General features: G+C 43.1%; 1 protein-coding gene across 1 annotated transcript; it reads right to left on the reverse strand.

Moving 5' to 3' along the window:
* Positions 1-35,254: 35,254 nt before the first annotated feature.
* LOC123125876 (dnaJ homolog subfamily C GRV2) lies at positions 35,255-51,776 on the reverse strand. The gene is made up of 22 exons (XM_044546325.1): positions 50,996-51,776; positions 49,896-50,129; positions 49,723-49,810; positions 49,152-49,360; positions 48,800-48,901; positions 48,655-48,717; positions 45,504-47,696; positions 44,844-45,206; positions 44,604-44,744; positions 43,674-44,066; positions 43,074-43,565; positions 42,052-42,275; positions 41,608-41,952; positions 41,103-41,397; positions 39,644-40,090; positions 39,217-39,562; positions 38,507-38,850; positions 37,954-38,424; positions 37,420-37,544; positions 36,454-36,577; positions 35,926-35,994; positions 35,255-35,794 (listed from the first exon to the last, which is right to left on the reverse strand). Exons 1-22 carry the CDS (start codon positions 51,431-51,433, stop codon positions 35,570-35,572), a joined length of 7,731 nt encoding a protein of 2,576 aa, XP_044402260.1. The 5' UTR covers positions 51,434-51,776; the 3' UTR covers positions 35,255-35,569.
* Between the last annotated feature and the right edge of the window lie 20,313 nt (positions 51,777-72,089).

The following is a 72,089-nucleotide window of genomic DNA, read 5'->3' on the forward strand; positions in this document are numbered from 1 at the left end:
ACAAGTAAAAGCTTATGGTGGAGCTTAGTTAGGATGGTAGCACAAATTTGATGCAATTGTAAGTGAGCTTCAATAATGTTCGAAAAGACTCACAAATTTGCAAATGCAACAAGTAGACCAAGCAAGTAGAGGTACACGGAAACACACACGCACATAGATAAGTGGGATTGTGCAAGCCAAAAATGAGCCAAAATGTGGAGTCCACGAAAAGGCTCGTGTTTCACAATACTAGAGAGACGCTAGCACGATTGCACAATAGGCGGATACGGAACTTGTGCACAACCTACTAGGAAAAAATGCAACGACCTCTATCACAAGTATGCTATATGTATGGTGTTTCGGTGATATGATCTAAGATGATCGGATATGACAATCTTAATGTAGTATGATGCTATGGTTCTTGCTTATAATCTCTTTGCTTATATTTCCTCTTTGCTTAAAATCTTGGGTGGCTCTTTCACTTTTGAGCTCTTTTCTCATGCGAAACTTCACGAACCAAGATAGCAATTGTGTATGCTATGACAACTTTGTGACACAAAAGATGATAACAAGAAATGCACCACTATGAGATGGTATGTATGCTATGGAGTATGATCACTAATGTGCACAAGTCACGTTGCCGGCAATACTCAATGGCTAGTATCGATGGGTAAGCTATGCAAATGTAAGGCTATGTGGTTGTCAATGCAATTGCAAGGTATGACAAAAGATGTCATCGAGGTTACCATCCTTGGCGATGATGAGTCCTTTGTGATGATGAGCGGTCGTGATGTTGTCGTTGCACCGTACCTATATAGCCGAAACACAATAGGACACGGAAACCACAACCCAAAATCTCAAAGACCAAAACGTGTCAAAATCATCATACGAGGTATTGGTAGATGATGGTGGTGTATGTGGGCAGCTGTGGTGGTATATGGGTTTGGAAGAGGTGGTGGAATGTGGGGAAATGGTGGTGGCCGAACAGGAGATATTCAGTTTCGTCAGGGTTTTACGGACGTCCCGGAGGTCACGGTAGTCCGGTCGTCGGACGTCTGGCTGGGTCCGGTCGTCCGGGCCCTGGGCGAAAATCGGGCACGGGATGAACTGCGTGATTACGTGGTGGATGGAAGAGGTGATGTCGAATTCGAGCGAATTTGTGGATGGAAAAGGGTGGAGAGGGTGGGGAAAGCTAGATCCACACGTGGCAACACAAATACATGGACCAAATCCAACAAAATTTCAACTCACCAACAAATCACAAAAGAAAATTGGGGCTATATTTGGTGGGGATTTTCGAAATTAGGACGAAAACAACAAAATCAAGCTAGAAAGCACGGGGTAGGGGCTCCAAAAACGTGATCAACGTGGCTCATGATATCAAGATGATGTAGGGAGGAACCCTAGTGGCTGATCTTTCACGTATGGAGAGGATCCCTACAAGGAACACGAAGAACGCACGGAAGAACACGGGGGAAAATACGGGGGGGGGGGGGGACAGGAGAAACACTCAACAGACACGAATATGATCACACAAGTGCTAGATCATCGGGGCACAAAGTAACACGAGATCCAAAGTCAACAAGGGACGATACAAGGGTAACCGTTCTTCTCCGGGAGGAGGTCTTGATTATCTTCTTCGGATGGAGGTCTTGAATCCGGATGGATCTTCTCCAAAGAGGTGCGGTCCCTCACGAGGAGTAGATCTGTGGGGATGAGCAATGCTCTATCTCAAAATGAGCTAAACCAATGCTAACCCTATCTAGGAGGAGGTGGAGGAGTATATATAGTCTAGGGCCACGAAAGGGTAAGTGAAGGCTACATGGGGCTCGGCTCGATACTCTACGCATAGGCAGGCGTCAGACGTCCGGAGGATGTCGGACATCCGGAGGCACGGGACGGTCCGGATGTCCGGAAGTCTTCGGACTTCCATAGATTCGGTTCTATTGGGGACGAGTCGAACGTCCGCAGCTTCGGGACAGTCCGGACGTCCGTAGATCTTCGGACTTCCGTTGATTCGGCTCCCGCTGGTCGTCCGGTCATCCGGTCTTCCTCGGACTTCTGTAGATTTGGTTCTGTTGGAGAAGTACCGGACGTCTGGAAGGGCTCGGTCGTCTGGGGCCTGGGAGTCGTCGGACGTCCGGACTGGGCCGGTCGTCCGATGCATGTAGCTCTGGCTGGCCTCTCGTCCTTTGGCTGTAGCGATCTCCATGGGTCGGACGTTCGGGCTCGGTCGGTCGTCCGGGACCTGTAGCGTCCAAATCAGCTCTTCTTATTTTCCTTCACACTTGGTGTCCTCGCCGACTTGGCCCTTGCAGGTAGCTGTTCCGTGGCTCTCCTCCAAGCACCTGATCACACACAGAGTTTCCGTATGAGGTAGTAGCCATGTCTCGTGAGTAGGAAGAGGGAGTTCGGAGAGGAGCGGGTTCACCTTATCTTCGATAGCCTTAGCTCGAGCTCTTGTCATTGGTCCAAGTGCTGTCGAGGGAGATGTAGGTACGTCCATGGGAATGAGCGAGGGATGCTCCGCATCAAACCACCTGTGGGTGGCCCAACTATGGTGTGGTGTGATATTGAAATACCCAATTCACAAATTTGATGTGGCACACGTGCCTCGCAAATTAACCTGACATCCTCGACCCCATGGAGGCTCACGAAGTGTGAAGTAGTGCCCCCCCAACACACACACACACACACACACACACACACTTTGAGTTAGTGGGAGGGGCATCTCACCAAAGATGTACTCTGAACAAAAGAATCACCACCTTGGTTGTATAAGCCTCTTGTTGTTGGATTAAAGTGATAGACATCCATGCGGGCCCACAAATGGGCTAGCTTGTCGCCGATAACCACGTGAGCTAGGGAGTTCCTGAAGACAACCACTGCGTGCATGTGTCCCAAACATATGTATGGTGTTGTGTGGTATTTGAATACCCAATGCACAACTTCGATGTGATAGCACCGTGCTTTTGGAACTGGAAAGTCCGCACACGGAGGAAGGGTTCACGATGCACAGTATGTCACCCCACTTCAAGTAGGTGAGAGGGATTCATGTGTATGCATGCGCTCAAAACTTAGGTCTGGAATCTCCCCATGATCGACGTACGACTATGCAGTAACACGAACCAAAAGAAAGAAGATAACCTCTCTTGTTGTCAGTCAAAGTGATGGACGTCCATGCAGGACCATGAATATATAGGTTGTGGATGATATACAAGCGAGGGAGAGTGTCCAAACACAACCACTGCATGTGCCCCAAACATACATGTATATGGAGGTGCGTGATGCATGCATATGTTTGAATACCCAAAGCACAACATTGATGTGGAGCATGCGTCTAAAATTGCACAGTCCCCACACAGAGTGAGGTTCATGATGCGTCGCGTGCCCCCCCCCCCCCCCCCCCCGCCCGCCATTTTTGATCTGGTGGGAGGGATTCATGCATACACATTAGCTCAAAGTATATTATGTGATCTCACAGCAGACCTGTACCGTAAGACGAACCAAAATTTAATCCCCTCCTTATTATAAGTCTAATCAACCTCTACCATTGTCAGTCAAAGTGATGGACCAAGGGGGCACACAAAATGGACAAAGCATCTCGTCGATAACCATGTGAGTGAGTGCTACAGGACAACCATCATCGCTTGCATGTGGGCCAAACATATGTATGGAGATGTGTGGTTGTGATGTTTGAATAACTAATATGCACAACTTTGATGTGGCACCTACCTCGAAAGCCTTAAAGTACTCACACGGAGCGGCGTTCATGACGCGTAGTATATGTTGCCCCCCCTCTTCGACGCATAATATATACTCCTACCGTAACACAACCCGAAAACAATCCTCCTTGTCCGTCAAATTTACCTCTCTCGTTGGGCCAAATTAGTGATATGGACGACGACCTCGCAGGCCCATGGAAGGAAGCGTCGCAGGCGAGTGAATGAGAACCACCATATGCATGTGGCAAAGAGGTATTTGTGATGTTTTAATACCCAATATGCACAACTTTGATGTGGCACCTGCCTCGAAAACCGAAAAGTCCCAACACGGAGAGAGGTTCATGGTGCATGTACAGTATGTGCTGCCCCCCTCTTCAATGAGTACTATATACTGCTACCATAACACAAACCAAAAATAAACCTCTTTGTTGGTCAAATTAACCTCTCTCGTTGGGTCAAAGTGATGGAGGATGACCTCGGGGGCACACGGATGGAAGTGTCGCACGCGAGTGACTATCCTATATGCATAGTATATGTTTCCCACCCTCTTCGACACATACTATATATATATGCTACCATATGTAAAACAAACCAAAAATAACCATCCTTGTTGGCCAAATTAATCTCTCTCGATGTAGGTCATAGTAATGGACGACGACCTCGCGGGCCCATAGAGAGGGTCACACGCGGGTGAGTGTCCTAGGACCACCGCATGCATGTGGCCCAAAGAGGCATGTCAAATATATTTTGCAGTGAACATTTGACCAAAGGAGTGTAGTGTAATAAATTGAAAAAATCAGAGATCATTCAGCCGTTTTTATACATTGATTGATTTCCTAAGGAATTACTGTGCAAAAATCAAATTTGAGCTACGTGGGACGCGTGATAGTGCACCAAAATAGATTGGAAAATCATATGTGTATGTGTCCCTGGGTGCATGTGCTTAGTCCCCATGCAAGAAATGTCAAACATCGAGAATCTTGATTTGAAAATCCAGTAAATCCAAAACTAAGTTCAAATTCATGAAACTTATTGTGGTGTCACATGGACACCAATAGACTGTGATATTTTATTTTATTTTTGTCAAATTTGAGACAAGTTTTGATATAATCTTCTTATTGACAAGAAGTTATCAATAATTAGCAACCAATATCGCAAATGGATCATTTATTCAGACCGTGGGTGTTAGACCAGCATGTCGTGCTTCGGTTAAGCAATACGGCATAATTAATCATCAAAAAGGAAAAATATATAATACGTGCCGCCATGCGTCCTGTGTGCCATACGAGCATGCATGAGTTGATGGGACACTTGCGAGCAGTGCGCCGCGTAGGCGGACCAGGAGGCGTGCGCGTGTTTGCTACACAGTGTCACAGGGGGGCATGCTAGTAGTTGTGTGAAATGAAGGCAGGCATGCCAGCAGTCCATTGTCCAGGCTCGCCGGGAGGCGAGCCAGCCCTTTGACCGCCGCCTACCTTGCTCCACTGCTCCATATTAATGGCGCGCCCGAGCCATTGGTCATAATAGGCGGCCGCACACCCCCCCCCCCATCCACAATGCTCACTACCGCCTGGAGTGCATGAGGATGACACTGAAGCGCACCATAGGATGGAGCGGTGATGCCGGGGCTGGTGAAGCACCTGTGCAACGCATGAAGATGGGCATAGAGGTTGTGGTCGCCGCCGCCGAGGTCTCGCACGGGCAGAAGCGCGACCTTGACTTTGTCGCCACCATCGTGTCTCCCCAGCTGGAGCCGGAGGTCCACATCTACTCCGGCAATGCCTCCGACTCCGACGGAAAATTGGTTATCCCCCCCCCCCACCTTTTTTCTTGTTTCTGGAAAAGAAATCATATGGTTATGTTCTCCCAGTCCATTGAATCAGAGAAAGATTCGTTAGATCTGCGTAGTGTATTGATTGTTTGAATGGTATATGTCTATGGTTAGTGAATAATTATTTGTTATGTACAAATGAATTTTTTTTGCTAATAATCTGACTAGGGTTAGCGTTCGTGCTAATAATACGTAGCCAGATCTTGAGAAATTTGGTTTTGATTGTCCTACAAATATTTGTGCCATTTTTTCCCCTCCATATCTTTAGAATTGATTTTGAATGTTCTACATATATGTTTCTGCCAACTTTTTTCTTCCAGATCTTGAGATTTGATTTTGAATGTTCTACATATATGTTCCTGCCAATTTTTCCCTCCCAGATTCGTATGTAAATCGATGAGGCTCCGGCCAGCGGCGCCGTCGGTTGTTAATCCTTCACCCAGCAGCGCGGGCAGAAGCGGCCACGGCCCCTGGATCCGAGGAACCCATAGAATCTTGGGTGGACCGCATTAGCAATATCTCATATGCCATCCTTGGGGATATCAACTCCCTTCTACCCACCAAGGATGGCTGCTGCACACAGGTCCTCGCATCTTCGTGTCGCACTTTGTGGCACGTCGCGCCTCTTAATCTCGACTGTCGCCAGCTATCTGCCATTCATGATTTTGAACTCCATGGAGCCATCATATCCTCCCACTAGGGCTCCCTTTAACGCCTCTACATCCCAGCATGCTGCCTGCTGCACATAACATGCATGGTGGACGCCTGGCTGACATCCCATCAATTCAAAAAACTCCAGCAGCTTGAGTTCTACCATTACTATGAAAATAGCTTCCCGCCAAGTGTTGTAGTTGTGCCCTCACTACCGATGTCCATCTCATGGTTTTCCTCATCTCTCCACACTGCCACCTTGGCCCGGTGCCATCTAGCAGACAATGCAGTACAAATGGCTCGACTCCCACTGCTAAAAAAACTTGACCTCGTGTTGGTTGATCTGTCGGAGGCCTCACTGCACAGCATCATCCACTCCATATGTCCTGTCCTGGAGCACTGATACGTATCCAACGTATCTATAATTTTTGATTGTTCCATGTTGTCATATTATCATTCTTGGATGTTTTACAATCATTTTATAGCAACTTTATATCATGTTTGGGACTAACCTATTGACATAGTGCCCAGTACAAGTTGCTTGTTTTTTTTACTTCATAGAATATCAATACTAAACGGAGTCCAAATGCAGCAAGACTTTTTGGAGAATTTTCCTAGACCAGAAGACACCAATTGGTCCAAAGAAGTACCAGAGGGGGGTCCGAGGGGAGCACAACCCACCTGGGCACGCCTGGGGGCCCAGGCACGCCCTGGTGGGTTGTGCCCACCTCGGTCGCCTCCCACACCGCATCTTTTCTTTGTAAAGACCCCAAAAATACAAAAACCCTAGGGGAGTCAACGAAACACAATTCCAGCCATCGCAAGTTCCAGAACAACCAGATCCAATCTAGACACAATCACAGAGGGGTTCATCATCCTCATTGGCGCATCTCCGATGATGCCTGAGTAGTTCATTGTAGACCTACAGGTCCGTAGGTAGTAACAAGATGGCTTCTTCTCTCTTTTTCATTCTCAATACAATGGTCTCTTGAAGATCTATTTGATGGAACTCTTTTTCGGTGTGTTTGTTGGGATCCGATGAACTTTGAGTTTAGGATCAGATCTTTTTATCCATGAAAGTTATTTGAGTTTCTTTCATCTCTTATATGCATGATTACTTATAGCCTCATATTTCTTCTTCAGATCTTTGGTTTAGTTAGGCTGACTAGAACGATTTTTCTTGTCATGGGAAGAGGTGCTTTGTGATGGGTTCGGTCGTGTGGTGTACTTTCCCAGTGATAGAAGGGGCAGCAAGACACGTATTGATTGTTGCCATTGAGGATAACAAGATGGGGTCTATTCCTACATGAATAGATCTTGTCTACATCATGTCATCGTTCTTATTGCATTACTCCATTTCTCCGTGAACTTAATACACTAGATGCATGTTGGATAGCGGTCGATGTGTGGAGTAATAGTAGTAGATGCAGGCAGGAGTCTGTCTACTAATCTTGGACGTGATGCCTATATAATGATCATTGCCTGGATATCGTCATAATTATTTGAGGTTCTATCAATTGCCCAACAATAATTTGTTAACCCATCGTATGCTATTTTCTCGAGAGAAGCCACTAGTGAAATCTACGGCCTCCGGGTCTATTTTCTCATCATATATTTTCAAATCTATATTGCTATTTCCCTTTTTATTTATTTGCATCTTCTATTTTCAGATCTATATTACCAAAAACCCAAAAATACCTCGTTGAATTTATTTGCTTCATTTTATTTGCATCTACCAATCTATCACTTTACCAATCTTTTACCCAAGAGGGATTCACAACCCCTCTTTCGCGTCGGGTTGCAAGTATTTGTTCTTTGTGTGTAGGTACCGTTTACATAGTGTTGCTTGGTTCTCCTAATGGTTAGATAACCTTGGTTTCATAACAGAGGGGTCTACCTACCTTAGTTGTACCGCATCATCCCTTACTCTTTGGGGAAAATACTGATGCAGATACAAGATATCAAAAAGGGAGGATCAAAGATCTAGCACCGTTGTCAGGGAGACATCATCAACATCTATCAGGTTCCGAATCACAAATCTCATCTCCTTGAAATTTACATTATTTTCCATTTGCCTCTCATTTTCATCTCCCTCACTTCACAGAAATCTGCCGTTTTATTCGCCCTCTTCTTTGTTCACCTTTTTCTAGTCAGATCTCTTATTTGCTTAAACTCGTCACCATGAGTGACTTTGGTATGGAAGAAACAAATGATGGCCTAACTCCTAAAATTGGACGATCTGGCAATCTGGATGCCAAAACTTTTGTTTTGGGGCAAGGGAACATTATGGGAAAAGAACAAATCCAAGAATTATTCAATTGTGTTGGAAATTTGACTCTTGATGATGCTCCTATACTAAAAAGGACTAAATTGTATGCGGAAGTCATTTCAGCACTAGTTCTGAAACTTGAAAATAGATTTATTCATACACATCCTACCTTGAAAATTTTGTTTTATGAGGTACCATCTATAAAATATCCTAGAGCTAAAAAGATAGCTACCCAAGTTCTTATGAATGAATTTGATTACAATATGGGAAGCTAGGGAAATCTTTGATTTTTACGGTATGAGCCATGAAAAAATGGTAATAAATGAGATCCTTTATAATAGTGATTACATGTTGAGACATTTTCTTGGAAATAATCAAAAAAATTATGAGAATCTTAAAAAGGAAATCCCCATTTTAGATATAATTCAACAAGTTTTCAATGACGTTAATCATCAATACACTTGGATTGTTGTCGGAAATCAAAGGGGATGCGTAGATGGGCAACTTTATAATCCTAAGATTTCTATGGATAATGTGTTTCAAGTTATTTTTGGAAAACCTCCTGACAAGAACACACCTACGGGGGATAAAACCAAAGATAACAATACTTGAAACCATGCATTATGCCTAGCTTGGGGCATAAAATGATAGCGCATGTTGGGAGGCAACCCAATGAATAAATTTTATTTTTGCCTTTTTCTTTCCGTTCTTGAGTGTTTGCACAGTTATGATACTGTTATGATTGTGTTTCTAAGTTTTAATTAGTTTTTCTACCAAGCTAAGCCTTTGGGATCATGTTGGGTGATAGTTGATTTGATCTTGTTGAAAAACAGAAAGTTTTTCTCTAATTAAAATAATTTTCATAAATCATAGAAAGGTTATTTTGCTCTGAATTGTTTACACAAGATTGATATACAAATTTCCCACATTGTCCTAATTTTTCAGAAGTACATAAGTATACGACGTTTTCATATTGCTACAGACTGTTTTGTTTTTGACAGATTCTGTTTTCTTTGTGTTGTGTGCTTATTTTGATGAATCTATGGACTTTATCGGGTGGTATAAGCCAGAGAAAAGTTGGAATACAGTAGATATAATGCAAAAATAAAATATGAATGGGTTTGCAACAGTACTTAGAGTGGTAATTTGCTTCGTTATACTAACAGATCTCACAAAGGCTTTGTTGTTTTGTGTGATTGAAGTTTTCAAGTTTTGGGTCAGATCGCGATGGATGAAAGAATAAGGAGAAGCAAGAGCCTAAGCTTGGGGATGCCCCATGGCACCCCAAGATTATATTCAAGGATGAACAAGCAACTAAGCTTGGGGATGCCACCCTGGCACCCCAAGATAATATTCAAGGATGAAGAAGCAACTAAGCTTGGGGATGCCCCGGGCGGCATCCCCTCTTTCTTCTAACGACCATCCATATTTTACTTGGAGCTATATTTTTATTCGTCACATATCATGAGTTTTGCTTGGAGCGCCTTGTATTATATGAATCTTTGTTGGTTTTGATTTTTAGTTTATCACAAGTATCCTTGTTGGACACACATATTTGAGAGAGCCAAAATTGTGTTATGATTTGTTAGAATTGATCTTTATGCTTCACTTAAAAAAATTGAGCTATGGAATTGCTCTAGTGCTTCGGTTTTATCTTTTTTAGCACAGTGTGTTTAATAATTTGAAGAAATGCTCTCATTCTTCACTTAGATTTATTTGAGGGTTAGTAATTTTGAAGAAATTCTCTGATGCTTCACTTATATTATTTTAAGAGATGAAAATCTTTATGCTCATGTTCTTCACTTAAATTTGTTTGAGCTTGTCAAAAAGCAATTGCAACTTATGAAATTAGTCCCAAAGTGATAGATATTCAAGAGGGACATAATAAAAACTTTCATGAAGATAATTGGACAAAATAAACTTGATTCTTAGTAATAGTTTTGAGATATGATGATAGTGATACGTGAGTCATGTTGATGAGTAATTATGCTTTAGTAAGAATACTTGTGTTAAGGTTTGTGATTCCCTATGCAAGCACGAAAGTCAATAGTTATGCAACGAAATTACATCCTACTTGTGGTGTGATATGCCTCCAACGTATCTACTTTTCCAAACACTTTTGCCCTTGTTTTGGACTCTAACTTTCATGATTTGAATGGAACTAACCCGGACTGACGTTATTTTCAGCAGAACTGCCATGGTGTTATTTTTGTGCAGAAATAAAAGTTCTCGGAATGACCTGAAAATCCACGGAGCAACCTTTTGGAATTAATACAAAATACTGGTGAAAGAATCAGCATCAGGGGGGCCACACCCTGTTCACGAGGGTGCAGGGTGCCCCCCTCCTAGGGCGCGCCCCTGCCTCGTGGGGCCCCTGGGACTCCACCGACCTCAACCCCAACTCCATATATACACTTTTGGGGAGAAAAAAAATCAGGGAGAAGGATTCATCGCGTTTTACAATACGGAGCCTCCGCCAAGCCCTAATCTTCCTCAGGAGGGATGATTTGGAGTCTGTTCGGGGCTCCGGAGAGGGGAATCTGTCGCCATCGTCATCATCAACCATCCTCCATCACCAATTTCATGATGCTCACCGCCGTGCGTGAGTAATCCCACCGTAGGCTTGCTGGACGGTGATGGGTTGGATGAGATTTACCATGTAATTGAGTTAGTTTGTTAGGGTTTGATCCCTAGTATCCATTATGTTCTAAGATTGATGTTGTTATGACTTTGCTATGCTTAATGCTTGTCACTAGGGCCTGAGTGCCATGATTTCAGATCTAAACCTATTATGTTTTCATTAATATATATGAATTCTTGATCCTATCTTGCAAGTCAATAGTCACCTACTATGTGTTATGATCCAACAACCCTAAAGTGACAATAATCGGGACCACTCCCTGTGATGACCGTAGTTTGAGGAGTTCATGTATTCACTAAGTGCTAATGCTTTGGTTCGGTACTCTATTAAAAGGAGGCCTTAATATCCCTTAGTTTCCAATAGGACCCCGTTGTACGGGAGGGTAGGACAAAAGATGACATGCAAGTTCTTTTCCATAAGCACGTATGACTATATTTGGAATACATGTCTACACTACATTGATGAACTGGAGCTAGTTCTGTGTCACCCTATGTTATAACTATTGCATGAGGAATCGCATCTGACATAATTATCCATCACCGATCCATTGCCTACGAGCTTTTCACATATTGATCTTTGCTTAGTTACTTCTCCGTTGCCACTATTACGATTACTACAAAACTGCTACTGTTACTTTTGCCACCGTTATTGTTACTTCCATACTACTTTGCTACTAAATACTTTGCTGCAAATATTAAGTCTTTCAGGTGTGGTTGAATTGACAACTCAGCTGCTAATACTTGAGAATATTATTTGGCTCCCTTTGTGTCAAATCAATAAATTTGGGTTGAATACTCTACCCTCGAAAACTGTTGCGATCCCCTATACTTGTGGGTTATCAAGACTATTTTCTGCCGCCATTGCCGGGAGCATAGCTCTATTCTTTGAGTCACTTGGGATTTATATTTTCCGATCACTATGAGGAACTTGAAATATGAAAGAACCAAGATTTTTCCCTCAACTACGTGGGGAGGTAAGGAACTACCATCTAGCTCTGCACTTGATTCACCTTCTGTTTTGAGTAAACTTGCGACACCTGCACCCACTATTGATTCTGATATGTCGCATGTTATTGATGATGCCACTTCTTCTATGCATGATGCTTATCATGAAACTACTTCTATGCTTGATAATACTGTGCCATTAGGTGAATTTCTTGATGAACAACTTGCTAGGGTTAGAGAGAATGAAATTATTGAAACTGATAATATTGATGAAAGTGATGATGAAGATTCTCCCCCTAGATATGATTGCCTGATGTACCTGAGGGTTATGTTATGGATGAAGAAACTGTTAGAGACCCTTTTTCTTGCAAAGATAGATATGATCTTAAGAAACTATTAGCTAAGCTGAAAGAAAAGTCTTTGAATGCTAGAATGAAATATGACCTGCTTTTGCTACTTCACCTATCTATATTTCTGATAAGGATTATGATTTCTTTGTCAATCATGAGTTAATTAATTTGGTTGAATCTAATCCTTTCTATGGCTATGAATCTGAAACTGTTGTGGCGCATCTTACTAAATTGAATGATATAGCCACCCTATTTACTCTTGAGGAAAAAAATTGTTATTACTATATCCTTAAGTTATTTCCGTTCTCATTAAAGGGTGATGCTAAGATATGGTTTAATTCTCTTGCTCTTGGTTGTGTGCGTAGTCCCCAGGATATGATTTATTACTTCTCTGCTAAATATTTCCCCGCTCATAAAAAATGCTGCCCCAAGGGAAATATATAATTTTGTACAAATTGAAGAAGAAAGTCTCCCACAAGCTTGGGGGAGGCTTCTCCAATTGCTTAACGCTTTGCCTGATCATCCTCTCAAGAAAAATGTAATACTTAATATCTTTTATAATGGACTAACCGATGATTCCAGAGACCACCTGGATAGTTGCGCTGGTTGTGTTTTTAGGGAAAGAACTATTGAGCAAGCTGAACTGCTATTGAATAATATATTGAGTAATGATAATGATTGGACACTTCCTGAACCAACTCCAAAGCCAACTCCGAAGAAAATGGTATTCTATTTCTTAGTCTTGAAGATATGCAAGAGGCAAAGAAATCTATGAAAGAAAAAGGTATTAAAGCTGAAGATGTTAAGAATTTACCACCTATTGAACAAATACATGTTCTTGACAACCCGACACAGGTAGTAAAGGTAAATTCTCTCTATAGATTTGATGAAGGTGATATCCCTCGTTATAAGTCTGCTAGCCAATGCTTGGATGAGTTTGATAATTTTATTGTTAAACAAGAAAAGTTCAATGCTTATGCTGGTAGACAATTGAAACGTAATGCTTATATGATTGAACACTTGAGTGAATATATGTCTAGAGTTAAAGGTGACCTTAAACTTATTAGTAAACATGCATTCATGGTTACCACTCATGTAGAACAAGTGCTTAAAGCACAAGATGATTTGCTCAATGAATTAAATAATAAGAAAAATGATAATGTTGTTAGAGTTATGACTAGAGGTGGTAGAATGACTCAGGAACCTTTGTATCCTGACGGCCATCCTAAGAGAGTTGAGCGAGATTCTTAGAGAACTAATGTTGATGCACCTAGTCCTTCTAAGAAAAAAAAGGAAAAATGATAGGACTTTGCATGCTTCTAGTGAACCTGTTATAGACATGCCTGAGAATCCCAATGATATTTCTATTTCTGATGCTGAAACACAATCTGGTAACGAACATGAACCTAGTGATAATGTTAATGATGATGTTCATGTTGATGATCAACCTAGAAATAAAAATGATGTAGAAATTGAACCTGCTGTTGATCTTGATAACCCACAATCAAAGAATCAACATTATGATAAGAGAGACTTTGTTTCTAGGAAGCACGGTAAAGAAAGAGAACCATGGGTTCAGAAACCCATGCCTTTTCCTCCTAAGCCATCCAAGAAAAAGGATGATGACGATTTTGAGCGCTTTGCTAAAATGATCAGACCTATCTTTTTGCATATGCGTTTGACTGATATGCTTAAAATGAACCCTTATGCTAAGTACATGAAAGATATTGTTACAAATAAAAGAAAGATACTGGAAGCTGAAATTTCCACCATGCTTACTAATTATACCTTTAAGGGTGGAATACCAAAGAAATTAGGAGATCCAGGAGTACCAACTATACCATGCTCCATTAAAAGAAACTATGTTAAAACTATTTTATGTGATCTTGGAGCCAGTGTTAGTGTTATGCCTCTCTCTTTATATCGTAGACTTGACTTGAATAAGTTGACACCTACTGAAATCTCTTTGCAAATGGCCGATAAATCAACCGCTATACCTATTAGTATTTGTGAGGATGTGCCTGTTGTGGTTGCAAACATTACTATTTTAACGGACTTTGTTATTCTTGACATTCCCAAGGACGACAGTATGTCGATCATCCTTGGTAGAGCTTTTCTAAATACTGCAGGGGCTGTTATTGATTGAAACAAAGGCAATGTCACTTTTCGTGTTAATGGTAATGAGCATACGGTACACTTTCCGAGGAAACAACCTCAACTCCACAGTATCAATTCTATTGGAAAAATTTCAAAGATTACTAGTTTTGAATTTCCTCTTCCTACTGTCAAAAAGAAATATGATATTCTTATTGTTGGGGACATGCATATCCCCGTTGAGGTAACCTAGTGTTATTCAAAAATTCTCCGTTTTATGTTATTCGGAAGAAGTTTGTTAACAAGACTTGATCAACCTTGTTAGTGGATTCCTTTTGATGAGCTTCAGATGGATGAAGTTAGAAAACACAACTCTCTGTACCCTTTAGATTAAATAAAGAAAAAATAGTACTTTTCTGTTTGTTTTCTGAGTTATCCATGCAATAAAAAATACCCCGAAAATAAAAGCCAAATGCCTTGAAAATGAAGTATGATTTTTTATAGAATATTTAAGAATTTTTGGCACTCAGAATACACCAGGGGGGCCCACCATTTGGCCACGAGGGCACATGGCGCTCCCTGCCTCGTGGGCCCCACATGGACCCCCTCCACTTATTCCAGCACCCACTCACTTTGTCTTCCTCCAAAAAAAATCCTCCCATAACTCAAACCCGTGTTCTAGCTCATCTTGGTGCCATTTTCGATCTCCTTGCTCAAAGCTCCATTCACAAAACTGTTTTGGGGGATTGATCTTCAGTATGTGACTCCTCCAATGGTCCAATTAGTTTTTGTTATAGTGCTTTATTTATTGCAAATTTTTGCTGCTGAGGTGACCTTGCTATTGAGCTTGCATGTCAAATTTATATGGTCCAAAATAGTTTTAATGCATGATATAACCTCTAGGCACTTGTGGAAGTAGTTGCTACCAATCTTGTTGAGTTTGGTGCACTTTTATTGTGAGTCACTAAGAATTTCAGAAATTTTTCAGAGAAAATGATGAAGAGATTGTTTAGGGGCTCTTTGAGCCGAGGCTCAAAGGATAAGCAGAATGAGGAGAACAAAAATCCCAAGTATAATCTTCCTCGCACCGCGGAAGTCTGATTGTGCGAATGGCCTTGTGATGCGTTCTTGAGGGCAGTCGGAATTCACGATGACTTTTATTACTTGGTCGAGAATGCAGGCCTCACCGACTTCCTCCATGACCAGCGCAAATAGTATCTCCTACTCACTAATAGTTTCGTGCAAAAATTTTATTTCCATCCTAAGAAATCACCACCTTCAGTGGAGTTTCACTTATATGATGAGGTTAAGGAGATGTCACTCTATGATTTCTGTCGGGTTTGCAAGATACCCTTTGTGGGCAGTATTGAGGAACCACATCGTAGTGATGTGGAGGAGTTTATTGATAGAATTGCTATAGGGGAAACAAGGAAAGTTTCCGATGCAAGAATTACTAGTATACATTTTCATGTTCTGCGTTACTTTGCGATATTTGCTAGTAGATGCTTAATTGGCCGCGGGAACAGTGGAAATCTTAGTGCTCCTGATCTTGTTATTTTGCGACATGCTTTATTTCGTGATACAACCTTCAGTTTAGGCGCTATTGTTGCTAAACGGTTAAGTCTGAACCATACAAAGGGCCCTATCTTCGGAAGCATCTCTGCCTCATGCCTTGCTGAACATTTTGAGATACCTATTATGCATCATGAGAAAGAGGAGAAGTTGATGCCCACTATTTTTCTATACTATAAGAGTATGGTAGCACATGAGTTTATTGTTAAAAATAATAAGAAGATGCTTAAGTATAATTTGATATTTGATAAGACTCGCTGTGAGACTATTATCTTGCCTGCACCCTCTTTGTTTAACATACTTTCAGGCATGTACCTCATCTTGCCCGAGGCCATTTATACATACTGGAGGCTGACACAAGCCCTAGAGCCTGAGCCTAGGCTACCACTTGACCCATATCGACAGTCTGTTTATCAGTGGGATCCGGAGGAGATCGCTAACTAGTGGCACCCTGAGGACCCTCCTTAGTACACCGAAAAGAGTAGCTTCGAGCAATGGCCATAGACCAACTCAGACCAAAAGCCTAGTTTCTCACCGACATTACATTCATGTTCACACACTCATGCTAGTTGTCGGTGCTCATACTTTTTCATAGTACTGTCCATGCTAGTTTATTTCCTTTTCTTGCTTTCTTCTTGTGTGTTTGAAAAAACTTAAGAAAAACCAAAAAAATTAGTTGTAGCTTTTAGCTAGTTTACTTTCCATGCTTGTAGTAGTAATTAAAAGAAAACCCAAAAAGATTTCTCGTTCTTCTTTTTGCTTGTTGGGAGCTTTCCCGTGTAAATAGTTTTATTTATTTTCTTTTCTTTGGGGCTCGAGAGGAGAAGACCGCGATGAAAATGTTGAATGGCTCATATGCATTATTATTGATCTAACCAAGAGCCCATATTACCTTGTCTTCTCCTTTGTATTAAATGCTTGCAGATTCCAGCTTAGTCCAATGCACATGCACTATTATTTATCCACACCGTTCGCTCATGCGAGTGAAAGGCAATAATGCCGATATATGATGGACTGATTGAGATGAGAGAAGCTGGTATGAACTCGACCTATCTTGTTTTTGTAAATATGATTAGTCCACCATTTCCAATTCAGTCTATTATGGATGAAACATGTTTGCAATGACAATTAGAGATTATAGTTGCTCATGCCATGATTAATTAGCTAGTAGTTTATAATGGTTTACCTTGTGTGCCAACATGCTATTAAGATGGTTGTGATGTGGTATGATAGGGTGGTATCTTCCTTTGAATGATTCGAGTGGCTTGACTTGGCACATGTTCACGCATGTAGTTGAAACAAAATCAACATAGCCTCCACGATATTTATGTTCATGGTGATTTATATCCTACTCACGCTTGCACCCATTATTGATTAATCTTAATGCATGTTCATGACTGTTGTTGCTCTCTAGTTGGTCACTTCCCAGTCTCTTTCTAGCCTTCACTTGTACTAAGCGGGAATACTGCTTGTGCACCCACTTCCATAAACCCCAAAGTTATGCCATATGATTCCACCATACCTTCCTATATATGCGGTATCTACCTGCCGTTGCAAGTAAATTTGCATGTGCCAAACTCTAAACCTTCAAATGAAATTCTGTTTTGTATGCTCGAATAGCTCATGTATCAACTAGGGTTGTCTATATCTTCCATGCTAGGTGGGTTATTCTCACGATGAGTGGACTCCGCTCATCATTCACGAGAAAATGGCCGGTAACCGAGATGCCCAGTCCCATGCTCAAATCAAATCAAAATAAATGCAAACAAAACTCCCCTAGTACTTTTGTTAGTTGGACGGCACCCGTTGTTTCAGACAAGCCATGGATTGATGTTTGTTGGTGGTTGGGGAGTATAAACTTACCATTCTGTTTGGGAACCGCCTATAATGTGTGTAGCATGGAAGATATGAAGATCTCTTGGTTGTTATGTTGACAATGAAAGTATACCGCTCAAAATATTATTTATCTTTGTTTCAAAACTCGAGCTCTGGTACCTCTGCAAATCCCTGGTTCCCTCTGCGAAGGGCCTATCTATTTACTTTTATGTTGAGTCATCATCCTCTTATTAAAAAGCACCAGTTGAGAGAACCTATGTCATTTGCATGCATTGCTATTAATTTGCATTGAGTATGACTGTGGTTGGGTCTCTTTTACCATGAATTACAATGTCTAGTTAGTCCTTGATCTTCAGGGGTGCTCTGCATTTATGTTTTGCGGTCTTAGAAAGGGCTAGCGAGATACCATCTTGTTATATCATATTATGATTGTTTTGAGAAAGTGTTGTCATCTGAGATTTATTATTATTGCTTGCTAGTTGATTATGCCATTGATATGAGTAAACATGAGACCTAAAAGTTATTGTGAATATGGTTAGTTCATAATCTTTGCTGAAAACTTGAATGCTGGCTTTACATATTTGCAACAACAAGATCAAACAGAGTTTGTAGAAGTTTTCTTTATCACTTTCAGTTTCTCAACTGAATTGCTTGAGGACAAGCAAAGGTTTAAGCTTGGGGGCGTTGATACGCCTCCAACGTATCTACTTTTTCAAACACTTTTGCCCTTGTTTTGGACTCTCACTTGCATGGTTTGAATGGAACTAACCCGGACTCGCGATGTTTTCAGCAGAACTGTCATGGTGTTATTTTTGTGCAGAAATAAAAGTTCTCGAAATGACGTGAAAATCCACGGAGCAACTTTTTAGAATTAATAAAAAATGCTGGCAAAAGAATCAGCATCAGGGGGCCCACACCCTGTCCACGAGGGTGCAGGGCACCCCCTAGGGCATGCCCCCTGCCTCGTGGGCCCCCTGGGACTCCACCGACCTCAACCCCAACTCCATATATTCACTTTCGGGGAGAAAAAAATCAGGGAGAAGGATTCATCATGTTTTATGATTCAGAACCGCCACCAAGCCCTAATATTCCTTGGGAGGGCCGATCTGGAGTCCGTTCGGGGCTCTGGAGAGGGGAATTCGTCGCCATCGTCATCATCAACCATCCTCCATCACCAATTTTATGATGCTCACCGCTGTGCGTGAGTAATCCCATCGTAGGCTTGCTGGACGGTGATGGGTTGGATGAGATTTACCATGTAATTGAGTTAGTTGTGTTAGGGTTTGATCCCTAGTATCCATTATATTCTAAGATTGATATTGCTATGACTTTTCTATGCTTAATGCTTATCACTAGGGCCCGAGTGCCATGATTTCATATCTGAACCTATGATGTTTTCATGAATATATGTGAATTCTTGATCCTATCTTGCAAGTCAAGAGTCACCTACTATGTGTTATGATCCGGCAACCCTGAAGTGGCAATAATCGGGACCACTCCCGGTGATGACCGTAGTTTGAGGAGTTCATGTATTCACTAAGTGCTAATGCTTTTGTCCGGTACTCTATTAAAAGGAGGCCTTAATATCCCTTAATTTCCAATAGGACCCCGCTTGCACGGGAGGGAGGGACAAAAGATGTCATGCAAGTTCTTTTCCATAAGCACGTATGACTATATTTGGAATACATGCCTACATTACATTGATGAACTGGAGCTAGTTCTGTGTAACCCTATGTTATAATTGTTGCATGAGGAATCGCATCCGACATAATTATCCATCATTGATCCATTGCCTACAAGCTTTTCACATATTGATCTTTGCTTAGTTACTTCTCCATTGCCATTGTTACGATTACTACAAAACTGCTACTGTTACTTTTGCCACCATTACGGTTACTTCCATACTACTTTGCTACTAAACACTTTGCTATAAATATTAAGTCTTTCAGGTGTGGTTGAATTGACAACTCATCTGCTAATACTTGAGAATATTCTTTGGCTCCCTTGTGTCGAATCAATAAATTTGGGTTGAATACTCTACCCTCGAAAACTGTTGCGATCCCCTATACTTGTGGGTTATCAATATTATAGACCTATTCTGCACAGCTCCAAAAGTCCTGAAACTCCATGAAAGTCATTTTGGGAATTAATAAAAAATATTGAGCGAAAGAAGTACCGGAGGGGGCCCACACCCTGGCCACAAGGGTGGGGGCGCGCCCTACCCCCTAGGCGCGCCCCCTGCCTCGTGGGCCACCTTGTAGCCCTCCGGTTCCCATCTTCTGCTATATGAAGTCTTTTACCCTGGAAAAAATCACAAGCAAGCTTATGGGACAAAACTCCACCGCCACGAGGCGGTACCTTGGCAGAACTAATCTAGGGCTCCAGCGGAGCTGTTCTGCTGGGGAAACTTCCCTCCGGGAGGGGGAAATCATCACCAACGATCCTCTCATCGGGAGGGGGTCAATCTCCATCAACATCTTCACCAGCACCATATCCTCTCAAACCCTAGTTCATCTCGGTGTTAGTTATGATTAATGCTCGCTTATGTGATTTTTATTTCTTGTTTGGTTGCTTTTGTGTTAGTTATGCTTAATGCTCACTTATGTGATTTTTCGTTTCTTATTTGGTTGCTTCCCAATCTTTTTTCTAGCGTCCACTTGTACTAAGTAGAAATACTACTTGTGCATCCAAAATCCTTAAACCCAATTTTGCCACATGACTCCATGATACCTACCTATATGCGGTATTCTTGTGCCGTTCTAAGCAAATTTGTATGTGCCATCTCTAAATTTTCAAAATAGTTTCCATTTTGTGTGCTCGTACCGCTCATGAAGCGGCAGGGGGTGGCCAATGTTTTCCATGCTAGATGTGTTATTCTAAAGATGAGTGTTTATTCACTTGTCATCGCACCATAGTATGACAAAGGTATTAGGGATGCCCAGTCCCGAAATGAAAAATGAATTTACTTTATGTTGTCAAATAATAAATTCCTTGGATAGTGTTAGTATGGAGGGCACCCGTGGGTATGGCTAGCCATGATTGTGAAAGAATGGTGGAAAAAGAAATAAACTTTATTTTCTATTTTGGAACCGCCTATGATATATCTAGCATGGAAAGTGTTGGGAATTACTCGGTCATTTTCGTTGACGGGAAAAGTATGCCTCTCAAAATATTTTTATCTCTCAATTTTTCGCTTTGAGCTCTGGCACCTCTACAAATCCATATTTGCCTCTGCAAAGGGCATTTCTATTTACTTTACGCAATTTTTATTTTATTTTGAGTCTCCATGTTCTCTTATAAAGCACCAACTAAGGGGCACTCTGATCGTACTTGAGCATTGGATGTAGCTAATATGCGAGTGTGTTTCATGAATGGATCAATGATTGAGCATGATGGGCTAGGGATAACTTGCTTTAGTGTTGATATTTTGAAAGACATGGTTGCTTGTTGATATGCTTGAGTATTGAAATCTTCATGTCAAAACTAGACTATTGCTTTGAACCATACAAAAGAAAAGAATGTGATGAACATGATAGGCAACATTCCACATCAAAAAAAATTATCATTTACCTACTCGAGGACGAGCAGGAGTTAAGCTTGGGGATGCTGATACATATCCAACGTATCTATAATTTTTTTATTGTTCCATGTTATTATATTATCATTCTTGGATGTTTTACAATCATTTTATAGGAACTTCATATCACTTTTTGGGACTAACCTATTGACATAGTGCCCAGTGCCAGTTGTTGTTTTTTGCTTGTTTTTTACTTCACAGAATATCAGTACCAATTGGAGTCCAAATGCAGCAAAACTTTTTGGAGAATTTTTCTGGACCAGAAGTCACCTGTTGGGCCAAAGAAGTACCAGAGGGGGGCTCTGAGGGGTGCACAACCCACCTGGGTGCGCCCCTAGGCACGCCGTGGTGGGTTGTGCCCACCTCGGCGCCTCCCGTGCCACCTCTTTACTCTATAAATACCCCAAAAATCTAAAAACCCTAGGGGAGTCGATGAAACACAATTCCATCCGCAGAAAGTTCCAGAACCACCAGATTCAATCTAGACTCCATCACGGAGGGGTTCATCATCCTCATTGCTGCCTCTCCGATGATGCGTGAGTAGTTCATTGTAGACCTACGGGTCCGTAGGCCGTAGCTAGATGACTTCTTCTCTCTTTTTGATTCTCAATACAATGGTCTCTTGGAGATCTATTTGATGTAACTCTTTTTGCGGTGTGTTTGTTGGGATCTGATGAACTTTGAGTTTATGATCAGATCTTTTTATCCATGAAAGTTATTTGAGTTTCTTTGATCTCTTATATGCATGATTATTTATAGCCTCATATTTCTTCTTCGAATATTTGGTTTAGTTAGGTCGACTAGATCGATTTTTCTTGCCATGGGAAGAGGTGCTTTGTGATGGGTTCGGTCGTGCGGTGTTCTTTTCCAGTGATAGAAGGGGCAGCAATACACGTATTGATCATTTCCATTAAGGATAACAAGATGGGGTCTATTCCTACATGAGTAGATCTTGTCTGCATCATGTCATCGTTCTTATTGCATTACTCCGTTTCTCCGTGAACTTAATACACTAGATGCATGCTGGATAGCGGTCGATGTGTGGAATAATAGTAGTAGATGCAGGCAGGAGTTGGTCTACTAATATTGGAGATGCCTATATAATGATCATTACCTAGGTATCGTCATAATTATTTGAGGTTCTATCAATTGACCAACAGTAATTTGTTTACCCATTGTATGCTATTTTCTTGAGAGAAGCCACTAGTGAAATCTACGCCCCCCGGGTCTATTTTCTCATCATATATTTTCAGATCTATATTGCTATTTGCCTTATTATTTATTTGCATCTTTTATTTTCGGATCTATATTACCAAAAACCCAAAAATACCTCATTGAATTTTATTTGCCTTTATTTTATTTGCATCTACCAATCTATCACTTTACCAATCTTTTACCCGAGAGGGATTGACAACCCCTCTTTCGCGTTGGGTTGCAAGTATTTGTTCTTTGTGTGCAGGTACCGTTTACATAGTGTTGCTTGGTTCTACTACCGGTTCGATAGCCTTGGTTTCATAACTGAGGGGTCTACCTACCTTAGCGGTACTGCATCATCTCTTACTCTTTGGGGAAATACTGATGCGGATACAAGACATCAAAAAGGAAGGATCAAGCACTTGTTGCTTGTTTTTTGGAAAAGAAATATGTATCCATCGTCTCCAAATAAAGTCGCCTCGCCTTGTAAGCATTGGAATTTTTTTCAGAGGACATGAGATCATCATCAAAGATGCCCATTCACTTCAAAGGTTGCTCCTTGATTATCGTTATGCACCTTCGCAGACTGTGGTGTATGCGCCTAAACTGGAGACCTTGGGTGTAATTCCTGATCCGTTTAATGGTTACAAGATGGTGGTTGGCTCCACACTTATTTAGGTACCGTATATTATCATCACCACTTTTGTAATCATAAGCTGCATTTTTCATTTGTGCGCATAAGTTTTATATCGTCTTGGAGTACACTTTTGGTACTAATATTATGTTCTATGCTCAATGTAGAGTTTTTCCATGGATAGCCTATCAATGGTGCTATATTCAGTTAAGACCTTACCTATCATTATGTGGTGTTTTGATCTGAACACGATTATTGGCTTGTTGCAATGCTTTGCATGTCTGGAGAATTTTTATATAGAGGTGACGATTTCACGCACATTGGAAGCCCATATATAATGTACTAGAATTAACTGTTCCAGTGTCGCTCTTTCGACATACTCTTTTTTTAGACATTAACTATTTTCAATCTTCATGTTTATTTAGGCAAAAGCATATGGACAAAAAGGTATAACCAGTCGGTGGCATAAGAAGCACCGGGATGTTCTTAGTTCTCATGACATATCCGATGCGAGCAAGAGGGTTATCAATCCCCTAGTACTTTTTAATTGCAATGATCATATCTGATAGTAGGAGATATATTAATTGCAAAGTAAAAAAATCAGCAAAGTATTTAGGGTTTTAGTAATATGATTTAAATGGACCCGGGGGCCATGGCTTTTACTAGAGTCATCCCCCTCATAATGATACGATGGGCGAACAAATTACTATTAGGTAATTGATAGAATAGAGCATAGGTATGATGTTATTCATGGCATGATTGATACATAGGCGTTGCGTCTATGGCAAGTAGACCGAAATGATTTTGCATCTACTGCTATTACTCCACTTCGAGAGCGCTACTATGCTTGCCTCTCTAGGTATTAAGTTCATAACAAACAGAGTAAGGCATTAAGTATGATGACATAATGTAGAGAAAACAAGATTAATTAATATGACCAAACCCCGTCATTTTATCCTTAGTGGCAACAACACAAATATGTGCCTCGTTACCCCTTCTGTCATGAAGTGAGGACACCACAAGATTAAACATACTACTATGCACCACTTCCACTGAAGATCTAATCATTAACTTAGCCAAAGATAACTCATATATCATTCTACCTACCCGTTTGACTGCGGGTGATAGACTGACGCATAGTCAAGCTTTATGCCCATCTTTGCACACCATGATTTGACCTCTTTGGCCGTGAAGTTTGTCCCATTATCCGTTATGGTACTGCGGGGGATACCGTAACGATGTACTACCCCAGAGATGAACTCAATTACTGGGACTGCTCCAGCCAAGGTGACTGGTTTTGCTTCTATCCACTTGGTAAACTTGTCTACCATGACAAGTAGATACTTATTTTTTCGTGACCCTCCCTTAAGGGGACCAACCATATCGAGCCCCCAGACCGCGAAAGGACAAGTGATTGAAATAGTCCGGAGAGGCTATAGGGGGCATGTGGCTTTGTTTGGCGAACACCTGATAGCCGGGTAATGTTGTACTAGCATTGTAGCATCGGCCCCTATTATCGGTCAGTAAAAACCAGCTCGGAACGCCTTGCTGACCAAGGTTCTAGCAGTGGCGTGATGTTCGCTCATGCCAATGCGCATTTCACTAAGCAGCGATCTCCCTTCCTCTTTAGGTATACATCGTTGGACGACGCCAGTGGTTCTTTGCTTATAGAGCTCACCCTCGTGGACTTTGTAAGCTTTAGACTGCCTTATAATCTGGAGTGTGTCGGTTTGGTCTTCGGGGAGCTCTTTGCAGGGTAGGTATGCGAGGAGTGGCTCAGTCCAGGATGCAATGACTATCATAACCTCATGCGTTGAAGCTGTTTCTAGGATGGTTGATCCTCCAATTATATATTGTTCCGTTTCATCCTTCGGCGGGGCAGATTGCCCTACATCGCTTGACTCCAACGCTTCTTTGTCGTCCCGCCAGACTACAGATGGATTGAAGAGCCGTTTGAGGAAGGTGTTTTCAGGGACCTTATCTCATTTGGCGCCCATTAGGGCGAGGATATCGGCGGCCTGGTTCCTATCATGGGGGATATGGTGAAATTCAAGCCCCTCGAACCTGGCTGAGATTTTTAGGACTGCATTCCTGTAAGCTGTCATTTTGGGTCCTTTGCATCGAACTCACCATTTACCTGGGAGATGGCGAGGTTGGAATCTCCTCGGACATTGAGGCGTTTAATGCCCACCGAGACTGCTATTTGGAGCCCGTGTAGGAGGGCTTCGTATTCGGCTGCATTATTGGAGTTAGTGTACATGATATGTAACACGTATCGAATGTTGTCGCCTGTTGGCGACATGAGCACTACTCTGGCCCCTAGCCCAGCAAGCATTTTTGAACCTTCAAAATACATGGTCAAGTGCGAATATGTGTTGTACTCTCTAAGGAGCTCGTCTTCTGTCCATTCGGCTACGAAGTCTACCAGCACCTGAGGTTTAATAGCTTGGCACGACATGTATGTTATTTTGAAGGGTAAGAACTCTATGGCCCACTTGGCTATGAGCCCCGTAGCATCCCTATTATTAATTATGTCACTTGAGGGGACTTCGGATGCCATGGTTACCGAGCATTCTTGGAAGTAGTGCTGAAGTTTTCGTGAAGCTATAAAGATGGTGCGGGCTATCTTCTGATAGTGCGGGTAGTGTGTCTTGCACGGGGTTAAGACCTCGGAGACGTAATAGATGGGTTTTTGGACTTTCAACTTGGTGCCCTCGATGTCTCGTTCGACCACGAGCACTGCGTTAACCACCTGGTTGGTGGCCGAGATGTACAATATCATCGACTCACATATGCCTGATGCCGCTAAGATGGGGTTGGTGGCAAGGAGGGATTTAATACCTTCCCGGGCAGTCGCTGCCTCATTAGTCCATTTAAAATTCTTTGTTTGCTTCACTAGCCTGTAAAGGGGTAAAGCTTTTCCCCCGAGTCTTGAGATAAAGAGACTTAGCACGGCCACGCAGTCTGCTAGCTTTTGAACATGTTTGAGCTCAGTTGGCACCTCTAATCGGGCCAAGGCTCGTATTTCTGCCAGGTTGGCTTCGATTCCTCCGCTAGACACGATAAAGCTGAGGAGTTCTCCCGTGGGTACACCTAAGACATATTTCTCCGGGTTGAGCTTAATTTGGTATTCCTACAGGTTGGTAAATGTGTTGTGAAGGTTGTCGGCTAGCTGCCCGACGTGTTTAGGTTTGACCACCACCTCGTCAACATAGGCCTCAACGGTCTTTCCAATGTGTTTCTCCAAGCATGGTTGGATCATGCGCTGGTACGTCGCACCAGCATTTTCAGCTCGGAAGGCATTGTGTTGAAGCAAAACGGCCCGTAGGGCGTAATGAATGCAGTCGCCGCCTGGTCGGATTCTTTCATCCTTATTTGATGATACCCTGAGTAGGCATCTAGAAAGCATAGTGAATCGTGCCCGGTTGTGGCATCCACAATCTAATCAATGTGTGCTAGTGGGAAGGGGTCCTTAGGGCAAGCTTTGTTAAGGTCTTTAAAGTCGACGAACAGGCACCACGACCTATCCTTGTTGGGTACCATGACCAGATTGGCGATCCAATCGGGGTGTTTTATGTCTCTTATGAATCTGGCCTCAAGAAGTTTGGCCAATTCTTTGCCCATTGCTTGACGCTTGGGCTCAGAGAAGCGCCGAAGTGCTTGGTTGACAGGCTTGTATCCTTCAAGGTATTCAAGTTGTGTTCGGCAACTCTGTGGGGTATCCCTGGCATATCCGAGGGATGCCATCCAAATATATCTCAGTTTTCTCTAAGGAAGTTGTGTAGGGCCTCGTCAATTTCCGGCTCAAGGTTTGCCCCAATTGACGTTGTTTTAGCTGGGTCTGTAGGGTGTACTTGGAATTTGACTATGTCATCGACCGGCTTGAATGAGGTCGACTTAGGCCGCTTGTCGAGGATGATATCACCCGGTGGACTTCAACTCATAGTGATGTTAATTCCTCGGCGGCAAGGGCTTCGGATAGGGACTCTAGGGAGAGTGACGGTGTCTTATTTTCGGCTTTGAGTGCTCTGGTGGGGTTACTCGAGATGGTAATGATCCCATTTGGGCCTGACATTTTGAGCTTCATGTAGTTGTAGTGTGGAATTGCTTGAAACCTTGAGAAGGCATCCCGCCCCAGGAGGGCATGATAGCCGCATTTGAAAGGGGTGATATGGAACATCACTTCTTCGGATCGGTAGTTATCGGGCGTTCTGAAGACCACATCCAAGGTGATTTTTCCACTACAACGTGCCTCTCATCCCAGTATTATGCCTTTAAAGGTGGTATGGCTCTATTCGATGCGCGACTTATAGATTTGCATCTTGTCCAGAGTATCTGCATATATTAAGTTTAGGATGTTGCCCCCGTCCATTAGCACTTCCCGAAGACGACAGCCGCCCACGATTGGGTCAAGAACCAGTGCGGTGGGGCATCTATTCGGGGTGGGCCTCGGCTGATCTTTATGATCAAAGGTGATTGGTGTGTCTATCCACGTGCCCCGGGTTGCTACGTGCTGGATATAATTGACTTCCCAGAGAGCCCGCTTCCTCTGATTATTGGACGTAAAGGTTTCATGGATCATCATGACCTCGTCATCATCCAAGGACTCCTCTGCATGCCTAGGCGTGCCAGTGAGGAGGGTTAGGCCTCCCCTAGCCACTTGCTTCATGACCCAGCAGTCGCGAAGGCTGTGGGTTGGGCAGGTGTTTAGTAGAATGGAGTGGATCGGGCATGGCTTATCCAGGAGGCCATCAAGAGCAGTCCTAGAGCGACCAATGGTTTTCTTCTTCTTTCGAGGTTGCTCAACTGATGTGCACTGCGCACAGAGTACACGATGAGGTGTCAGCCTATCATGCTTCAGTTTGTTGTCACGGATCGAATTTGTTTGTTTTTGCTGGGCCAGCCAGATGTCTTCAATGGTACAAAATTTTGACACTAGACCGGATAGCTCTGGGAATGCTTGAACACAGCGGCGGGTGAGGGCGTCCAAAATGCCTTTATCTTTGGATCCGCGCTGAAAGGCTGCTATTATATCTGAGCCCCGGTAATCCAGTATGTCGATTTTTATGGACAAAAACCTGGCCCAGAATTTCCTGATTCATTTGTCGGGTAGCTGTTGCACATAGGCAAGATCCCAGACATCGGAAGGGCCCGAATTATCAAGGCAATATTCGATGTGGGAGGTGGGTGGGAGAGAAATTTCGATCTCCATGGACCGTGGGCTTGAAGCCCCGACGTTCTTATCCTGTGAAGGACACGTAGTTGCCAAATCAGCCGAGCTAATTTGAGGATCAGACTTGTCAGTTGTTTCTAGCTGGCCGCTATCAGGATCGCTCTCTAGAAAATATCTCAGCCCTTCGCCCTTCATGGGGGGTTCGGCCGGGGCAGAAAAAAGGCCGTGGATCACTTCTTGCTCGTAAAGGATAAGGTGCGATCCGGCGATGGGGGATTCGAGCACGGAAGCAGTGCCCTGAGGGTTGGAGTCGTTGACTGACGATCCCATTGATCCTTTGTTGATCTCACAGCTGAACTCTCAATGAAAGCACCAGTGTCGGTGGTAAAACCGGCAGACCTCGGGGTAGGGGTCCCGAGCTATGGATCTTGGATCGATGGTAATAGGGACGAAGGAGACAGTATTTACCCTGGTTCGGGCCCTCTCAAAGAGGTAATACCCTATGTCCTGCTTTGATTGTATTGATATGTGAAAGCACAAGTGCTCCCTAGGTGGTTTTGGTAATTAATGACAACATATCTCTTGTTGGACTAACACTTTTATCTAGTATGTTTCAGATAAGTTCAACAATGGAGTGGCATGGACTAAAGGATGTGGGAACTCCTTCAAGATGCTAAGGACAAAGGATTGGCTCAAGCTTCAAGCTCAAGACTCTTCATTTTACATTTCAGTGATCCAAGATCACATTGAGTCTATAGGAAAAGCCAATACTATCAAGGAGGGATGAGGTGTTGCTTAATGAGCCTCTTGCTTCATGTGCTTAGTGATATGCTCCAAAAACCCTCAACCACTTTCTCACATCCACATATGTCCTAAACCTAAAGTCAAACTCGGCCCCACTGATTCTTTCCATCCGGCGCCATCGAGTTTGGATGTCTTAGCCACTACCACAAACCCTAGGCAAATCGGTCTCACCGATTGGGATCCCGGTCTCACCGAGATGGGATTGTAATCTCTCTGTGTATGTCCATTATCAAAATCGGTCTCACCGAGTTTGAGCAATCGGTACTACCGAGATTACAATGCAAACTCTCTGGTTAACTTATTATCAAAATCGGTCCCACCGAGTTTGATAATCGGTCAAACCGAGTTTGCCTGACCAACTCTCTGGAAAGCTTATTACCAAAATCGGTCTCACCGAGTTTGTGTAATCGGTCTTACCGAGATTACGTTATGCCCTAACCAAATCGGTCCCACCGAGTTGCATTCTGGTCCCACCGAAAACCCTAACGGTCACATTATTTGCTAAATCGGTCTGACCGAGTTTAACGATTCGGTCCCACCGAGTTTGGTAGATTGTGTGTAACGGTTAGATTTTGTGTGGAGGCTATATATACCCCTCCACCTCCTCTTCATTCGTGGAGAGAGCCATCAGACTGAACCTACACTTCCAGCATCCTATTTCTGAGAGAGAACTACCTACTCATGTGTTGAGGCCAAGATATTCCATTCCTACCATATGAATCTTGATCTCTGGCCTTCCCCAAGTTGCTTTCCACTCAAACCCTCTTTCCACCAGATCCAAATCCTATGAGAGAGAGTTGAGTGTTGGGGAGACTATCATTTGAAGCACAAGAGCAAGGAGTTCATCATCAACGCACCATTTGTTACTTCTTGGAGAGTGGTGTCTCCTAGATTGGCTAGGTGTCACTTGGGAGCCTCCGACAAAGATTGTGGAGTTGAACCAAGGAGTTTGTAAGGGCAAGGAGATCGCCTACTTTGTGAAGATCTACCACTAGTGAGGCAAGTCCTTCGTGGGCGACGGCCATGGTGGGATAGACAAGGTTGCTACTTCGTGGACCCTTCTTGGGTGGAGCCCTCCGTGAACTCGCGCAACCGTTACCCTTCATGGGTTGAAGTCTCCATCAACGTGGATGTACGATAGCACCACCTGTCGGAACCACGCCAAAAACATCCGTGTCTCCAATTGCGTTTGAATCCTCCAATCCCTTCCCTTTATATTCTTGCAAGTTGCATGCTTTATTTTCCGCTGCTCATATACTCTTTGCATGCTTGCTTGCTATATGTTGTGAATGTTGAACGTGTGCCTAAACTCCACTCAAACTTTAAAGAAACTTAAAAACTGCAACTTTGGTACTTAGTGTCTAATCACCCCCCCCCCCTCTAGACACCTCTTCTCAAGGTCCTACAATATGATGTATCGAGTACAAGCTTGATCTACCTAGAGATCGTAAGGAGAGATCTAACCCTAGGGCTAGGTGAATGTAATTGCGATTGGATTCCCTCTCTAGGCTAAACCCTCTGGCTTATATATACGCCAGGTAGGGCATCTAGGATTACATGATCGGTATGCAGGGGTGCGCATGGAGGCGGTAGGAAACATCTTGGAGTACACGTTAAATCTTCGGTAGAGGCAATCTCGAACACGCCCAGGCATGAAGCTCCCGGAGTCTTGCCATATGGGAGCCAGGGCCTGAAGGCCCGACCCAAGAACTGTAGGTCGACTGGGTTGGTACCCCCTAGTCCAGGACACCATCAGTGAGGGTGTGCCAGTCCTGGAAAATGACACCTCCTCTTTGAATTATTTGACTGAGATGGAAAGATGAAACTTGAGCCAGAAAAGCAAAAGAGACTTACCTCTGGAGCTCGGCGCGCCTCGCAATAGCTGACATCGTTCCCTTCCAGCCAGAAGGATTGGTCTTGGACTTGAAAAGGAGGGTCTGCATCCCTCCGATGTCCTTACCTCAGAAGAAACTTCGGATGACCGAGGTCTTGCCACCAGGAGCAAACTTTCATACAGAAGAAGCTTTGGCTTCGAGTGGTTGAACTCGGCGGTGGAGCATGATGTGTATGACATCAATTAGGTTAACGCCCTCCTTGATGTAGAACTCCACCCAAGCTTGGAGCATTTTGACCTCTTATTTGTTCCCCCATTCGAGGTTCTTGGTCGTCCATGAGTGGAGTCAATCCAATGGAGCTGCCGAGAAAGCAAGGACTCCTTCCCTGTGGATAGCACGCCGGCCATATAAAACCATTCCTCCTATCGCTGCTTCACCGTTTCGATGACTTTACCCTCCGGCCATTTGACGCATGGATCTTGCTGAACATAGTGCCTCAGCACACCGTGATATGGTCGGCATTTGTCTGTGACTTGACACAGAAAAGCTTGAGCCAAAGCCCGAAGTGGGGCTCTATGCAGAGGAAAGCCTCGCAGAAGACAATGTAGGAGGCGATATGGAGGATGGAATTGGGAGCAAGGTGGTAGAATTGCTAGCCGTAGAAGTAGACGAGGCCCTGAAGAAATGGGTGGATCGAAAACCCCAGGCCTCGGACGAGGTGGGGGATGAACATGACTCGCTCGCCTTCCCGAGGTTCTGGAACCCAGGTAGCCGAGCAGATGACCTTCCCGACAAGAGGGGAATGACACTTCACCTCACCCCACGGGGGAGGTAGCCGAGCGTTTGGAGCTCGGTGATGTCGTCGGCGATGACAGCCGAGTGGACGCATATCCCCCTCTGGCTCATGGCCTTCTCCTCCACCGTGGCAATATGCTTTCCCTTCCCAGCCATCGACGGAGATTGGGAAGGAAGGGGGGATTGGTAGGCTCTGTTTGAAGTTTTGGTCTCTGGGCGCCGGAGCTTGGGAATTGCAAGAGCTGGGAGCAAGGGTGGAGGTGTGAAAATGGAGTAAATCCATTGTTTAGATTAATAAGCCAGTAAAAGCACTCAACAAACGGATTTGCACGGCAAGTTCCCAACGCGAGGTGCGTGCGCGGATTGAGGCGTTTTACTGATAATGCCGCCAAAAATTCAGGGCACAATCTCTCTATTGATGAGACATGCCAATAGCAACGGCCGCGAGCTACGTACCATTTGTGTGGAGAGGCTAGGTGGTGGGTCGCACGCCCCATGAAATCCATCAGATCAGTAGATATGCAAGCCACGCGAACTAACATGTGGTTGGATGGTTAGAGGGACTGTGGTATCCCCAACCCATCAGGATTCAAATCCTGGTGCTCGCATTTATTCCTGGATTTATTTCACGATTTCCGGTGATGCGCATTCAGTGGGAGGAGACGTTCCCGTCGACGACGAAGCGCCTACGGTGACTTCGTAAATCTCAAGATGATATGCCGGCTCAGTCTTCTGAAGATGCTCATAGGGGGTGTGCGTGTGTGCGTTCATAGGGGTGAGTGTATGCTTGTGTATATGAGTGCTTGTGTCTGTACTAATGTTAAAAAAAAGTAGGTATGCAAGCCACGGATGACAAACTGAGCTTCGCCCAGAGCAAGTGGGCAGGCAAGCATCTGAGAATCAAGTGACTAATAGTTTCGGTGGCTGGGCAAACATCGCAGTCAGCATGAGTAGCAATTGAAGACAACTGCTTCTTGATTGGTAAGTGTCGCACCGGCTGAAAATTGCGCCGGACGCACCCGTGTCTCATGGGGCCCCGCGCCGCTCAGCCCCTTTCCCTTGTCTTCTTCCTTTGATCTAGAACGTTCTGGCCACAATTTCCCACCGCGGCTACCCACCACTCCTCCTTCTTCCACCTCCCCTCCCCATCGGTGTTGCCCACCTCTCCCTCTCCTTCCTCCGCCTCCCTCACCATCGGCGCTCCCCACCTCTCCCCCTCCTTCCACCTCAAGCCGCCAACGCTGCTACAAGCGGGCGGAGCTGTGACGACCGCCCAACGGCAACTGCCGCGAAGCTTCAGCACCGGTGCTACGACGGGGCGTCGACCGGTGAAGCCTTCGGCGCCGTGGACAGGAGAGCCCACCGGTGGTTCGACTTCAACGACGCCCATTGCTGGAACCGGCTCATGGCGGTGCTGGAACCAGCACTAATTTTGCTACCATCGACACTTTGGTTTGCTAGCACCGACGCCAATTTTTTGCATTTTGCTATAACCGGTGTTTTGATTGCTGGAACCAGCTTCAATTTTTGTTACAACTGCCGCATTCGCTTTTTGCTGGACGAACGCCCAATTTTGCTACTTTGCTACAAATGGTGTTTTAATTTGCTGCAACCAGTTCAATTTTTGCTACCACTGGTGTCTTTGATTTTGCTAGAACATCCTTCCACAAAGGCCTCATTTTTTGCATTTTTGCTTCCACTGTTTTTGATTTTACTGGAACTAACACAAAGATTTGCTACTATGGCTCCGAGCCATGGTTTTCTGTTGCTGAGGTTTTTTTGCTGGAACTATCATTTAATTGTGCTGGAACCGACATTTTTTGGGGCCATGCTACAAATCAGCCGAGTGATGTTAGGAAGATTAAACCGCCTCCAGGGCCGTCGATTCTGACTCTCCCAGCCGCATGATCTGGCACCTCCTGTGCCAGCACAATGCAGCAGCTTCCATGGCAGTACCGCTTGCTTGCTGCTCCCATGGCAGCATCGCTTAACATGACCCCCGGCGGCGCTCCATTGCAGCGTCGACGATGCCCGGCGGCGCTCCATTGCAGCGTCGATGACGCTTCAATGCAACCCCGGCGAAGCTTCAATGCCCCCGTGGTGCTTCAGTGCAGCTCCGGCGGTGCTTCAGTGCAACCCGACAGAGCTTTTGCCGATGCCGCGACGTTTCATTGCTGCTCCGGCAGCCCCGGCGATGCTCCATGGCAGCAACGTGGCCTGGCGAGCTCCATGGCAGCACCGGCGCCGGAGGATGTTGCGACCGAGTGTGCGACGGCGATGGCGGATGCAGCGATGCAACAGCGACAGCAAACAACCGCGCTGACGGATGCTTCGATGCAAAGACATCAACGACAGCACACGACGACGCCGACAGGTGGTCTGACGCAGCCTCGACGGCGAGGGTGGATGGAGCGATGCAACAACGACAACGCCGACAGATGCTTCGATGCAGCGCACAGCAGCAACAACACGCGGCCATGGCGGGAGTAGCATCTTAGAATTGACGACCAGGAGGGCCATGGTTGGATTGCAGCGGAGTAGCGTCATGGGATTGACGGCTATGAGGGCCATGACGGGATTGCTAACAAGTAGCTAGCATCATGGGATTGACGGCCATGGCGGCCAACTGCGACAGCAACGACGGCTTGCATCAAATGGCAGCTGCGACCATGGTGGGATTGCAAAGCAGCAGGGTGGCAGATGCGGCGGTCCCTCCCGGTTCCCAGCTGTGGTGGTTGGTGGTGCTCGGCCGCTCCCCATGGGAAAGGTAGAAAGGGGAAAAGAGAGAAAACGAGTGGAGAAGAGGGATTGCAACGAGATAAGGTTAGGATAAAGCGGTGGGTGGTCTGGCAGGGGAAACGTGTCGCACAAAGAAGACGGTTTAAGGTAGGAAGAAATCATCTGGACGAAACGAAACGTTTTCCCATTTTTTGTTGCAACCGCCTTCGCGTTTTGCTACGACCAGCGAAGCTTTTTGCTACATCTATACATTAGCTTTTTGCTACATACGGCTCCAAAGTCAACGAGAAACACAGAGAGACAACAGACGGTGAGGGGCGGGAGACAACAGACGGTGAGGGGCGGCAACCAGCAGCAAGGGCAAGGATCGGCGAGACACGAGCGCCAGGCCGCAGCGACAGCGCTGCGTTCCCATGAGGAAGGAGGAACCGAGATCAAAAGCAGAGCGCGATGCAACTTTTTTTTTCCTGTTGCGAGACCCAGATACGGGTCAAATATGCTGAATCAGACGCTCGCGCGATGACCAGCCCAACTGTTCGGCCGGTGCGCCGGCGCCTATCAGCACCCTTCTTGATTTCCCAGAAATTATTTCATGCAACTTTGGATAAATGTGAGAGGCGAAAGAAATACCATGCAACTCATTCCTCTTGTGTGAAAAGGACAATGTATTGGCATGGCATGAAGCCGAAACGAATCGATGCAATCATTTCCATCCCGGATATTTTCTATGGACAGGTGAAACTCACAAAAAGGAGTACTTTTACATGTACAAACGCACACGACACCCGACCTCTGTGTAACGGAAAAAACTGTACATGCTATGTACTCGCAAGCCACCTGCAGTCGCGCTCTGAAGAGCTAACCAACTCCAAAATGTTCACGCCGTCGTCAAGAAGCTGAGATCAGCATGTTTTTCATCTTGTGCACTACGAATGCCGCCGCCCGCTGGCAGGATTTACAGGACCAGTCGGTGGAGGAGGAGATGACGATGGTAGACGGACCAGGGAGGGTTGAGGCGAGGGCGCCGCCGTGAGGGCATAGGTGAGCCTTGAAGATGAGCTCTCAATAAGCCCTGCAACTCCGGCAGCAGAAGTTTGTGCATTGGATGGAAGGAACAGGTCATGTTTCTGGTCTTTGTAAGCACTCCATACCTGCAAAAGAGAGAAAAAAGATCTTAATTAACTAACTAGAATTCTTGTTTACTGCTGAGTGAGTCGCTTCATCAATGACTACTCCTGCAATTTCATGAGCTAATATGAACCGTAGAGTTCTATCGACTCACATCAGAAGAATTAAGGATTTCTCGAACTTTAGCACAGTGAGCGCCTTCCGTTGCAAAAGCATGAAGTACCTGTTTAGATAAAGCAAAACAAAAGTACATCAAACATATCAACAAAACACAAGCCTTAGAGGCTATTCAAGTATGAAGAAATTGAAGTTTCAAACGACTCAAACCTAAAATGCATAAATACCACAACAAGGCCTTAACAGGATCCAAGGACTCCACCCTCTTATATCATGCTTTAACTACTCAATAGTCACGAGACTAATGCTCTGAAGAGTTGACGACATGAAATGTAGTTCAGCCAATTCTTTGGGCAAACACTTGATTTATTTTCATGTCAAATATTTCAGGGCAATCTTAAACTCATACCACCCAGTACCCAAAACAAGCAAAATGGAAGATGCACTTTGGACATCAGCTCCCTAGAGACTGTCTATGGTCAAACCAATTATCTTTTGATTGCATCTAACTGCTCAGTGCAATAGCAAGATTTAACTAAAATGCTACCCAGAATATGATGCTTACCTCCACTGCTAATACACGCCCAATTGAAGCCTCTGATTCATTCCACTTCATTTGGTTACAGAGTCCCTGCCTTCCACCAGCTCTCCAGTCAAGAATGCCAAGGAGCACATCAACAAGACCGACCCTATTTTGATTCGTAGTAAATACAGAGCAAAAAAATAGTTATTGTGCTGTTTTCACTGAAAAGCAGTAGCTCTACCACTGCAGTGACTAACAAGATGAAGCAAGTAGAACTGGTAGTGGTAGGTCCTCGTTAGGATTACTTTCCATTCAAAAAAAGTCTCAATATATTGCAAATGATGGTTATTTAGACAAAAGGTGTATTCAAAGTCTAACCAGAGGAAAAACAATACTCCCTCCGTTCCATAATATAGTGCGTATAGAATTTTTGAAAAGTCAAACCTCGCAAACTTTGACCAAGTTTGTAGAGAGAAACATTTACATTTAGAATGTCAAACGTATATCATTAGATTCATCATAAGATGTAGTTTCATATTTTATATTTTTGGTATTGTGGATATAAATAGTTTTCTTTACAAACTTGGTCAAAGTTTGTAAAGTTTGATTTTTCAAAAAATCTATATGCACTGCATTATGGAACGGAGGGAGTACAAGCTAATATGTTTTAGTTCTGTGAAATGTCAAAAGAATGGGGTAAAGGCAGATGCTGGGATGCTGCAGAATACCTAATTTTCCAATCAGAAAAAAATGCTATATTGAGAAAGTTTTGATCAGAAAGGTTTACAACATAAATGGAACCCACTAAATGCAAATGTTTCATAAATTACCAGGTGCATCCTTTAAAGTTGCATATTCACGCAAGTCTGCCCTCTAACATATATAGCCCCAATGCATTGAATAGTGATTGTTGAAGGCCACTTCAAATTTGCGAAATTAAATGATATTTGGGAAATGGAATATTCTATTTTATATTTGAAGTCCTATAGCTAAACTGGAGCAGCTTACTTTAACCCCTGTGCAACAAGCGCGTCTCTAGCTCGATTACCAGCGCCAACAACACGCTTTATTGTCTCTAATGCCAGTATACTTCCACCTTGCCATCCAATTGCTTTCATAAGCAGTGCAACAACCTGCAACGTAGTTCAAGAAATAGATCACGATGGGCCCCTTAGATGCCATTAATGAAAAGATGTGCTACGCCAATCATATCGGATTTCCTCTTCTGGCTTCTCCCCCCATAAGTTCTACAGAATATACTTCCAAACTATAAAGGCAAACATCTTATAAATTTAAGAGATAAATAGTTATTGTTGAAGTGATGCCAGAAAAGGAATTTTCAGTCATAATTTCTTTAAACACCAAGGCTCACAGTGAACTTAGTATTATCAAGCTTTGACACCAAACATTTTCAGATGAAGTCAAAGCACATTAGTGGCCATGCTGCTGTATCAGCAAAAAAGATGCTACAAAAAAGTTCAATATGCAATGTTCCCCTCAAGAGTCATAACAAACACAAATAAGTTCATAATAATTTAATACCTGAGGAGTTCCTGCACTTGTTGCTGCCATAGCTTCAGCACAAGTGGTGCTAGACGCCAGCTGATGTAGTACTCGCAAACAACTAAGGCGAACCCTCTCTTGTGGAGTCTGCACAGTGGTCTCAGAGACACCATCAGAGTTGTCGTGCTCAATAGGTTCTGCTTGCGCTCTACTTGTGTCCTGTCCAGATGCCATAGTCTCCCTTCTTCCCTCATAAGCCATAGCTGCAACCAGCTTTGGAACATAACCTAGGTAACCAACATGGTCTGCAAGTGCCGGATGAACACGCAACAAGGAAACAAGTGCGGCAGAAAGCAGCAAAGGAAGTTCTGGATCAACAGCATTTGCTTCATAGTGGGTAGCAGCAACTGAAGAAACATACTGATCTAGGAGCCCTTCAAGGAATCTTTTAGGGTTTCTCAGTGGAAACTTGGGATCCTTTAGGAAAAGTCTCACATATATTCCACCAACCTGAAATTTGCACAGCATGATAATACCTAAGCCAATGTTATGAAATGCAGATACCAGAATAATTCTAGAACAAGCACTATACCTGTGGTTCATCCTTCATTACATGTTGGCCAGATGGTTGTTCCGGCACATCCCAATCAACAAGACGTCCTTTCATCTGCTCTTGGTAAAGGTCTGCCGCCATGGTAGACAGCTGCGCAGAAAGAGAAGCTGCCATTGCAGGCGTCCATACAAGTTCAGGAGTTTCTGTTGTCTGTTCAAGAGATGAAACAACAGCTTCCCCAGGTCCATCTCTAATTGCAGAAACCAAACCATCGGGCAAGAATCTAGCAAGTGTGATGGCCACCCTGGGACCATGCATCGGCTGCCCAGCAAGTTTGCCCAATAAGGATGCAGCTGCAGCTCTTTGCTGCATAGGGATTTCCTCTGCATGATATAAACTAAGTGAGTAATATGTTGTACATAATTAGATCTCTAAACTAGTGGTAGTTAAACATGAAAAAACCAATGTGAACGGTAAGAAGTTAAAAATAGAACAAAGTTTGATAAACACATAGGAAACTTAAAGGTGGTGGATCAGTGCAAGATACTGGTGAGAAGTTCACACTACATTTTAAAAAATCAATTAATTAAACATACTATTGCTCATGAAATAACAGCTGGTGCCAACAAAACAGCAAGAGCATCAAGAATGTGGAGCTTGTAAAATACACATTAGTTTCTGAAATAGCAACACCATAGCCTCATATAAATATCTAATGTAGCAAAAATTGCCAAAATACAGATTGTCACCTTGAAGGGGTAACATAAGTTCGAGAATGTACACTACACCACCATGCTTGGCAGCAGCCCAGGCCAACTCTGGTGTGCTGGCCAAAGAATAGAGGACAGCAAGCGCCCCATCCCTACAAGAAGGATTGCAGTGTAGTATCTGAAATAGCAAAATGAGGCTCGTCCTTTCTGCGACCATGGCCTCCAAACAAGGAGCATGCTTTGTCAAGAGAGAAAGAACACTTAAACAAATTTGTGGGATATTGCTTTCAGGAGGAACAGGCAGCGCAAGGCATTCAAATAGAGGTGTCAATCGTTCCTTGGAAGCAAAAACAGCAGCCAAGCCTGGATTACTTGTCAGCAGATTCTGTAGCAAAAAAGAATGAAAAAAAGTCAGAAAATGAGCAGCATACACAGAAAACTTGAGAAACCTGTTCCAAAAGAGTACCTGAAGCGATGTTAACCCACTTCTGAGGTTTGTAATAACTTCACAATCTCCGCCAGTTTCATATTTACTGCCTTTTTCAAATGAATTATCCTCTTTTCCTTCATTAGTTGAATCACTGGCTCCACCATTTTCAGTAGATGTATCGATAACCGAATCATGTTCATGCATCATATTTTCCTCCGAATTTATGGAATTCCACTTTTGCACTAGACCTGCTATAAACTTAAGAAGAGCAATGCAAAATCCTTCCTGATCACTTATTTCATAATCTGGTTGATTGTTGTAAACTCTCAAGTACACATCACCAACATTCAATTCTTTTGACAAAGCTTCATAGTTAAAAGACTGTGATTCTGTCAAATCGTACGAACCATCAGGACCTTGGCTAGTTCGCTGCTGATCTACAAATTTGAGGAGCTCTCCTCTGGTTGAAGAATTCCATATGATCTACAACAAGAAAACATTCTTAAGCTATAAAAACCAAATCCACACATACAACTAAACAGTACTCCCTCCGTAAACTAATATAAGAGCGTTTAGAACACTAAAATAGTGATCTAAACACTGTTATATTAGTTTACAGAGGGAGTAGTAGATTGTCGTGTAATAATCTCTGAAACGTGTTCATGAAAAGCAGCTTGCAATTGCTCACTTAAAGCAACAAAATATGTAAATTAGTGAAGCCATCATCACATATATATAGAACCAAACTATAGTAGATTGGTGGAAAGTAACTACTCCCTCCATTCATAATTAGATTACCTTTCATACAGTCTCCAAGATGCAATTTTGGCCACTACTTTCCATACGGATATTTTAGTACAAACTATCAAATTGTCATATTATGGAAATAATTTTCATGACATTTATAACAATATTGTTTTTACTTAACCAATCTAAAAAATATTACAAGTTAAATGTAGAGAAGTTTAACTGCATACACTCAAGGAAGCCGTCCATTTGTGAACTGACGTAGTACGTAAGTAGTGAAATACTCCCTTCATTCACAAATATAAAATATTCTAACTTTTTTCTCAATCGGATGTATATAGACACGTTTTAGTGGGTTTGGCCACTCATTTCAGTCTGTATGTAATCCATGTTGGAATATCTTATATTTTGGAACGGAGAAGTAGTTTATAATTGCTCCCTATGAAGCAATTGCATGGTTGATTAAATAAACAACAACATCACTACTCAGAGTGTGCTTCTGTTTATACCCGTAGAGAACATCAATTCCATAGCTAATTAATATCAAGTCAGGACTAGAGACTAAGTAAGACTATGAAACTGCTCTTGCTACATCTTTGAAGCTAGATCCACTGTCATGGAATTCACTAAGTCCAGTGAGGTGTATGCACGTGTGCGTGGATTATGTGCCAGTAATAATAATAGCAAAGTAGTAAAGTAGTTAGCTTAGCAAATTGCCTAATACACAATTGAACAGAGGACCTATTACCTCTGGTGACTCTAAGTTTGAATTCAGATTTGATAATAGATCTTTGGGTGGCCGGTTTCTCAGCATGTCAGCAAGCTTGGGAGTAAGAAGTGCTCTTAATGTATTGAAAGCAGGAAGGTTAGATGGGCTTGATATTCCGTCACCACCAAGACCACAAAGCTTTGACAAAGCCTGAGCTGCATGTACTGCATGAAGATTTTTGGCAATCTGCACCCTTGCCCCAACACCATGTGATTCATTTGTCTCATTCTCTTCTGCTGTCGAATCGTATTGAAGCAGTAAGGGCAAGACAAACCTGAAAAACATTTGAATTGATATGTCACTGCTATGGCTTCACATTACCTACTTTTTTGCTAATGTATATGTCAATTTGATTCAGTCAAGTATAATATGTACAGAAAATTCATTCAGTACTAACTCCATGTTGCTATAGCTTCTTTTCTTTTAGGAGAGAGGAGGGAATCATCATTATAATAGCAATAGCAAAAAGATGGCAGGGCAGTACCATAAAAAGCCAGCGGCAAGCAGAGCATTTTGCAATTCAGATGAAACTGAAACATTAGCAGCTGTCTGCAGAGCAGCATCCACAGCCGAGGGAACAAATTCAAGTTCTGTACAGTGCACAATGTCCTCAACAAGGCCAGCAAACTTAAGAATCTCAACTCTTCCTGACTCAAACAGGCTGAGCGCTGAAAATGTGTGCATTATATTGGTGACTATTTTTGCCGCTGGTTCATGTGCCGGAGTTGTGGGCTGAACGATGCACATGCAACGTGAAAGCAGTGTTGCCAACAACGGGATACCGCTGTCTCGTATAAGCTCTTCTCCATTTAGTGAAGATGATGCACATCTGGCAGCAGATGAGAAGAACATGAGAGATATTCAATGAAAATAAACAGTTTCTGAACAAATATATAAACATAGCTAAACTAAGTTTCTTTTAGCTTACGTCAGCCAAATCAGCTCTGAAGCGGCTATCAAAAGAGGGGCTCTATCAGATGAAAGGAAATTGCTATCATCCTTGTCTACAGTAACTGCATTTAGCAACATAGGATAGCCAGCATATTTGAATGGTTCCAAGACATGTCCATATCTCTTGTACAAGATGCACTGTGCCTTAAGTAAGAGTATCAGCCTCCAGAGCTGTGGTCCCTGCAATCCTTGCATACTTGCCTGCATGCACAGATATTACATTACAGTAAATGACTTTAAAAGGACTCAATGTCAATAGTCAAACACTGTGGGAATAATCTTAAAAGTACTCAATATTTCCTCACATGTTCCCTTTTGCCTTACTCCAACTTGTAGGGAGAATGTTACAAGGTGGAAATAGATTTGTGAAGTGCACAGAAGAAATCTGCTCATACAGTTACCCCAATAAAAGAAAAGGACGGACCAAATAAGAATAAGAAACAAAAAGAGAAGGCAAAACATGGAGAACAGCTTAATCAAATTCAACAAGCAAATGCTTTTCCATACACAATTACTCCCTCCGTCCCTAAATATAAGCCTTTTTAGAGATTTCAATATGTATGTAGACGTAGTTTAGAGTGTAGATTCACCCATTTTGCTCCGTATGTAGTCCATATTGGAATCTCTAAAAAGACTTATATTTTAGGAACGGAGGGAGTATAATTTAGATTTAGAGATCTTCCACAGGAGAAAACTTAAAGCTAAGAAAAATAAACACCTTAGTCTTCCTTAGAAAGGATAACCTGAGATTTACTACACTCATTTTATGTTGCTAGCAATCCTCCACGAAAAATTACTCTATGCTAAAAATAATCCAGTTATAGCAGCCTTTGAAGAGGCCCAAGGGGGTTATGTATCTATTGCATGCCTAACTCCATATAACTAACCCATCTATCATTTTATTTATGGTGCGTCCAATTTAATTAGTTAATTTAACTATAAGAAATCAAGCATGCCAAAGGTGGCATGGTGTCAACAGTCATAGAAACAATGGAATACCTGCAATCGCTCGTAAGCCTTTTGCACAGCAACAAACTTTTCTCTTCCCTCAGGGTTCTTGTCTGGATGGTATTTTATTGCCAGCTTCCGGTATTGGCGCTTAAGCTTCTCTTCGTCGATGTTTTCAATATTTTTGGCCAAACTAGCCAAATTTAATTCGGACGACTTTTTGCTACTACCCTTCTCGCCAATTACAAGATCATCGAGAGTAATCTCCAGTATCTTGCAGGCTTCTTCTTCAGACAAATCCATTGGACGGCGAGTTAACTCTTCACGCCACATTGCCAGTAGTGACTGCAAAAACTCTACGTGTTCAACAATGGGCCAGTTAGGAAACCTGATCTCATCACATAGGTTCCGAAGGTAGTAACGATGGCACCACATCTCATCTTTCAGATTCGGGTAGGTCACAGGTGGCATAGGAGCATAATCATACAATGAATGGCAATGTTGAGCCAATTTCTGAGAAAAATCACCGAGATGCTGCAGAACCTAAGAAAACAAGTAGAACGCAAAAAAGTATTTGAAAATAAGATTAAAATCCAGAAATTTCAAAGCAAATGTCTTAAAAAATAGCAATGAAGGCTACAGACAAAATACCTGACGGATAAGATGTTCTGCCCTCATTTTGTGGGTCCATATAATCTCTGGTGTGTCAGAATCAGACACCATTGCGGCAGCAAAAGCAGAAGGACCACTACGTTCTAAGACATACAGCAGTGATTCTGGTAGCAGTCCACCTAGTACACTGCGCTTTGCCAAAGGCAATGATGAAGATACTGCAGCCTCTTCACCACCATGAAAGGCTTGATGAGTATGCGTGGCCGAAAAAAGTTGTGCGATTGATAGAAGGTTTGAACCAGGGTATGCCAATGCAAAGTAAAAGGCACCAGTACTATATAATCGAATCATAGCTTTGGGATTTCTTGTGACAATAGCCTTAAGCAAAGAGGCAGATACTTCAACAATGCTTGGTTCCCCAGTAAGCATGGCCTATATATAATTCCAAAACGTTTGGTTTCATCAGTGTTTGATTGATAAAATGATTCCGGAAGTCATGAAAAATAAGTCATAACACAATTTATCGCAATATAAGCATGAGGTTTACTGGTACGACAACAGCTTATCATAAAAACAAATGCTAGATCGGTAACGGTGATAACTACGCTAACAGGTTTACTAGGGATTTGTAATCTGCTGGCACATTCTGGGATTGTTGTTGGTTCTGAACCTGGAATTTGATCTCGTTTGGTGGTTTCTTTAATGAAATAGGAGGGAAACCCCCTCTTTTGTTCAAAAAAAAAAACATTCTGGGATTGTTACTTCATCGGCACACTTTGCTGTTTAGATTATGTTTATCAAACATGTTCCTATCTGTATCCTAGTTGCGGATTAAGGGTATGTTAGTGGTATTTTATGGGAATAAATTCCCATATCATGCACCTGTATGATCAACAGTATAAACAGGATAGCTACAAAGTAGTATCCACTGATGATAGAAAACAAAGCGAACTTGAGGCTAAAAAACACCTGAGCAACATGAGGAAGGCATCTTGGACTTGACAATATACGTTTCACCCTAGGAGTTGGGGTCACTATCTCTCCCGCATCATCAAGATCAGAATGTGCAGATGCCATACTATGCAATATAGACAAGGCAGCATCCGCAATCTGCGTACAGAAATACATTTTCATGAATCAACGACAGTGCAGAAAAATTACATGTGGGCCGCGTGTGTGCACATGATCATAAAGCTGCAGACTGAATACCTGAGTAGAAGTCAGAACAGGTGTTCTAACAGAAAGTGCCCAACGCAGCTCTCGAATGTCACGTAATCTTTTCCAGTCAGACATACTGGAGGCCCAACATTTTGTTGTCCAATCAATTGACTTCTTTGACCACAGCCTTCTAATAGCATCCTTTTCAAGTGGACCAACTTTTGTACCATCGTTGTCAATATACATCCACTCTTTTGAAGGCTCCATAAATGCGGTTGACGCAATGAGATTAGACTGTAGAGGAATAGCTGTCCGCTCAGATGCTTCATGAGCAACAGTTAACAAATCAACAGCCAAAACGCAGCCTCCAACAAGAACACACGCTTCAACATTTGAAAGGTCATTCATGAAGGCCTACAAAAAGAGGGGAAACCAAGAGTGAAATTTATCAGCATGGAAAAGACTCGCCACATCAGCAAATAACCTATTGATAATTGATCTTGATAAGATTGTATAAAATTATTGCCCACGTTCATTTTCTACGGGTATCTAAAGGTATTATGGATGATACCGACGTGGCGAGCCAAACTCCATGTGAATAAAGCTTGTTGACGTTTTCATATCTAGTGCATCTTATGTAATCTTACCAGATGATAAGATAGGAAAGAAAAAACAAAACTAAAGGGGAGGTTATGGTGTAGCACAACCAACCTTTAACAGAAGTAGCAATCGGTGTCTTAAAGCCCTATCATCTGTTCTGTCTAAGAGAACTGTAATATGTGCTGTGCCATCAAAAGGCCCAATAACTTTGTAATGTTGCTCATAAACTATAGCCATTGCCCTTGAACAAAGCTCTCTTACTGAGGAACCTCCACCCCCGCCAAACCCATCCAACCTTCCCATGTCACACCAATCATCAGATGAACCCAGTTCATCAGGAACTGCACCATCCACAGTTAGACCAACATCCGCATCACACAAGAAACGATGGTACAGAGCTCTAAAAAAAGCAACAGGGTCACGTAGTGGAAAATCCTGTGCTCGGTAATTACTTCCACTTTCAAGCAGCAACCGCAAGTAATATTGCCCCACACAGACTTCTTTAGACAAGCTAGGGTAGCTCACAAAAAATTCAGCATAGTTCCATGAAATTCGCGGTAAGGTGTCACTACCACCATCATCCTCACTTACCGAACTTCCAGGGTCAATATCATCGGTTCTTTCTTTCTCAACATCAAGGTTATGAACTTCAGTTTGCAATGCTTCCCTTAATTCTTGTCTTGTGCGTTCGTTCCATATCAAATCTGCTCTATTGTGATCTAGACCAAATGCTCTCCAAAATCCAAACCAATTACATAGTAGCCTGCCAGATCCCACAGGAGTGTTTTCCACCACAATCTGTGCAGGTACTGAGAAATCTGAATGTGAGGACTCGATAAGGTCACCATTAGCAGTGGGGTCCACTGAATAAGTGTGTGAATCCAGCTGTGGTGTTCCAAGTTGATGATTTTCAGAAACAGACTGAGGTACAGCACCATGTGGAACTGCATGAGAAGGGTCAATACTCGTAGCAGAAGGGGTGTGGGCGGTTGAGTACTGACCGACATGCCTCTGATTGACATCTGCTCCTCCATAAGGACCCACACTGGTGTGCCTGAAGAAATCTCCATCATCAACACTATTGGGCAGCATTCCTTGTTCTGGTGTTTCCATGTTCTTACCACCAAGAGCCCTCCTCTGCTGAAGTATCCGCTTCTGCCTTCTGCTTAGCGGCACTTCGTCATACTGGTTCTGAGAATCTTCATCTGACCTCGTATGAAGATAAGCAACAAGTCCAGGAGGAAGTATTCTGGACAGCAAATCCAGCGCAGGTTGATAAGAATCAGCCCACAGAGCAACAAGCTGCCGACTAACATCACGCCGCTCACCGGCAGGGAAGAAGAAAGCATTTAACAAATGCCTCAGAAGCGCACCATCCTTCAAGGCAGCATCGCGCATAGACTCTGCTGCTATTGCATCTTCCTCAGCGATTGTACGCATAATAACTGAAATGGTCTCTCTTACGCTTTCAGCAGGGTGCGCAAATAAGGCAAACAACCGACGGCGCAAACCAGCAACTTGACGTAGTAATTCAACAAATGTAGCATGTTGGGTTGTTTCACCATGGGGATCACAAAGCATAGCTTCCAGGATTTCGACAACAGACAGGGAAAGTAATGGTGAAACTGATAATGGCTTCAATCTGCTAACAAGGACTGGAACATAGATCGGTTGTGCAAACAGTACAGACTTTGCATGCATGTAGGTAGCATGGGATTCTCCCCTCGTATCCATCAACATCGATGTATCACCAGGACCACCACCAATTAGCATAGCCACAAGCCCAGCAGCCTCAGCTGCCACTCCCTCTGAGCCATTCCTAAGCAAACCCATTATTCTCCCAACAGCAACAGGAAATGCCATCACATGTGATGACACACTTCTTGATGTAAGTAGCCTCCGTAAGCATGCAACAAACCCCATTATTGTCGCTGCTGCTTTTGGTGATGGAGGCGGAAGAGGTGGAGCATCAGCAGGAAGATTTTGCGGGGTGGCTGGAAGAAGACTAATTAAAGCCATTAGGACCACCTCAGGCACTTCAATATTGATGGGCACTCCGGTATATGGTATACATGCATTAAACTCCCTTATTCTACGCCATAATCTGATTTTTGCTCCCGGAATAGTGTCAGATGAAGCTACAGCCTCTTTCGCGACCACAGCTAAATGTTTTACGTACATGTTAGCAGCTTCCATATCAACAGTAGCATTATGAGATATCTGAAGATGGGCAACCCCACAAGGTGGATCTATACGATGACCAGGCATAGTCAACCTTGGCAGCACTGGAATTGCACATTGCCTCTGCAAGCAACAAGAGATCAAAATAAAAAAGAATGCTTGGCCTCAGAGATCAAGGTGAGCATAGTAGACAAACACATGCAAGACGAATATCAAGAAAGGAAGGCTGGATTGTACTATGCATTTTAAGCATGTGGTAGTGATCTATGCTAGAGGAGTGTAACTGTAGAAGAAACTCATGTCATGGGCACAAGAAAAAGATAAATCAATTTAGTACAGAACAAAGCTACATGACAGTTGAATTGCTTTAATGTTGAGCAAGTAGTTATGCAGTCCTTAGGTGATCAGTAACTATACACGACATGTGAACTTACACTGTTAGTGAGATTAAGTGTTTAATTGTAATAGGGCCAGGTGTGGTACATATCCATGTGTTTTGTTTCACTGCACTTCTAGTGCCTAGAAAGCACTTTGGTGTTTGCACTCAGTAATTGCTAAGCTGTATATTGTGAATATGTAATACGTATACACGAAGAAACTGTACTCTTCATACAGCTAATCAGGCACGACCGGAAATAGTGACTTGGAAAAAAAAGGGGGAGCCCAGTGCATGTAGCTCCCGCTTGCGCAGGGTCCGGGGAAGGCTCCGACCACTTTGGGTCCTTTGTACGCAGCCTTTCCCTGCATTTCTGCAAAGAGGCTGTTCCCAGGACTTGAACCCGTGACCACATGGTCACAAGGCAACAGCTTTACCACTGCGCCAAGGCTCCCCTTCAGATAGTGACTTGGAACCGCAAACTAAATTCTAACCAGGATGTATGTCTTTATTTTTCCCATTGAAAAGTATTGACTTAGATGAGCTAAAAGTACAAGTCACTTCAAGCTTGCTAAGAAGCACCGTAAATCTGAGTATTAGAAATATCAGGGTAGAACTAGTACAATTTTCTACCTCCACAAAACATTATATCAACTCTGTTGACCTCAAGTGGTGCAAAGTCGAGAAAGATCAAAGAAGTGATACCTGGGTTTGTAAAACATCAACAACTGTTGCAATTAAATTATCACGGGACGTACTTGCATATACCTGAGTGAGAAACAGAAGACAATTAGAAGGCGTTCCTGGCATTGGGCGCAGAGACTATTATATTATATTGCATACTACTTACATGAATCGGGCAACCATCATTGAATTCGAATGCAAACATCTGCGGCTCTTCTGCAAATCGTACAAGGGCACTTACTGCTGACAGAGGCCGGACAATAGTAGCCTGGAAAGATAAGATACAGTGCAACCAAGTAAAAAACCTACCATACCAAAGTCATAGCAGAAAGAAGGAACAAGCAATCTAACAGAAACATATCCACAATTGATGTGAGTGCCCTTAGACCTTGTACTCAATACTACCATTTAGTGAAAGCTGATTTGCCAATGGCAGGATACTTGAAGCATGCGCATATGCTATCAAAAGTTTCAGTGTGAATGATTTATACAAAAATAAAAACGAAAAAAATGGCTACCTCATAATTCTCAGGGCGCCTTTCCACAAGTGATGTGTTTGTAAGAACAAGTTGCCGAGAAACAGAATCACCCTGTTCTCCAAGTCCTCCCCGTGGTCCAACACCCAAACTCAAGCTCTCAATACAGGCAGTGCCATGTGCAGCAGGACGTAATCTTATTACTGACCATTCTCCATGCCGAGTTTCAGCAGCTCCAACTGCCTCATTAGCTAAAATGAAAATCAAGTGAGATGATAGCCACAGGGAACACAGAGAACATCAGTTCAAGATTTATTCCTTTGTTGCATGACGCAGATGTAGATTTCATGACACTGTAGATAAACTTGAAACTAATACATGAGATAGATGTGAATTTTATGTACCAATCTGAACTTGGTGATATTTTGCTGAGTCTGTTTGTTTTATATTGATACTGAAGCTGTATACTGAAAAAATGTATTGAAACTGTACATAAGCATGAATATGTGCACCCTCATCATCATAAACAATAGTCACCTAAAAACCTACTCAATATCCCCAACAAAATGGCAGCACAAGTAAAATTCATCATCACCAGATATACAATATTCACCTCTCCTTGCTATGAAGTCAGCAGCCGTCATTGACTGTGAATTGTCAGCAGAGAGTGATAATCCAATTGCTGACTTGGCAGTTTTTGTCTGAAAGATAACTGAGATTAGAATGCTACATCAACTTGTAGCAGGCAATGAAACAACTAACAAAGAAGAATACAAAAAGGCATACCAAAGATGATATAATCAGAGTGTTTGTACTGCCTGATGCAGCCATAAATGCTTTCGACTTCCTTCCATAAAGGGGGCATAGCACAAACCCTCCGCCTTCAGCGCTCCTCCTCCCATAATTATCCCCCAAGAGCAAGATAGCAGGAGAATCCATATCTCTAAAGTCCAAGCACCAGCGTAGATTACCAGAGTGTACTTCAAGGAGCTCAATTCCCAACGAAGTGACCTTAATTTTCTACATAATGTTTTTTAATGCCAGTAACCAAGATATCATCAGATGTTAAACAGCTGATGATTTAAAACAGTAGATTCATCTGAAACAGCACGGTGTAAGTAAATTACAGTAGAGGTACTCAATAATCAGCTGCCCGTCTAACTATTCATCAACCCAGTGCAGTAATGTTCATTTATTATTAGCTACTTAAATGCTTGGTATTAGCATTGCGGTCTTGCGGCACAGTTTGAAAACTGAGTGACTTAGTTTTCGGCCATTTATTGTAGCACGGTTTGAAAATTGGCGTTCATTTGTTAATTTTGTCCATAAATAGAGAGTTTAAAACCAATTGCGCGAAAAAATACTACTACCTCTGTACCAAAATATAAGACGTAATTCCCCTTCAATTAGTAGCTTTGTAAACTAAGTTCGGCACCAAAAAGATGGAAGTATGGCACGATCCAAAGACCATTTATTTTTTACATCCCTTCAATTTGTAGCTTTGTAAACTAAGTCCCAGGCCCAAAAAAAATGACCGCATGACAATCTGAGAATCAGCAAGTATTTTGCCGCTGGGATTAGCAACAACTAGCTAACTATTTGACTTCAGTACGGATATATAAGATCACCCTCTTCTCAATCCCACCTCATTTGGCTAATTGGACAATTCTTTGGCTAGCTAACTGATGCAGCCCTTTAAATATAAAGTTTCAGTAATGCAGTTAGCAGTAGCACCTACCTCAAAACTAAGTTGGATTGGGCATGAAAGCATCGACTGATGACCGTGGAGATATTACAACCTTGTATTATTCAGAATAGTAGCACGGCTGGGTAGTGCTCGGAGAGAAGATAAGAAAGGCGCGATGGGGCAAGGGCGGAGAACTTACGAAGGGTGCCCACTCTTGGGTGCGGCGGCGGAGGTGGAGGACGGGGAACTCGACGACCGGGTGCACGGGGCGCAGGCGGTGGAGCTCGGTGAGGATCCCGGCGCGGAGCGGCGAGGAGAAGCGCATGGCCTTGAACTTGCCCTTGCCGTCAGAGCGGACGCTGAGCGAGAATTCGGCGGCGGCGTTGGGGTCGGGCGCCGCGCGGTCGAAGTCTGTGGCGAAGTCGTAGGAGTTGGTGACGGCGAGCGTGGTAGGGTCGAGCGTGACGACGCCCGAGGCGGCGATGCAGAGGATCCGGCGGTACCTCCCCCGCCACGAGTGCTTGACAACGAAGTACCTGGCGAGGTACTCGGGCTCCTCGGTAACGGCGGAGGAGGAGGCGTCGGCCCCGGCGTTGGCCGGCGGGGCCGCGGCGGTGTGGCGGCTGGCGAAGTCCATGTTCTCTAGGAGGCTGCGGCGGCGAGCATTAGGGTTCCGCCAGGGGAGCGGGAGCTGGAAGAAGGGGGAGCGCGGCGCCGCCGGAGAGTGGCGGGAGTGATTCGCCCCCAGCGCGGCCGATCTGGGCGACGAGATCCCCCCACCCGGCGATCCTGTCCAGGGTGGCCCGCGGGTACGCCGATCGCCGGATACCGGTAGGGTGGTCGGAGATTGAGAATTTCGCTGTCTTCTCGTCGGCGTCCGATTGATTTCGTTGATTTGATTTTGGCTTTTGTGTATTAGTTTTGTGCTTTTGTTGAGAGAAGCTGTACCACCTTCCGATCTCGGTTTTTCCACGGCTGAGGTGAAATCGTCGTGGTATCGTATCGTGGCAGGGAAGTGGAGCTGGCTCGACTCAGCCCCGCGCGAGGACAGGTTCACTCCATCATCGTCAACTTGTCATAAAATCAAATCAAATTATTTTTCTTCTCTTCTTAGAAACAATCAATTTCTATGAAATCACTCCCGCCCCTAGTAGTAGATAGAGTAGAAAATAAAAGGAATTCATCAGTTGTGAAAGTTCATCAAGACATACAAGTTGATGGTTCCAAATGCATGTTATTATAAGTTCTAATATAGATGGCTCATCAAAGAAAATCCACCCGAGGTTGTTCTTTAAATATGCCCTGAAGGCAATAATAATTGTATTATTTTATTTTTAAGTAATTAAGTGTTTATATTCTATGTTAGGACTGTTATGGTTCTTGAGTATGTAATTCAGAGGAAAATTGATAAGCACGTGGAACTAATTCGGACTGACGTTGTTTTCAGCAGAATTACCGTGGTGTTATTTTTTTGCAGGAATAAAAGTTCTTGGAATGGGCTGAAACTTTTTGACGGTTTTTTTTGAATGAAATAAACCCCCGAAGCTTCGTAGGACGACCAGAAGAGCCACGAGGGCCCACTCGCCACCTGGGCGCGCCCGGGGGTGATGGTGCCCAAGTGCCTCGTGGGCTCACTTAGCCCCTCTTCACGTGATTCCAACTCTGAAAATTCCTATAAATACCAAAACTCTGGAAAGTTAACCTAGAACTTCGACTTCGCCGCCGCAAGCCTCTGTATCAAAGAGATCCCATCTGGATCCCTACTCCGGCACCATGCCGGAGGGGGAAATCATCATCGGAGGTCATCTTCATCATCCCGGCGGTCTCCATGACGAGGAGAGAGTAGTTCACCCTCTGGGCTGAGGGTATGTACCAGTAGCTATGTGTTTGGTCTCTCTCTCGTGTTCTTGATTTGGCACGATCTTGATGTACCGCGAGCTTTGTTAATATAGTTGGATCGCATGGTGTTTCTCCCTCTCTATCTTGTTATGATAAATTGAATTTTTAACTCTGAGGTTTCACTATTATCGGGTTGAATTCTATTTTTATTTGAGAACACTTGATGTATGTCTTGCATATGGATACCCGTGGTGACAATGGGGTGTACTATTGATTCACTTGATATATGTTTTTGTTGGAGAACGTAGCATGCAATTTCAAAATTTTCCTACGCTCACGCAAGATCTATCTAGGAGATGCATAGCAACGAGAGGGGGAGAGTGTGTCTACGTACCCTCGTAGATCGTAAGCGGAACCGTTTGACAACGCGGTTGATGTAGTCGAACTTCTTCTAGCTCCGACCGATCAAGTACCGAACGTACGGTGATACGTCTCCAACGTATCTACTTTTCCTAACGCTTTTCCTCTTGTTTTGGACTCTAATTTGCATGATTTGAATAAAACTAACCCCGGACTAACGTTGTTCTCAGCAGAACTACCATGGTGTTATTTTTGTCCAGAAATAAAAGTTCTCGAAATGGAACGAAACTTTGTGAGGATTTTTTATATCAAATAAGAGAATTTCTGGAGCCAGGAGGGACCTGAGGGGGGCACCTGGGTGGGCACAACCCACTAGGGCGCGCCAGCCCCCCCCCCCCCCGGCGCGCCCTGGTGGGTGCTGCCCACGGTGGCCCTCAAACCGACGCTATAAAATCCCACATTTCCAGAAAAGAAAATCAGGAAGAAAGAATTATCGTGTTTCACGAGACGGAGCCACCACCAAGCCATGTTCTTCCTCGGGAGGGCAGATCTGGAGTTCGTTTGGGGCTCCGGAGAGGGGATCTTCGATCTTCGTCATCACCCAACACATCTCCATCGCCAATTCCATGATGTTCCCCACCGGGAGTGAGTAATTCCTTCATAGGCTCGCTGGTCGGTGAGGAGTTGGATGAGATTCATCATGTAATCGAGTTAGTTTTGTTAGGGACTGATCCCTAGTATCCACTATGTTCTGAGATTGATGTTGCTATGACTTTGCCATGCTTAATGCTTGTCACTTTGGGCTCGGGTGCCATGATTTCAGATCTGAACCGTTTATGTTATCATCATTATATCCATGTTCTAGATCCGATCTTGCAAGTTATAGTCACCTACTACGTGTTATGATCCGGCAACCCCGGAGTGACAATAGTCGGGACCACTCCCGGTGATCACCGTAGTTTGAGGAGTTCATGTATTCATCATGTGTTAATGCTTTGTTTCGGTTCTCTATTAAAAGGAGGCCTTAATATCCCTTAGTTTCCAATAGGACCCCGCTGCCACGGGAGGGTAGGACAAAAGATGTCATGCAAGTTCTTTCCATAAGCACGTATGACTATTTACGGAATACATGCCTACATTATATTTACGAACTGGAGCTAGTGTCGTATCGCCCTAGGTTATAATTGTCTCATGATGAATATCATCCAACAAGTCACTGATCCAATGCCTACGGATTTATCTCATATTGTTCTTGCTAAGTTACTATTGTTGCTACTGCTATCGTTACTGCTACAATATCACTGCTATCACTGTTACTATTACCGTTACTATTGCCGCTATCATCAAAACTAGCATACTACTGTGCTACTAATTACTTTGCTGCAGATAATTAATCTCCGGGTGTGGTTGAATTGACAACTCAGCTGCTGATACCTTCAAATATTCTTTGGCCCCCCTTGTGTCGAATCTATAAATTTAGGTTGGATACTCTACCCTCGAAAACTATTGCGATCCCCTATACTTGTGGGTTATCAAGACCTTTTTCTAACGCCGTTACCAGGGAGCATAGCTATATTTGTTGAGTCACTTGGGATTATTATCATACTATCACTATGAAGAATCTGAAGGATGCTAAGACTAAGATTTTTCCCTCAAAGACGGGGGGAGGTAAGGAACTACCATCCAGTTCTGCTTTAGATTCACCTTCTGTTATAAGTAAACTTGCAACACCACAACATACTATTAATTCTGATATGTCGCAAGTTATTTATGATGCTACTTCTGCTATGAATGTTACTCATGATGATGCTAGTACCTTGCTTGATGATGATGTGCCGCTAGGTGAATTTCTTGATGAAAAAATTACTAGAGTAAGACAACATGATATTGTTGAATCTGATAATGAACTTGAAACTGAAAATACTGAAGCACCTACTAGAACTAGTCCTCCTAGATATGAATTGCCAAAGGTACTAGAAGGTTATACTATGAGTGAGGAGACAATTAGAGATATTCTTGCTTGTAAGGATAGAGATGATCTAGAGAAATTATTATGCAAGTGCAAAGAAAGATCTCTGAATACTAAAATGAAATGTGAACCTGAGTTTGCTACTTCACCTATTGTTATTGCAGATAAGGATTATGAATTCTCTATCGACCCAGAGTTAATCACTTTGGTTGAATCTGATCCTTTCCATGGTTATGAAACTGAAACTGTTGTGGCAGATCTTACTAAGTTGAATGATATAGCTACCCTTTTTGCTCATGATGAGAAGATTCTCTATTACTATATTCTCAAGTTATTTCTGTTCTCATTAAAGGGTGATGCTAAAGCTTGGTACAATACTCTTGCTCCTGGTTGTGTGCGTAGTCCCAAGGATATGATCTATTACTTCTTTGAAAAATATTTCCCTGCTCATAAGAAACAAGCTGCCTTGCAGGAAATATTTTACTTTGTGCAAATTGAAGAAGAGAGTCTCCCACAAGCTTGGGGGAGGCTTCTCCAATTTCTTAATGCTTTGCCTGATCATCCTCTTAAGAAAAATGAAATACTTGATATCTTCTATAATGGACTAACCGATGCTTCTAGGGACTTCCTAGACAGTTGTGTTGGTTGTGTTTTCAGGGAATGGACTATTGGGCAAGCTGAGGAATTATTGAACAACATATTGAAAAATTGTGATGATTGGACTCCTCCTGAAACACCTATTAAACCCACTCTGAAGAAGATGGGTATCTTATATCTCAGTCCTGAAGATATGCAAGAGGCAAAGAAATCTATGAAGGAAAAGGGTATTAAGGCCGAGGATGTTAAAAATTTACCACCTGTCGAAGAAATACATGGCCTTGAAGCACCACCACCACCCAAGGTGGTAGAGGTAAACTCTTTAATGAAATTCAATGATAGTGATGATCCTCATAACAAACATCCTAGTCAATGCCTTTATGAGTTTGATAATTACATTAGAAAGCAAGATCACTTCAGTGCAAATGTTATGAAACAACTGAAATACAACTCTGATATGATTGCTGCTACGTCTTGAGCTTGCGTTGGTTTTCCTTGAAGAGGAAAGGGTGATGCAACATAGTAGCGTAAGTATTTCCCTCAGTTTTTGAGAACCAAGGTATCAATCCAGTAGGAGGCTCCTCACAAGTCCCACGAACCTACACAAACAAACAAAGAACTCGCAACCAACGCGATAAAGGGGTTGTCAATCCCTTCATGGCCACTTGCAAAAGTGAAATCTGATAGAGATAATATGATAAGATAAATATATTTTTGGTATTTTGTGATATAGATGCAGAAAATAAAGATGCAAATAAAAGTAGATTGGAAACTTATATGATAAAGAATAGACCCGGGGGCCATAAGTTTCACTAGAGGCTTCTCTCAAGATAGCATAAGTGTTACGGTGGGTGAACAAATTACTGTTGAGCAATTAATAGAAAAGCGAATAATTATGATGTTATCTAGGCATGATCATGTATATAGGCATCACGTCCATGACAAGTAGACCGACTCCTGCCTGCATCTACTACTATTACTCCACACATCAACCGCTATCTAGCATGCATCTAGAGTATTAAGTTCATAAGAACAGAGTAACGCATTAAGAAAGATGACATGATGTAGAGGGATAAACTCAAGCAATATGATATAAACCCCATCTTTTTATCCTCGATGGCAACAATACAATACGTGTCTTGCAACCCTTTCTGTCACCGGGTAAGAACACCGTAAGATTGAACCCAAAGCTAAGCACTTCTCCCATGGCAAGAAAGATCAATCTAGTAGGCCAAACCAAACTAATAATTCGAAGAGACTTACAAAGATAACTCAATCATACATAAAAGAATTCAGAGAAGATTCAATTATTATCCATAGATAAACTTGATCATAAACCCACAATTCATTGGATCTCGACAAACACACCGCAAAAAGAGATTACATCGAATAGATCTCCACAAGAGAGGGGGAGAACATTGTATTGAGATCCAAAAGAGAGAAGAAGCCATCTAGCTAATAACTATGTACCTGAAGGTCTGTGGTAAACTACTCACAACTCATTGGAGGGGCTATGGTGTTGATGTAGAAGCCCTCCATGGTGGATTCCCCCTCCGGCAGAACACCGGCGACGGCTCCAAGATGGGATCTCGCGGATACAGAAGGTTACGGTGGCAGAAATATTTCTCCGGTGGCTCTCTAGATGTTTTCGGGGTATGTAGGCTTATATAGGAGGAAGAAGTAAGTCGGTGGCCGCTCGAGGGGCCCACGAGACAGGGGGGCGCGCCCTGTAGGGGTGGGCGCCCCCCCACCCTCGTGGCTGCCTCGACTGCTTCTTGACTTGCACTCCAAGTCCTCTGGATCATGTTCGTTCCAAAAATCACGCTCCCGAAGGTTTCATTCCATTTGAACTCCGTTTGATATTCCTTATCTTCGAAATACTAAAATAGGCAAAAAAAACAGCAATACGCGTTGGGCCTCCGGTTAGTAGGTTAGTCAAAAAAATGATATAAATGTGTAAAATAAAGCCCATAGACATCCAAAACAGGTAATATAATAGCATGGAACAATCAAAAATTATAGATACGTTGGAGACGTATCAAGCATCCCCAAGCTTAATTCCTGCTCGTCCTTGAGTAGGTAAATGATAAAAACAGAATTTTTGATGTGGAATGCTACCTAGCATAATTCTCAATGTAATTTTCTTTATTGTGACATGAATGTTCAGATCCAAATGATTCAAGATAAAAGCTTATAAAACATAAAAATAATAATACTTCGAAGCATACTAACAAATAATCATGTCCTATCAAAATAGCATAGCCAAAGAAAGCTTATCCCTACAAAATCATATAGTTAGGCCATGCTTCATTTCCGTTACACAAAATACTCCCATCATGTACAACCCCGATGATGAACCGAGCAATTGGTTCATACTTTTTAACGCGCTTCAGCTTTTTTCAACTCTTACGCAATACATGAGCGCAAGCCATGGGCATAGCACTATGGTGGTCTATGGTGGTGGTTGTAAGGACAAAAAGGGAGAAGATAGTCTCACATCAACTAGGCATATCAACGGGCTATGGAGATGCCCATTAATAGATATCAATGTGAGTGAGTAGGGATTGCCATGCAACGGATGCACTAGAGCTATAAATGTATGAAAGCTCAACAAAAGAAACTAAGTGGGTGTGCATCCAACTTACTTGCTCACAAAGACCTAGGGCGTTTTGAGGAAGCCCATCATTGGAATATACAAGCCAAGTTCTATAATGAAAAATTCCCACTAGTATATGAAAGTGACAACATATGAGACTCTCTATCATGAAGATCATGGTGCTATTTTGAAGCACAAGTGTGGAAAAGAGATAGTAGCAATTGTCCCTTCTTTCTTTTTCTCTCATTTTATTTTTTTCTTTTTCTTTTTTTTCTTTTCTCCCTTTTTTTCTTTCTCTTTTTTCTTTTCTTTTTTTTCTTTTTGGTGGGCTTCTTTGGCCTCTTTTATTTTTATAAAGTCCGAAGTCTCATCCCGACTTGTGGGGGAATCATAGTCTTCATCATCCTTTCCTCACTGGAACAATGCTCTAATAATGAAGATCATCACATTTTTATTGATTTACAACTCAAGAATTACAACTCAAAGCTAGAACAAGATATGACTCTATATGAATGCCTCCGGCGGTGTACCGGGATATGCAATGAATCAAGAGTGACATGTATGAAAATTACGAAGGTGGCTTTGCCACAAATACGGTGTCAACTACATGATCATGCAAAGAGCAATATGACAATGATGGAACGTGTCATAATAAACAGAACGGCGGAAAGTTGCATGGCAATATATCTCGGAATGGCTATGGAAATGTCATAATAAGTAGGTATGGTGGCTGTTTTGAGGAAGGTAAGTAATGGGTTCATGATACTGGTGAAAATTGCGCGGTAAAATAGAGGCTAGCATAGTGGAAGGATGAGTGTGCGTATATCCATGGACTCACATTAGTCATAAAGAACTCATATACTTGTTGCAAAAGTCTACTTAGCCCTCGAAGCAAAGTACTACTACGCATGCCCCTAGAAGGATAGATTGGTAGGAAAAGACCATCGCTCATCCCCGACTGCCACTCATAAGGAAGACAATCAAAAGAGCACCTCATGCAACAAATTTGTCACACAACTTTTACCATACGTGCATGCTACGGGACTTACCAACTTCAACACAAGTATTTCTCAATTTCATAATTATCCACTAGCATGACTCTAGCATTACTACCTTTATATCTCAAAACAATTATCAAGCATCAAATTGATCCTAGTGTTTAATGCACTTTCTATGATAGTTTTTATTGTACCCAACTTGGATTCTCATCATTCTAGGACCAAATTCATAACCTAAGCAAATACCATACTGTTCTAAGAGACTCTCAAAACAATATAAGTGAAGCATGAGAGATCAACGATTTCTTCAAAATTAATCCACCGCCGTGCTCTAAAAGATATAAGTGAAGTACTAGAGCAAAAACTATCTAGCTCAAAAGATATAAGTGAAGCGCATAGCATATTCTAATAAAATTTCAATCAAGTAGGCTTCTCCCAAAAGGTGTGTACAGCAAGGATGATTGCGGTAAACTAACAAGCAAAGACTAATATAATGCACGACTCTCCAAGCAGAACACATATCATGTGGCGAATAAAAATATAGCTCCAAGTAAAGTTACCAATGAACAAAGACGAAAGAGGGGATGCCTTTCCGGGGCATCCCCAAGCTTAGGCTTTTGGCTATTCTTGAATATCTTGGGGTGCCTTGGGCATCCCCAAGTTTAGGATTTTGCCACCCTTTATTCCATAGTCCATCAAATCTTTACCCAAAACTTGAAAACTTCACAACACAAAACTCAACAGGAAATCTAATAAGCTCCGTCAGTGAAAGAAAACAAAACCACCACATAAGGTACTGTAATGAACTCATTCTTTATTTATATTGGTGTTAAACCTACTGTATTCCAAGTTCTTTATGGTTCATACCCTTACATACTAGCCATAGATGCATCAAAATAAGCAAACAACACACGAAAGGCAGAATTTGTCAAAACAGAACAATCTATAGCAATCTGTAACTAACGCAAACTTCTGGAACCTCAAAAATCCTACCAAAATAGGACGTCCTAAACAATTGGTCTATTGAACAGTAGCAGAAAGAATCAATGCAAAAGCACGTTCCTGTGATTTATTGAATTTTTTCTCATGAGCGCAAAGTTTCTATTTTTCAGCAGAATCAAATCAACTCATATCATAGGTTATCCTATAGGTTCTACTTGGCACAAACACTAAATAAACATGAAAACACATCTAAACAGAAAGTAGATGCAAAATTTATTACTAAACAGGAAAAAACAAGAAACACAAAGAAAATTGGGTTGCCTCCCAACTAGCGCTATCGTTTAACGCCCCTAGCTAGGCATAAAAGCGAAGATAGATCTAAGTAGTGCCATCTTTGGCACTTGATTCATAGGTAGCTCGCATGATAGATTCATAAGGTAATTTGACTTTCTTTCTTGGAAAGTGCTCCATGACTTTCTTTAATGGAAATTGGAATCTAATATTCCCTTCCTTCATATCAATAATCGCACCAATCGTTCTAAGGAAAGGTCTACCAAGAATAATAGGGCAAAAAAGATTGCAATCTATATCAAGAACGATAAAATCAACGGGCACCAAATTTCTATTTGCAACAATTAGAACATCATTGATACTTCCCATTGGCTTTTTAATGGTGGAATCCGCAAGGTGCAAATTTAAAGAGCAATCATCAAGGTCATAGAAACCTAGGATATCACATAAAGTTTTTGGAATCGTGGAAGCACTAGCACCCAAATCACACAAGGCAAAACACTCATAATCTTTAATTTTAATCTTTATAGTAGGTTCCCACTCATCATTAAATTTTCTAGGTATAGAAACTTCCAAATTAAGTTTTTCATCAAAAGATTGCATCAAGGCATCAACGATATGTTTGGTAAAAACTTTATTTTGACTATAAGCATGAGGAGAATTAACAACGGATTGCAACAAGGAAATACAAATTTCTAAAGAATAATTATCATAATCAAATTCCTTGAAATCTGAGATAGTGGGTTCAATACTATTTAAAGTTTTGACCTCTCCAATTGCACTTTTACCAAATTTAGCATCAAGATCTAAAAACTCCAAATTATCGGAACACTTTTTAACAATAGTTGATTCACTTCTAGTCCCATTATTATCAAGATTCATATTGCAAAACAAGGATCTAATAGGGGACACATCAATGACTTTAAGATCTTCATCATTATTTTCATGGAAACTAGAAGAACACGCTTTTATAAAGCAATCTTTCTTAGCACGCAATCTAGCGGTTCTTTCTTTGCACTCATCAATGGAACTTCTCATAGCTTTGAGAGACTCATTGATATCATGCTTAGGAGGAGTAGATCTAAGTTTCAAAGAATCAACATCGAGCAAAAGTCTATCAACGTTCCTAGTCAAATCATCAACTTTGAGCAATTTTTCTTCAAGCAAAGCATTAAAATTCTTTTGAGAGATCGTAAATTCTTTCACACTATTTTCAAAATCAGAGGGCATCTTACTAAAATTACCATAAGAATTATTGTAGGAATTTCCGTAATTATTAAAGGAATTGCTAGGGAACGGTCTAGGATTAAAGTTTCCTCTATAAGCATTGTTTCCAAAATTATTCTTACCAACAAAATTTACATCCATAGATTCATTATTATTCTCAATTAAGGTAGATAAAGGCATATCATTGGGATCAATAGAAGAACTCTTAGTAGCAAACAATCTCATAAGCTCATCCATCTTTCCACTCAAAACATTAATTTCTTCTATAGCATGCACTTTTTTACTAGTAGATCGTTCGGTGTGCCATTGAGAATAATTGGCCATAATATTATCAAGAAGCTTTGTAGCATCTCCTAAAGTGATTTCCATAAACGTGCCTCCGGCGGCCGAATCTAAAATATTTCTAGAAGCAAAGTTCAAACCAGCATAAAAAAATTGTATGATCATCCATAAATTCAAACCATGAGTAGGGCAATTTCGAATCATCAATTTCATTCTTTCCCAAGATTGGGTAACATGCTCATGATCAAGTTGTTTAAAATTCATAATATCGTTCCTAAGCGAGATGATCTTAGCGGGAGGAAAATACTTAGAGATAAAAGCATCTTTGCACTTGTTCCAAGAATCAATACTATTTTAGGCAAAGACAAAAACCAAACTTTAGCCGATCTCTAAGTGAAAACGGAAATAACTTCAATTTAACAATATCATTATCCGTATCTTTTTTCTTTTGCATCTCACACAAATCAACAAAGTTGTTTAGATGGGTAGCGGCATCTTCACTAGGAAGGCCGGAGAATTGATCTTTCATAACAAGATTCAGCAAAGCAACATTGATTTCACAAGACTCAACATCATTAAGAGGAGCAATCGGAGTACTGAGGAAATCATTATTATTGGTATTGGAGAAATCACACAATTTGGTATTATCTTGTGCCATGGCAACAAGTAATCCAACACACAAGCAAACAGAAAAGGCAAGCGAAAGAGAGGGAAGAAAAGGCAAGCGGAAAAGAGAGGAGATTGGGAAAGAGAGGGCGAATAAAATGGCAAGGGTGAAGTGGGGGAGAGGAAAACGAGAGGCAAATGGCAAATAATGTAAATGCGAGGGAGATGAGTTTGTGATGGGTACTTGGTATGTCTTGACTTGAGTGAAGACCTCCCCGGCAACGGCGCCAGAAATCCTTCTTGATACGTCTTGAGCTTGCGTTGGGTTTTCCTTGAAGAGGAAAGGGTGATGCAGCACAGTAGCGTAAGTATTTCCCTCAGTTTTTGAGAACCAAGGTATCAATCCAGTAGGAGGCTCCTCACAAGTCCCACGAACCTACACAAACAAACAAAGAACTCGCAACCAATGTGATAAAGGGGTTGTCAATCCCTTCACGGCCACTTGCAAAAGTAAGATCTGATAGAGATAATATGATAAGATAAATATATTTTTGGTATTTTTTGATATAGATGCAGAAAATAAAGATGCAAATAAAAGTAGATTGGAAACTTATATGATAAAGAATAGACCCGGGGGCCATAGGTTTCACTAGAGGCTTCTCTCAAGATAGCATAAGTGTTACGGTGGGTGAACAAATTACTGTCGAGCAATTAATAGAAAAGCGAATAATTATGAGATTATCTAGGCATGATCATGTATATAGGCATCACGTCCATGACAAGTAGACCGACTCCTGCCTGCATCTACTACTATTACTCCACACATCGACCGCTATCCAGTATGCATCTAGAGTATTAAGTTCATAAGAACAGAGTAACACATTAAGAAAGATGACATGATGTAGAGGGATAAACTCAAGCAATATGATATAAACCCCATCTTTTTATCCTCGATGGCAACAATACAATACGTGTCTTGCAACCCTTTCTGTCACTGGGTAAGAACACCGCAAGATTGAACCCAAAGCTAAGCACTTCTCCCATGGCAAGAAAGATCAATCTAGTAGGCCAAACGAAACCGATAATTCGAAGAGACTTGAAAAGATAACTCAACCATACATAAAAGAATTCAGAGAAGATTCAATTATTATCCATAGATAAACTTGATCATAAACCCACAATTCATCGGATCTCGACAAACACACCACAAAAAGAGATTACAACAAATAGATCTCCACAAGAGAGGGGGAGAACATTGTATTGAGATCCAAAAAGAGAGAAGAAGCCATCTAGCTAATAACTATGAACCCTAAGGTCTGTGGTAAACTACTCACAACTCATTGGAGGGGCTATGGTGTTGATGTAGAAGCCCTCCGTGGTAGATTCCCCCTCCGGCAGAACGCCGGCGACGGCTCCAAGATGGGATCTCGCGGATACAGAAGGTTACGTGTTGGAAACATGCCCTAGAGGCAATAATAAATGGATTATTATTATATTTCCTTGTTCATGATAATTGTCTTTTATTCATGCTATAATTGTATTATCCGGAAATCATAATACACGTGTGAATACATAGACCACAATACGTCCCTAGTAAGCCTCTAGTTGACTAGCTCGTTGGTCAACAGATAGTCATGGTTTCCTGACTATGGACATTAGATGTCGTTGACAACGGGATCACATCATTAGGAGAATGATGTGATGGACAAGACCCATTCCTAAGCATAGCACAAGATCGTGTAGTTTGTTTTGCTAGAGATTTTCCAATGTCAAGTATCTCTTCCTTAGACCATGAGATTGTGTAACTCCCGGATATCGTAGGAGTGCTTTGGGTGTACCAAACGTCACAACGTAACTGGGTGACTATAAAGGTGCACTACAGGTATCTCCAAAAGTGTCTATTGGGTTGACACGGATCGAGACTGGGATTTGTCACTCCGTGTTACGGAGAGGTATCACTGGGCCCACTCGGTAGTGCATCATCATAATGAGCTCAAAGTGACCAAGTGTCTGGTCACGAGATCATGCATTACAGTACGAGTAAAGTGACTTGCCGGTAACGAGACTGAACGAGGTATTGGGATACCGATGATCGAGTCTCGGGCAAGTAACATACCGTCTGACAAAGCGAATAGTATACGGGGTTGCTTGAACCCTCGACATCGTGGTTCATCCGATGAGATCATCGAGGAGTATGTGGGAGCCAACATGGGTATCCAGATCCCGCTGTTGGTTATTGACCGGAGAACCGTCTCGGTCATGTCTGCATGTCTCCCGAACCCGTAGGGTCTACACACTTAAGGTTCGGTGACGCTAGGGTTGTATGAATATGAGTATGCAGCAAAACGAATGTTGTTCGGAGTCCCGGATGAGATCCCGGACGTCACGAGGAGTTCCGGAATGGTTTGGAGGTAAAGAAAACTATATAGGAAGTGTTGTTTCGGCCATCGGGAAAGTTTCGGGGTCACCCGGTATTGTACCGGGACCACCAGAAGGGTCCCGGGGGTCCACCGGGTGGGGCCACCTATCCCGGAGGGCCCCGTGGGCTGAAGTGGGAGGGGAACCAGCCCCTAGTGGGCTGGTGCGTCCCCCCTTGGGCCCCCCTGCGCCTAGGGTTGGAAACCCTAGGTGGGGGGCACACCACTTGCCTTGGGGGGCACTCCACCCCCCTTGGCCGCCGCCCCCCTTGGGAGATTGATCTCCCAGGGCCGGCGCCCCCCCTTCGGGGCCTATATAAAGTAGGGCAGGGGGGAGGGCAGCCGCACCCAAGTCTTGGCGCCTCCCTCCCCCTGCTACACCTCGTCCTCCTCCCGCAGCAGCTTGGCGAAGCCCTGCCAGAGTTCTGCTGCATCCACCACCACGCCGTCGTGCTGCTGGATCATCATCAACCTCTCCTTCCCCCTTGCTGGATCAAGACGGAGGAGACGTCACGCTGACCGTACGTGTGTTGAACGCGGAGGTGCCGTCTGTTCGGCGCTAGGATCTCCGATGATAGGATCACGACGAGAACGACTACTTCAACCCCGTTCTTTTGAACGCTTCCGCTCGCGATCTACAAAGTGGTATGTAGATGCATCTCTCCTATGACTCATTGCTTAGATGAACTCATAGATGGATCTTGGTGAAACCGTAGGAAAAATTTTATTTTCTGCAATGTTCCCCAACAGTGGCATCATGAGCTAGGTCTATGCGTAGTTCTCTGTTGCACGAGTAGAACACAAATTTGTTGTGGGCGTAGATCTTGTCAACTTGCTTGCCGCTACTAGTCTTTTCTTGCTTCAGCGGTATTGTGGGATGAAGCGGCCCGGACCGACCTTACACGTACGCTTACGTGAGATAGGTTCCACCGACTGACATGCACTAGTTGCATAAGGTGGCTAGCGGGTGTCTGTCTCTCCTACTTTAGTTGGAGCGGATTAGATGAAAAGGGTCCTTATGAAGGGTAAATAGAAGTTGACAAAATCACGTTGTGGTTATTCGTAGGTAAGAAAACATTCTTGCTAGAACCCAATTGCAGCCACGTAAAAGATGCAACAACAATTAGAGGACGTCTAACTTGTTTTTGCAGCAATTGTCATGTGATGTGATATGGCCAGAAGTTGTGATGAATGATGAATGATATATTGTGATGTATGAGATCATGTTCTTGTAATAGGAATCACGACTTGCATGTCGATGAGTATGACAACATGCAGGAGCCATAGGAGTTGTCTTTATTTTTTGTATGACCTGCGTGTCATTGAAGAACGCGTTAGCCATAGAAGTAGAAGTGGTTGTTGGCGTGACAACTTCATGAAGACACAATGATGGAGATCATGATGATGGAGATCATGGTGTCATGCCGGTGACGAAGATGATCATGGAGCCCCGAAGATGGAGATCGAAGGAGCTATATGATATTGGCCATATCATGTCACTACTATATAATTGCATGTGATGTTTATTATGTTTTATGCATCTTGTTTACTTAGAACGGCGGTAGTAAATAAGATGATCCCTTATAATAATTTCAAGAAAGTGTTCCCCCTAACTGTGCACCGTTGCTAAAGTTCGTCGTTTCGAAGCACCACGTGATGATCGGGTGTGATAGATCCTTACGTTCACATACAACGGGTGTAAGATAGATTTACACATGCAGAACACTTAGGGTTAACTTGACGAGCCTAGCATGTACAGACATGGCCTCGGAACACAGAGACCGAAAGGTCGAACATGAGTCGTATGGAAGATATGATCAACATGGAGATGTTCACCGATGATGACTAGTCCGTCTCACGTGATGATCGGACACGGCCTAGTCGACTCGGATCGTGTAACACTTGGATGACTAGAGGGATGTCTAATCTGAGTGGGAGTTCATTAAATAATTTGATTAGATGAACTTAATTATCATGAACTTAGTCTAAAACTTTTGCAAAATATGTCTTGTAGATCAAATGGCCAACGCTCATGTCAACATGAACTTCAACGCGTTCCTAGAGAAAACCAAGCTGAAAGATGGTGGCAGCAACTATTCGGACTAGGTCCGGAACCTGAGGATCATCCTCATAGCAGCCAAGAAAGATTATGTCCTAGATGCACCGCTAGGTGAAGCACCCATCCCAGAGAACCAAGACGTTATGAACACTTGGCAATCACGTGCTGATGATTACCTCATTCAGTGTGGCATGCTTTACAGCTTAGAACCGGGGCTCCAAAAGCGTTTTGAGAAGCATGGAGCATATGAGATGTTCGAGGAGCTGAAAATGGTTTTCCAAGCTCATGCCCGGGTCGAGAGATATGAAGTCTCCGACAAGTTCTATAGTTGTAAGATGGAGGAAAACAGTTCTGTCAGTGAGCACATACTCAAAATGTCTGGGTTGCACAACCGCCTGTCCCAGCTGGAGATCAACCTCCCGGACGAGGCGGTCATTGACAGAATCCTTCAGTCGCTCCACCGAGCTACAAGAGCTTTGTGTTGAACTACAATATGTAGGGGATGGTGAAGACCATTCCTAAAGTATTCTCAATGCTGAAGTCAGCAAAGGTTGAAATCAAGAAAGAACATCAAGTGTTGATGGTCAATAAGACCACTAAGTTCAAGAAAGGCAAGGGTAAGAAGAACTTCAAGAAGGACGGCAAAGATGTTGCAGCGCCCGGTAAGCCAGTTGCCGGGAAGAAGACAAAGAATGGACCCAAGCCTGAGACTGAGTGCTTTGATTGCAAGGGGAAGGGTCACTGGAAGCGGATCTGCCCCAAATACTTAGCGGACAAGAAGGCCGGCAACACTAAAGGTATATTTGATATACATGTAATTGATGTGTACCTTACCAGTACTCGTAGTAACTCCTGGTTATTTGATACCAGTGCCGTTGCTCACATTTGTAACTCACAGTAGGAGCTGCGGAATAAGCGGAGACTGGCGAAGGACGAGGTGACGATGCGCGTCGGGAATGGTTCCAAGGTTGATGTGATCACCGTCGGCATGCTACCTCTACATTTACCTACGGGATTAGTTTTAAACCTCAATAATTGTTATTTAGTGCCAAGTTTGAGCATGAACATTGTATCTGGATCTCGTTTGATACGAGATGGCTACTCATTTAAATCCGAGAATAATGGTTGTTCTATTTATATGAGAGATATGATTTATGGTCATGCCCCGATGGTCAATGGTTTATTCTTAATGAATCTTGAACGTAATGTTACACATATTCATAGCGTGAATACCAAGATGTAAAGTTGATAACGATAGTCCCACATACTTGTGGCACTGCCGCCTTGGTCACATTGGTGTCAAGCGCATGAAGAAGCTCCATGCTGATGGACTTTTAGAGTCTCTCGATTATGAATCATTTGACACATGCGAACCATGCCTCATGGGCAAAATGACCAAGACTCCGTTCTCTGGAACAATGGAGCGAGCAACCAACTTGTTGGAAATCATACATACCGATGTGTGCGGTCCAATGAGTGTTGAGGCTCGCGGAGGATATCGTTATGTTCTCACTCTCACTGACAACTTGAGTAGATATGGGTATGTCTACTTGATGAAACACAAGTCTGAGACCTTTGAAAAGTTCAAGGAATTTCAGAATGAGGTAGAGAATCAACGTGACCGAAAGATAAAGTTCTTACGATCCGATCGTGGAGGAGAATATTTACGTCACGAATTTGGTACGCACTTAAGGAAATCTGGAATCGATTCACAAATCACGCCGCCTGGAACACCTCAGTGTAACGGTGTGTCCGAACATCGTAATCGCACTTTATTGGATATGGTGCGATCTATGATGTCTCTTACCGATTTACCGCTACCATTTTGGGGATACGCTTTAGAGACAGCTACATTCACTTTAAATAGGGCACCGTCTAAATCCGTTGAGACGACACCGTATGAATTATGGTTTGGGAAGAAACCTAAGCTGTCGTTTCTAAAAGTTTGGGGATGCGATGCTTATGTCAAGAAACTTCAACCTGAAAAGCTCGAACCCAAGTCGGAAAAATGCGTCTTCATAGGATACCCTAAGGAAACCATTGGGTATACCTTCTACTTAAGATCCGAGGGCAAGATCTTTGTTGCCAAGAACGGATCCTTTCTGGAAAAAGAGTTTCTCTCGAAAGGAGTAAGTGGGAGGAAAGTAGAACTCGATGAAGTACTACCTCTTGAACCGGAAAGTAGTGCAGCTCAGGAAAACGTTCCTGTGGTGCCTACACCGACTGGAGAGGAAATTAATGATGATGATCAAGGTACTTCTGATCAAGTTGCTACTGAACTTCGTAGGTCCACAAGGACACGTTCCACACCAGAGTGGTATGGCAACCCTGTCCTGGAAATCATGTTATTAGACAATGGTGAACCTTCGAACTATGAAGAAGCGATGACGGGCCCAGATTCCAACAAATGGCTAGAAGCCATGCAATCCGAGATAGAATCCATGTATGAAAACAAAGTATGGACTTTGACTGACTTGCCCGATGATCGGCGAGCGATAGAAAACAAATGGATCTTTAAGAAGAAGACGGACGCGGATGGTAATGTAACCATCTATAAAGCTTGACTTGTCGCTAAGGGTTATTGGCAAGTTCAAGGGATTGACTACGATGAGACTTTCTCTCCAGTAGCGAAGCTTAAGTCCGTCCGAATCATGTTAGCAATTGCTGCATACTATGATTATGAGATATGGCAGATGGACGTCAAAACGGCATTCCTTAACGGGCATCTTAAGGAAGAACTGTATATGATGCAGCCGGAGGGTTTTGTCGATCCTAAGAATGCTAACGAAGTATGCAAGCTCCAGCGATCCATTTATGGGCTGGTGCAAGCATGTAGCGACCCGACCTCAGATGGTCAAGTCTCTGTGCTTCCGTGTCATCCCTGGATCGGTAATGCTGACACACACCGTACTCGAAGGATTTATAACAGAGTAGCAATCACACACTTATTACATGGAATGTCTCAAAAGAGAACTTAATACAATAATATGGCTTAAGGCCATCTAATGCAATAACAGCGAAAGGCTTGGAAGATAAAGTGAGTCCATCAACTCCAACGGCATAGCTGAGCTGCACGACAACGACCTACGAACCTTACTCCTCGTCTGAAAAGTCTGCAACATAATACGTTGCAGCCCGAGAACGGGTCAGCACATGGAATATGCTGGCAATGTAACACAAAAGAGCAATAACAGAATAATACTACCACTACATGCATATTTGGCTGGTGGAAAGCTCTATGGTTACAGTTTTGCGAAAAGCCAATTTTTCCCTACTACAAAGGAATAAATTTTAATTTAACTATCATGGTGGTTGAAACATCATTTGAGAAGGTAACCCCAACTCAATGATCCCAATTAAAATAGTTAACAACCCAGCAAGATTAATTAGAAGTGTTGAGATACATGCGAATACTCAAGTACTAGATACTCAGAATTGTCCATAACCGGGGACACGGCTAACCATGATTAGATTGTACACTCTGCAGAGGTTTGCGCACTTTTCCCCGCAAGACTCGATCGCCTCCGCTGATTCCTCGCACTACATGATGTTTGAGAAACGGATGACCGAGACACAGTCTTTCAGAAACATTAACTCTCTACTCCGGGCAGACCATACCAAACCTACAAACCCACTACCTGCTGATCCACCTCTTCAAGAGCTTCACGTAACTTACTCAACTATGCTAGAGCCCATAATAGCTTGCGGCTGCACACGGAAGTTTCTAGCATGAATAGACTCAGTTCCCTTTGAGCCTGGGTGGCGGTCCATAGGAGAATCACACGGTAACCCCGGGATTTCCAAAAATAAAACAGGCAATCACTGGATACCCCAGGTGCCTCAATCCACCCAGATGTGTATTAAAGTTGCCACCTTAAGTAAACCATTAATTTAACAATCTCACATCTGTCATGGAAATCACTCAAACCCAATCCACGTCTACGAGCATAGCATGGCAAAATAAGCAACGCGTAGAAGTAACTCCCAAGGGTTTGATAATAAACAGGGCAATAGGTTCTACCTCAGCAACTACTTCCCAAAACCCACATATTAAAGGCATCCTAGTCATGCAATGTTTGAGGATTGAAACTAATGCATAAAAACTGGGTATGAAAAGAGTATGATCAATATGTTACTTGCCTTGCTGACGATCCGTGAATCCTAGAGACTCGTAGTAACACGCTTCGCACTCCGGGAATTCTATCGCAAGCAAACAATAACATACATAAGCAACAATCAAAGATGCACAAGTAGAACTCCAAATAAAAGAGTTTGACCGGAGAGTTCAACTTAAGAACTCCGGTTTGCAAAAAGAATCAAATCAAACGGAGCAACGAAACTCAAACGGCAAAAGAAACAAGATCCGTTAACTAATCTGAACTAGGGTCAAATTTTACAGAGATAAAAACTTGTTTGAGTTGATTATTCGGAAAGAAGGTTTCGAGATGAAACTCCAGGCGCTTGAATCGCCTGATTCCGATAAACGAGCGAAAAGATAAACAGGTTTGAACATCGGATCAGAAATCGCGATCAGAATAATCGCGGAATAAATCCGATAAAAGAAAAACGACGAACGGCTAAACGAACGAACGTTCGTTAACAGAAACTAAACGATGAACACGTTCGTTAGAACGAACGGACGAGCGAACGCTCGCTAAATAAATAAACCGAAGAATAAAACCGATCTATAAAAAAACGAACTAGGGTTTTTTCAAAAAAAACGAAGGGGTTTTATTTAAAACAAAACCGGCGGCGGGGTGGCTACCTCCGGCGAGGTCATCCGGCAGGGCTCGGCGAGGGGCGGCGGGGCTCGGCGAGACGGCGGCGGCGGCGGCCGCGCGGAAGACGGTGGCGGCGGCTCGGGCAGGGCGCGGCGGCGGCTCGGGCACTGCTCGGCGGCGGCGGTGGTGGCGGGTGGTGACGGGTGGTGGTGAGGGCGGCGGGGCGGGGTATTTAAGGAGGGGGGCTCCGGCTTGGGGAAGGGGGTGCCCGGGGAGGAGTCCGGTTCGGACTCCCCTCGGCGTCCGTGCGGCGCACGGCGGCGCGTGCGGGGAGGCGGCGGCGAGGCGGGCCGGCCTGGCTGGGCCCTTGGCCCGGTCGGGCGCGGGGT

The sequence above is a fragment of the Triticum aestivum genome, chromosome 1B, assembly GCF_018294505.1.
Source record: "Triticum aestivum cultivar Chinese Spring chromosome 1B, IWGSC CS RefSeq v2.1, whole genome shotgun sequence".
NCBI classification, from domain to species: domain Eukaryota; kingdom Viridiplantae; phylum Streptophyta; class Magnoliopsida; order Poales; family Poaceae; genus Triticum; species Triticum aestivum.

Excerpts from the sequence above, each read along its gene's own strand:
- LOC123125876 (XM_044546325.1), bottom strand. The coding sequence starts at position 51,433 with ATGGACTTCGCCAGCCGCCACACCGCCGCGGCCCCGCCGGCCAACGCC. Across the intron at positions 44,745-44,843 it reads CTGTTCTGACTTCTACTCAG|ATTGCGGATGCTGCCTTGTC; the intron begins GTATTCAGTCTG and ends TTCTGTACGCAG. Across the intron at positions 44,067-44,603 it reads GCCTTCCTCATGTTGCTCAG|GCCATGCTTACTGGGGAACC; the intron begins GTGTTTTTTAGC and ends AATTATATATAG.